The 53,332-nt window shown below is 44.9% G+C and overlaps 3 protein-coding genes across 10 annotated transcripts; 2 read left to right on the forward strand and 1 right to left on the reverse strand.

Annotated features, from left to right (window-relative positions):
* The first annotated feature begins 11,900 nt into the window (after positions 1–11,900).
* Positions 11,901–14,492, forward strand: LOC147333252 (GTPase IMAP family member 9-like). Its single transcript, XM_086290826.1, has 4 exons — positions 11,901–11,925; positions 11,977–12,095; positions 12,925–13,090; positions 13,645–14,492. Exons 1-4 carry the CDS (start codon positions 11,901–11,903, stop codon positions 14,490–14,492), a joined length of 1,158 nt encoding a protein of 385 aa, XP_086146952.1.
* An 8,711-nt stretch (positions 14,493–23,203) lies between these two features.
* On the forward strand, positions 23,204–28,888 carry LOC147333253 (GTPase IMAP family member 9-like). 4 transcript variants are annotated; one of them, XR_015128891.1, is made up of 3 exons: positions 24,464–24,577; positions 24,927–27,097; positions 27,863–28,888. XR_015128891.1 is itself a non-coding variant. In XM_086290324.1 (2 exons), the coding sequence occupies exons 1-2, from the start codon at positions 23,204–23,206 to the stop codon at positions 25,754–25,756; spliced, it is 933 nt and encodes a 310-aa protein (XP_086146450.1). In that variant the 3' UTR covers positions 25,757–28,888. The 4 variants fall into 4 exon arrangements, 2 of the variants coding, with proteins under 2 accessions (XP_086146450.1, XP_086146449.1); XR_015128892.1 differs by having other exon boundaries at positions 24,927–27,060; XM_086290324.1 differs by lacking the exon at positions 24,464–24,577 and adding an exon at positions 23,204–23,306 and having other exon boundaries at positions 24,927–28,888.
* On the reverse strand, positions 28,098–51,370 carry LOC147333254 (uncharacterized). Of its 5 annotated transcripts, none has more exons than XM_086290321.1 (5): positions 50,996–51,370; positions 39,006–39,600; positions 37,597–37,696; positions 35,777–35,847; positions 28,098–28,892 (listed from the first exon to the last, which is right to left on the reverse strand). In XM_086290321.1, exons 1-4 carry the CDS (start codon positions 51,242–51,244, stop codon positions 35,814–35,816), a joined length of 978 nt encoding a protein of 325 aa, XP_086146447.1. In that variant the 5' UTR covers positions 51,245–51,370; the 3' UTR covers positions 28,098–28,892; positions 35,777–35,813. The 5 variants fall into 5 exon arrangements, 4 of the variants coding, with proteins under 4 accessions (XP_086146447.1, XP_086146445.1, XP_086146446.1 ...); XR_015128890.1 differs by lacking the exons at positions 28,098–28,892; positions 35,777–35,847 and adding exons at positions 31,344–31,862; positions 33,147–33,411 and having other exon boundaries at positions 50,996–51,369; XM_086290320.1 differs by lacking the exon at positions 28,098–28,892 and adding an exon at positions 31,344–31,862 and having other exon boundaries at positions 50,996–51,369.
* Positions 51,371–53,332: the final 1,962 nt, after the last annotated feature.

A 53,332-nucleotide genomic window follows, 5' to 3' on the forward strand; every position in this document is an offset into this window, starting at 1 on the left:
TTTTTCATTGCAGCTGAAGTCCGGGACAAACTGCTCTTTTTCAGCTCAACATGACACGGGTAATATTTTCTCTGAATGCAGACGATTCAGTTTTTTACAGGACGGTTGGAAACTCTAATAATTAACCTTATGAATAAAATAAGATAAATAAAGTTCACTATCAGTAACATCACAGCACCCGCCCAGCTGTATATAAACTCCGTCATGCTAGCTCACGCAGTACGACTTATTGTAACTGACTGTAAAAAGTCAGCACAACAAAAATAAACTCCACCTAAACCTGGTTTATATCTGACCAGAGAGACTGCAGCTCATAACTTCTTACCTGAAGTTCAGTTCACCGCCTCGGGTCTCTGCTCCTGCCTTTCCCTCATCCACCTGCCAGCGTGTTGCATCTGCTGCCTCCACCACTTGCTAATGTTACTGAATCTGTGGAAGCTCTGCCATAGCCACCACCAAACAACTGAGTTATTTTACACACCTCCCTTCATCTGGCCAATCCTCCACCTTTCACTGTTTACACCGTTACGGAAAAAACAAAAAAAAAAACCCCCATCGGCCCATAAAAACGAAAAATCACCATCGGCCCACCGGGCCAGTCCAGCTATGCTCATATTTCGTATTTTAAATAGGTAACGGCGGTACATGTACTCCGTTACTCCCCAACACTGTAAGAGACTTTAGAGGAGAGCCTTTGTTTGGTGAAGTCACTCATGTCTTGCCACAGGCTGTTAATGAGTCTGTCTTCATGTTTGTGAGGATTCTGAACGTCAGCTGCTTCGAGGACCATTTTTATGCAGCAGAAAGATCAAACGAATATGAACTGCTTATATGTGCTGAAATTTCTGATTTTCCACTTTATATATATAACGACAAGCTTTGATACAAATAAGCTGTATTTGAACACAACCTGGATGGTATATTCGCCAAAATGTAAAAATGTTTTTCTGTTTGCATGCAACTGCACATTTGTTGAATGTTTACAATTTGTTGAAGATGACAACTGTTACCTTTGAAAGAATTGCATTCATGTATTTTCTGGACATGATTATTTCAGAGCATATTTATGATAACTGCACTATTTTTTGTTTTTCTATTCTATTCGGTAAGAGGAAAGGAGGGGGACTGGCAGTTTTTGTGAACGACAGATGGTGTAACCCTGGGCACATCACTGTAAAAGAGCAACTCTGCAGCAGAGACATTGAGCTGTTAGCCGTTAGCATGCGTCCGTACTACCTGCCCCGGGAGTTCTCGCATGTTATCGCGATAACAGCGTATGTCCCCCCCTCGGCCAACGCGGATGCAGCCTGTGACTCTCTCCACTCTGTGGTCAGCAGACTGCAAACACAATCAACGAGAGCCCTTCTCATAATATCAGGGGACTTCAATCATGCCTCACTGGACTCCACACTGCCCACCTTCACCCAGTATGTGACCTGCCCAACCAGAGTCAATAAAACACTGGACTTACTGTATGCCAATGCAGAAGAGGCATACAGTTCATCACCTCTCCCTCCCCTGGGCAGATCTGATCACAACCTGGTGCACCTTGTCCCTGTGTATGAGCCCTTAGTGCGCAGGGAGCCACCAGCCACCCGCACAGTGCAGAGATGGTCAGAGGAGAGCGAGGAGGCTCTTAAGGATTGTTTTGAGTCGACTGTGTGGGAGGTGATTTGTGATGACCACGGTGAGGACATCGACAGCCTTACTACATGCATTACTGACTATATAAACTTCTGTGTGGATATCACTGTACCTACCAGGACTGTACGGTGTTTCTCCAACAACAAACCTTGGATTACCCCAGAAATTAAAACCGTCCTCAAGCAGAAGAGGAGGGCCTTCAAATCCAGAGACAAAGAGGAGTTGAAAAGGGTGCAGAGAGAGCTGAGGGGACTGATAAGGAATGGGAAGGAGAGCTACAGGCAGAAGATGGAGAACCAGCTTCAGCAAAACAACGTTGGTGAAGTCTGGAGAGGCCTCAGAACCATCTCGGGCCACAAACAGCAGAACTCTCTGCCTGGGAGGGATGTGAGATGGGCAAATGAACTGAATCATTTCTTCAACAGATTTGACTCAGCCATGAGGCAGTCTGCAACATCGGCTGCAGACTCACCCACCCCCACTGCTGCTGTTCCACCTCAGACACTTCACACCTCCTCTATTCACCCTGCTCACTCCCCCCCACCCCCAACAACAGCATCCAATACACACTCAACACAAGGCTCCAGCCTGTCTCTCTCAACCACCCAGGTTAGGAGGGAACTGAGGAGGATTAATGGCAAGAAGGCAGCGGGTCCAGATGGCATCAGCTCGAGGGTCGTCAGGTCCTGCGCGGACCAACTGTGTGGGGTGATGGAGCACCTCTTCAACCTGAGCCTGAGGTTGGGAAGAGTCCCACAGCTCTGGAAAACCTCCTGTGTTGTACCAGTGCCAAAGACTTCACGCCCCAAGGACCTCAACAGCTACAGGCCGGTGGCTCTGACATCCCACCTGATGAAGACCCTGGAGCGGTTGGTCCTGGCTCAGCTTCGGCGCCTAACAAGCTCATCACTGGACCCACTTCAGTTTGCCTACCAGCCTGGCATTGGAGCGGATGATGCCGTCATTCACCTCCTACATCGTTCCCTCGCTCACCTGGAGACCGCTGGAAGCACTGTGAGAATCATGTTCTTTGATTTCTCCAGTGCCTTCAACACCATTCTTCCCTCGGTTCTAAAGGACAAGCTGGTGAACTCTGGAGTGGACCATCACCTCACTACCTGGATCCTGGACTACCTCACCGACCGACCACAGTATGTGAGGACTCAGGGCTGTGTGTCGGACAGGGTCGTCTGCAGTACGGGGGCCCCACAGGGAACGGTTCTGGCTCCGTTCCTCTTCACCATCTACACTGCAGACTTCTCCCACAACTCCACCCAGTGCTTCCTGCAGAAGTTCTCTGATGACTCTGCAATAGTCGGCCTCATCACTGATGGGGACGACAAGGAGTACAGAGGTCTGACCCAAGACTTTGTGGACTGGTGCCAGCAGAACTACCTCCAGATCAACGCCAGTAAAACCAAGGAACTGGTGGTAGACTTCCGCAGGCACAAGCATTCTCCACTGCAACCACTGAACATCCAAGGTATGGACATTGAGGCTGTGGACAGCTACAGGTACCTTGGTGTTCATCTGAACAATAGACTGGACTGGACTCATAACTCAGACGCCCTCTACAGGAAAGGGCAGAGCAGGCTGTACCTGCTGCGGAGACTCAGGTCGTTTGGAGTGGAGGGCCCACTCCTGAAGACCTTCTATGACTCTGTGGTGGCTTCTGCTATCTTTTATGGCGTGGTCTGCTGGGGCGGCAGCATCTCTGCTGGGGACAGGAAGAGACTGAACAGGGTGATCCGAAGGGCCAGCTCTGTTCTAGGATGCCCTCTGGACCCAGTGGAGGTGGTGAGTGACAGGAGAACGGCGGCTAAGCTGTCATCCCTGATGGACAACATCTCCCACCCCATGCAGCAGACTGTGACAGCACTGAGCAGCTCCTTCAGTGGGAGACTGCGGCACCCACGGTGTGGGACGGAGAGATTTCGCAGGTCTTTCCTCCCCACTGCTGTCAGACTCCATAATAAAGACTTTAACTGATCAAGCACACACATCCATACATATGCAATAATACTAAGTGCAATAATCCTTTCTGTCATCGTTGTATTTTTACTCAGTTGTATATAGCATTTGTATTTGTATTCTATTTTTATCTTATTGTATATTTATTTTATTTTATTCTACTGTATATAGTATTTTATTTTATTCTATTCTGTACAGCTGTGTACTGTATTTATTCTTATTATATTCTAATTTTTGCCTCATAACTTTTGCACTGTCCACTTCCTGCTGTGACAAAACAAATTTCCCACGTGTGGGACTAATAAAGGTTATCTTATCTTATCTTATCTTATCTTATCTTATCTTATCTTATCTTATCTATTCTATTTTTGACATTTAACAATCTAGAGTTAGAAAGTTAGCCAGATATTAATTCTGTTTGATTCTGTCAAATAGAAATTGTTTTGGCATTTAGTAATACAGGGGTCCCTCATTTATCGCGGGAGTTCAATTCAATTCAATTTTATTGATATAGAGCCAAATCACAACAAAAGTCGCTTCATAGGTACAGAGACAAACCCAACAATCATATGACCCCCTGTGAGCAGCACTTTGGTGACAGCGGGAAGGAAAAACTCCCTTTTAACAGGAAGAAGGAAAGAAAAGAAAGAAAAGAAAGAGTTACGTTCTAAAGACAACCCGCGTTATAGCGAGGCACCACTGCACAGCCTTGGTTAACACTGAATTTATTTTAATTTAGAAGATTCTGAAAACTGTTGTTTATTCAGCTTGTAATAAATGATAATATGCCAACTGTACACATCTTTTTCTCCCGTTTAAAAAAAATGAAATGTACATATTTAACACATCATTAAAGAAGCAGACACATTAATTGTGTTCAAATTGACACATCTTGACACATTTTGCTTTTAGCATTTACAAATGGAAGTGAAATAAGTCTCAGCTATGTTGATCACAGAAGCTGATGTGGATCAGCCCTCATCGTGGCTGCAGACACTTCAGGTCACTTCACCCTTTGACCTCAGCCTGTGTCAGACGTTTCAAACCCAGACAGACCAGCAGGTGTAGTTTCTCCTGTGGCCGCCAGAGGGCAGACGTTCAGTAAACAGCTGCACTGCTCCTCAGAGTCCCACATCCTCAAACCAGGAGGCGGGCTCAGTGCTGGGGAGGAGCTGGACCATCAGAGAGGAGGGGGTTATCAGAAGTGAGGAGAGGAGCGCGCTCAGTCAGGACGGCTCACTGCTCCTCTGAGCATCACAGGAGTTCCTTCCTCCCTCCTCCTACCGAGGGTCTTTCATCCTGCAGCTTCAGCAGCTGCAGATAAACAGCTTCCCTGTGGGCATCAATGCAGAGTTTGTGATTCTGGTTTGACACACACAGTTAGGCTCTAAAGCAGCCCTCACTCAGTCTTCTTTGCTCTGCCTCAAACAGTCCGAACACAAAGTGCTGCATGCAGGTCATTTCTGTTCTGCTGCTCATTAAAGACTCAACAAACTGCTTTTTTACATGAAACATGTTTCAAACCAGAGCTTCCGACAGTGAAAGCCTCGTCAGCGTCAACCTGCATGTTCAGTGCGAGCAGCTGGGTGTTCTTAAAAGGAAAGAAAAAGTGTGCAGGAAATATTTGTGTTTGTTCTTGCATGTAGAGTTCGGTATGCTGATACACTTCTCTGAAAGCCCAAAGGCAAGCACAGACACGGCCTAAAAATATTTTTTTCTTGCAACGACTAAAGATTTTATCTGTAGGAGTAAAGAATCCTGCCATGCTCTGTGAACTGAAGAAACTGTTTTTCATCTGAATTTCAAGACAGAACTGAGACGTGTGGTTTGAATCAGCTGACTGTGTAACAGTCTGCAACAACACAGACACAAAATGCTTTTTTAATGTACACACACAAGGACAGTTCATGAAGCACGTATGGAATAATTTGCCTTCATGTACATAAATTGGAGTGCTTTTGATTTGATGGAGGACCAAAGATCACAGAGAATAAGTGGTGCTTTACTTTTACTGCAGGTTTCCAACCGTGTAAACAGAACATTTGCACAAAGACTGAAACCAGCAGCACTGACGGAACAATGTCGGCCTTTTGGGTCTTACATGGATGGTTATTAAAAGTGTTCTGCAGGACATGGTTGTCTTTGTTCTCACAGGTAGGTTTATTCAGTCACATGACTCTGACATCACAATCAGAATCAGAATACTTTATTGATCCCTGGGGGAAATTTTTTTTTGTTACAGTGCTCCATTTTAAACCAACATTAAGACAAGACAGACAATACGCTAACTAAGAATAGTACAATATATACATATATATACATACATACATACATAAGTCACTTATAAATAAATATTTGGAAAAGAAACATGTGTAGTTGTAGCAGCAAACAGTGTGTTAAGTGGATGCGTTGTACAGGGAGATGGCCACAGGCAGGAATGATTTCCTGTGTCGACATGTTAACACACTTCCCTGGAAAAAGGGCAAAGACAAGTACAGACAGAGTAATTAAACTCACTTCAATACCACAGCTAAAGGTCAATTTATCTGCTGCAGCAAAACAAACACTGTGCCGTTTTTCATCTGAATTTCAGGGGAGAACTGAGACGTTCTTCAGAATCATTTCAACACCTTTTTGATGTCTGTGTTCATTCATTTTACAGAACGTGTAAAAAGATAAGCTACATTCAATATTTGCGATATGAATAATCTGAGACTATAGCAAACAAAATAAGCATTTTAATCATTTAATCATCGTACAAAAGTACACGTCTGTTAGCAGAGCTGAGTGTGAAAAGTAATCTGCTGACATTCATGAGCTGTGGGCAGGTTCCTGCTACACACTGACGTGAATGTGATGAAGATATGAATTACAGTCGTCCAGCCTGGAAGTAATAAATGCATGAACTAGTTTTTCAGCGTCACTCTGAGACAGGATATTTCTAACTTTAGAGATGTTGCACAAATGGAAGAAAGCAGTCTTACATATTTGTTTAATATGTGCGTTGAAGGACGTGTCCTGGTCAAACATGACTCCAAGGTTCCTCACAGTGTTACTGGAGGCCAAGGTAATGCCATCCAGAGTAAGAATCTGCTTAGAGACCATATTTCTAAGATTTTCAGGGCCGAGTACAATAACCTCAGTTTGATCTGAATTAAGAAGCAGAAAGTTAGCGGCCATCCAGGTCTTTATGTCTTTAAGACATTCCTGCAGTTTAACTCATTGGTGTGTGTTATCTGGCTTCATGGACAGATAGAGCTGGGTGTCATCTGCATAGCAGTGTAAATGTATGCTCTGTCTTCTAATGATGCTGCCTAAGGGAAGCATGTATAATGTAAACAGAATTGGTCCTAGCACTGAACCCTGTGGAACTCCATAATTAACCTCAGTGTGTGAAGAGGACTCTCCATTTACATGCACAAACTGGAGTCTATTAGATAGATATGATACAAACCACTGCAGCACAGTATCTGTAATACCTACAGCATGTTCTAATCGCTCTAATAGGATATTATGGTCGACAGTATCGAACGCTGCACTAAGGTCTAGCAGGACAAGCACAGAGATGAGTCCACTGTCAGAGGCCATAAGAAGATCATTTGTAACCTTCACTAAAGCTGTTTCTGTGCTGTGATGAGCTCTGAAACCTGACTGAAACTCTTCAAATAAACCTCTGCAGATGATCTGTTAGCTGTTTGACAACTACTCTTTCAAGGATGTTTGATATAAAGGAAGGTTGGAGATTGGCCTATAATTAGCTAAGACTGCTGGGTCTAGAGATGCTTTTTGAGTAAAGGTTTAACTACAGCCAGCTTGAAGGCCTGTGGTACATAGCCGATCATTAGAGATAGGTTGATCATATTTAAGATCGAAGAATTAATTAATGGCAGGACTTCTTTGAGCAGTTTTGTAGGAATGGGGTCTAAAAGACACGTTGATGGTTTGGAGGAAGTAATTATTGAAGTTAACTCAGAAAGATCAATTAGAGAAAAAGAGTCTAACTTAACATCAATGGTACTAAGAGTAGCTGTAGATAATATTACATCTGTGGGATGATTACTGGTAATTTTTTCTCTAATGATAAAAATTTTATTTGTGAAGAAGTTCATGAAGTCATTACTAGTTAACGTTAAAGGGATGGTTGGCTCAAAAGAGCTCTGACTTTTGTGTCATATATTGCTGCATTTGTTGATTTGATTTTTAAGATTAGGCTTAAAACTTTCCTTTTTGCTAAAGCATATAGTTAGGGCTGGACCAGGTGATCCTGAATCCTCCCTTAGTTATGCTGCAATAGACTTAGGCTGCCGGGGGATTCCCATGATGCATTGAGTTTTTCCTTTCCAGTCACCTTTCTCACTCACTATGTATTAACAGACCTCTCTGCATTGAATCATATCTGTTATTAATCTCTGTCTCTCTTCCACAGCATGTCTTTATCCTGTCTTCCTTCTCTCACCCCAACCGGTCGCAGCAGATGGCCCCGCCCCTCCCTGAGCCTGGTTCTGCCGGAGGTTTCTTCCTGTTAAAAGGGAGTTTTTCCTTCCCACTGTCGCCAAAGTGCCTGCTCATAGGGGGTCATATGATTGTTGGGTTTTTCTCTGTATCTATGAAGCGCCTTGAGGCGACTTTTGTTGTGATTTGGCGCTATATAAATAAAATTGAATTGAATTGAATTGAATTCTTAGTTTGTGGAGAAAGAAGAGACGCTGCTGTGATTTCTTGGCCAGTGCTGTGGTGTTGTACGTCCAGGAGAGATCCTCTGTGATGTGCACACTCAAGAACTTGGTGCTGCTCACTCTCTCCACAGACGCTCCGTCAATGGTCAGAGGAGCATGTTGGGTGTGCATTCTCCTGAAGTCCACAACAATCTCCTTCGTCTTCTCCACATTCAGAGAGAGATTGTTGTCAGCACACCACGTGGCCAGGCGTCTCACCTCACTTCTGTAGTCGGTCTCATCCCTGTTGCTAATGAGACCCACCACCATTGTGTCGTCCGCAAACTTGATGAAGAGGTTGGAGCTATATGATGGAGTGCAGTCATGGGTCAGCAGAGTGAAGAGGAGGGGGCTCAGCACACATCCCTGCGGGGCCCCCGTGTTTAAAATGATGGTGCTGGATGTATTACTGCCGACCCGTACTGCTTGAGGTCTTCCGGTGAGGAAATCCAACAGCCAGTTGCACAGTGAGGTGTTGAGCCCCAGCTGGACCAGTTTTTGAGTGAGCTGTTGGGGGATTATAGTGTTGAATGCTGAACTGAAATCTATGAACAGCATTCGAACATATGAGTCTTTTTTGTCCAGGTGTGTGAGTGCTGAGTGGAGTGCAGTGGAGATGGCATCATCGGTTGAGCGGTTGGGCCGATACGCAAACTGGAAGGGATCCAGGGAGGGGGGCAGGACAGTCTTGATGTGTTGCATGACTAGTCGTTCGAAGCACTTCATCAGGATGGGAGTAAGATGGGAGTAAGACATCCCATACTCCTGAAGCACCTCCCACAGGACATGCCGAGAGACACGGTTGAATGCCTTCTCCAAGTCCACAAAACACATGTAGACTGGTTGGGCAAACTCCCATGCACCCTCAAGTATCCTGGAGAGGATAAAGAGCTGGTCCAGTGTTCCGCGACCAGGACGAAAACCGCATTGTTCCTCCTGTATCCGAGGTTCGACTAGCGGACGAACTCTCCTTTCCAGCACCCTGGCATAGACTTTCCCAGGGAGGCTGAGGAGTGTGATCCCCCTGTAGTTGGAACACACCCTCCGGTCACCCTTTTTAAAGATGAGAGCCACCACCCCAGTCTGCCAGTCCAGAAGTACTGTCCCTGCTCTCCACCATTGCACAACATTGTAGAGGGATGTCAACCAAGACAGCCCTACAACATCCAGAGCCTTCAGCAACTCAGGGTGAACCTCACCCACCCCAGTGGCCCTGCCACCAAGGAGTTGTTTAACTGCCTCAGGGACCTCGCCCCCGGAGATAGACGAGTCGTCTCCCTTGTCCCCAGACTCTGCCTTCTCCACAGAAGACATGCCAGTGGGATTAAGGAGGCCCTCAAAGTATTCCTTCTACTGACTGACACTGTTCTCAGTTGAAGTCAGCAGTGCTCAACCCACACTAAACAGTGCAGGTAGAGCACCGCTTTCCCTTCCTGAGTTGCCTGATGGTTTGCCAGAACCTCTTTCAAGGCAGTTTAAAAGCCTTCAAAACCACACCTGAGTTTTTCCTGCAGCCACTGGCTGAGCTGCGTTCCGCTTGGCCTGTCGGTACCTATTACCTGCCTCCAAACTCCCACATGCTAAACAAGAACAATAGAACTCAGTCTGGTGCCTTCCTTCACCTTTGGTGTCCACCATTTGGTTCGGGGGTTACCACCACAACAGGCACCAACCAGCCCAGTGCAGCGGCTTCGGCAATTGAGGTGCTGAACATGGTCCATTCAAATTCAATGTCCTCAGTCTCCCTCGGGATGGTGTTGAAGCTCTGCAGAGGTTTTAGCTTCTGCTGGGCATTCCCAGCACACCCTCACTGTACGTTTAGGTGTGCCAGCTCTGTCCAGCATCCTCCTCCACCACCTGATCAAACTCACTGCCAGATGGTGATCAGTTGACAGCTCAGCCCCTCTCTTCACCTGAGTGTCCAGAACATATGGCTGCAGATCTGGTGATACAATCACAAATCGATCATCCGCCTGTGGCCTAAGGTGTCACATCCACTTATGGACAACCTTATGTTCGAACACAGTGTTTTTTATGGCCAAACTCTGGTTTGCACAGAGGTCCAGTAACAAATCACTGCTCGGGTTCAGATCCGGGAGACCGTTCCTTCCCATCACGCCCCTCCAGGTCTTGCTGTCATTGCCCACATAAGTGTTGAAGTCTCCCAGTAGGACAGTAGAGTCTCCAGGTGGAACACCCTCAAGCATCCTGCCCAAGGACTCCAAGAAGTCTGGGTACTTTGAACTGCTATGCGATGATGACAGTCACAACCTGTTTCCTGACCTGAAGGCGCAGGGAACAAACCCTATTGTCCACTGGGAGAAACCCCAACATAAACCTCAAAAGTCTGACAAAGGAGGACCCATCAACAGCAGCGCTGCAGTTTAACACTTCTTTATTGGCTTTCCAGCTGCCCTGCTCCTGTAGCACAGACACCACCCCCTCCTATGGTCCCTGCATGATCTTTAACAGGGGAGACATGATTAGATGATGGGGTCAGGTGTTTGAGTCAGCCTCCCCAACACCACACTCTGAACCCACTGCTGAACTCACCCCTCCCCTGCAGCTGAGCCACAATCCACATCCTGCCACATACCCGACAGCCCAAGAGGTATTAGATTACATGCATAATTACAAACAGCCTGCTCGCTCTAACACTACATCAAATAACCGTGATCTCATTTGGTTACCCATTGCTAGCTGGAAGGCCTCAAAGCCGAAGCTGGCTGCAAAAACAAATTCTTCCTGATTATTGAACTGTGTTTTGATTCTCTGCCCACATCCTTCAAGGTCACCTGCGTTGGCTGGAGGATTGTTGACTTTTGCTTAAAACTAGGTGAAAAGACACTCTCTCTTCAGCTGATACAGGACACACACACACACACACACACACACACACACACACACACACACACACACACACACACACACACACACACACACACACACACAGATATACAATCACACTCCTCCCCCCTCCAAATGCTTCCGAAGCACGTCCTTTATGTTTTAAGTTGTGAAGATTCAGGTACTGTTTTTGTTTTGTTTGGGTTTTTTGTAAAAGTGATAGAATGATGCATACGACATTAACAATACACTTAACATTAAAAGAAAATCTTGTGACAATAAATGAACATTTTTCTCATGAACTTTCTGAAAATTCAAGACAGTGGCTAATTTTAGGAAAGTCACCAACTTTACATACATCTATTTATATAAAATTTGTCACTCATCTTGTGGGCTTCTGTGGGCCTCTGTCAAAGGCCTGGGAGCTTCAGGGTCCTGTGCAGTATCTGTGATATTCCTACAACTGTGCTCTTATGTACAGAGATCTTGGATGTTGTTCGTTGGGTCTGGTGGAGCCACTTGCCCAGATTGGGGGGTATTGCCCCAAGTGCTTTGATTGCCACTGGGACCACTGTTACCTTCACCCTCAACATCTTCTCAGGCTCCTTACTGAGCTCTTGGTACTTCTCAGGCTCCTCATGTTCTTTCTTTCTGATGTTGCTATTACTCGGTATAGCTACATCTGTCACTACAGCCATCTTTCTCTACTTGTCCACCGCTACGATGTCTGGCTGGTTAGCCATCACCAGTTTGTATCTCTGTATCTGGAAGTCCTAAAAGATCATTCTCAACACCCTAGGTGGTGGGAAGCCCTTGGGTCTCTGGTCTCTGGGCCCAGAGCTCAGTCTGCTCTGGCGTAGCTGGCTGCCAGTGGAGCCTGTGGGCTGCTGGGTGACCCCCTACCCTTCCAGTCCATTGGTAGGTTTTCTTGATATCAGCCACTTCCTCTATCTGCTGGTGGTACATTTCATGCAGGGGTCTGTCCTTCCAAAAGGGTTCATGTTCTTGCTCCTCTTTTTTCTCAGGCATCTGTTGCCTGAAGTATTCACTGAGCACACTATCAGTAGTGGCTTCTTCCTGATGTACTTATGAAACTTTGTTGTCTCATCCTAGATGGTGGTTTTGACACTCACTAGTCCTTAGCACCCTTCCTTCCACTTAGTGTACAGTCTCAGGCTGCTGGACTTGGGTTGAAACCCTCCATGCATGGTAAGGAACATTCTTGTTTTACTGTCAGTGGATTCTCACTCACTTGGACGAGTGACGAAACGTTTCTCCCATTGAAAACGTTACGTCCAGATGAACAGACTTACTTACCTGGACGATTGAGAAGGCATTGCTGCCATTGAGTTTCAATCCATTGAAAATATTTTTCTTGCAACTGATTGTGGACTCTTCACCATCATTTTCATTCTCTATGACCACACTACAGCTTTTGATACAACTTCCCACCGCGCCATTTTTATAATTTATCGCCTACGTCTCTGCAATATTTTAAAAAAAATACAACATTCAGCTTCACTGTTATCACTGTTACCCAGATGACACCCAGCTCTATTTGTCTTCTAAAACAACTACTATACTCCCACCCACATTCACTTCTGTTTAAATAAAATTAAACTTTGGTTTACATACATTCTTAAACTTAATGGCAATACAAGTGACTTAGTTCCTTTTGGCACCAAATTTATACCATCTAAATCTAACGTGATCTTTTAATAACTCAGTTGTCATATCTTCCCTTTAGCTTGAGAGTCTGAGTGTCATCCTTACCTTCATTGCGAACATAAACAATATAACCCAGTCTGCCTATCTTCATCTTTGCAATATTAATGCCCTTCATTCCTCACTCACTGAGCAGGGTCCACGCTCACAGGTGCCGCTAATCAGGTGCCTAATTGTCATCACCTGGGGTACCAGATGCTCAACACAAGAAATAGGAAAAAAACAAAACACAAATGTGGCACCATTTAAGGGGAAAAAACATGTTATCCCAGAATAATCAAACCACAGTTTATTTCAGAATTTTTAAAATGTGTTATATTTCTGTGTTTGCTATATGTGTACATATTAGTGCTGTCAACATTAATCTCGTTAGAATGATGTTAACGCCATGCACAGGGCGATCCGAGATTTGCCGCGTTAATGCGGTTATGGCGTTAACGTCATTCTAACGAGATTAACGCTGACAGCACTAGTACATATTTATTATCAGAATGATCTTCAATAACCTACAGCGCATGTTAAAACATCTTAAGGCAATCAGGTCGGACAATGATGGAATTCAGTGGGCGTTTAATTTTAACATGTTTAGATTTTAGAATTTTTACATCAAAGCAAATTCTTGAGTTTACAAAAAATATACTGCACTAGTGCACTTTAAAGTCTGATTAATGACTTCTGGATGAAACATTTGGGTGCATGTTGTGTCTAAGTGTTAAAAATGTATTTGTCAGGTTTGAGTAAGACCGGCTAATTCTCACTGACGTTCTTCCAACAGGTGAGCTGAGGATCGTCCTGTATGGACAGAGTGGACAGGGTAAAAGTACTCTAGGAGGCATCATCCTGGGCAACAGAGAAATATTCACTTCTGATAAGGACTCAAAGAAGTGCCGTAAGGAAAGAAAGACCATCACGGGTCGAGACGTGGTTGTTGTTGACACTCCAGGTCTGTTTAAAGTAGATGATGATAGAAAGGAAGTGGTGGAAGAGATCAAGCGGTCCATCAAACATGCTGAACCTGGTCCTCATGTGTTCCTGTTCGTGGAGAGGTTTAAAGAGATCTCACAAGAGAAATTAGACGCACTGAAGACTTTTCAGGACACGTTTGGTAAACAGGCAGTGGACTACACTATAGTGGTGTTCACCACTAAAAGGAAGGAAATCGACGCCGCTTTCAAGCAGGAAACACTGAAATCCCTCAGAAGATTAACCGATCAGTTCCAGCAAAGATACTTTGTTTTTAACATTAGAGACGAACAACAAGGGTCTCAACTCGACGAGCTGCTGGGGATTATAAACAAGATGACGGGAGAAAAATGTCAACCTTTCTACACGTCTAAGATGCTCCAGGAGGCTGAGGAAGCTCTAAAAACACGAAAGGAAACAAAACCAAAGCCAGAAGAAGAGTGGCGCTCTTTTTATGACCGGTGTGGTTTGATTGGAATGGCTGTCGGCTGTGCAGCAGGGTATTTTATTTGTGGTGGCGAGCTGACGCCTACAACAGGAGCTGGGGTTGGAGCTGTAGTTGGTATGATGCTGTTCGTGGGAATAGCGTTTTTAGGCGTACTTGCTAAAATTAAACTTCAGGCATGATGCAGATAGATTTCAGACAGCGTCAGTGATTTTGTTGCTTACGCTGATCAGACCAAATCTAAAATCTAGAAAATCATAAAGGGGAAATCATGGTGGTTGTAGGTTTAGTTATTTTAGTTAATGTTTTCATGATTTTTACGCTGCAATAGGTGTAGCCTGCTGCATGCTTCCCATCACGCACTGACTGTTTCTTCCTTACTCACCATGTGTTTATACACCTCTGCATTGGTTCTTATTAATCTCTGGCTCTCTTTCACAGCATGTCTTCATCCTGTCTTCCTTCCTTCTTCCCCAACCAATCACAGCAGATGGCCCCGCCCCTCCCTGAGCCTGGTTCTGCTGGAGGTTTCTTCCTGTTAAAAGGGAGTTTTTCCTTCCTACTGTCTCATTGAGGGTCATATGATTGTTGGGGTTTTCTCTGTATAATGTGAGGATCTTTTCTGTACAGTATAAAGAACCCTGAGACAACAGTTTTTGTCATTTGGTGTAAAATAAATAAAATTGAACTGAACTGAAAATCACAACAACAGCTGCCTCAAGGTGCTGGTGTTATTAAAAGTGATTTGTCACATACCAAATGGACCAATACCCAACAAGACCAACAAGTTACTGTATCTACAAATTCAGTAAAGAACTGTAATACAACTGTAGTACAACGCATCCACTTAACACACTGTTTGCTGCTACAACTACACATGTTTCTTTTCCAAATATTTATTTATGAGTGACTTATGTATGTATGTATGTATATATATGTATATATTGTACTATTCTTAGTTAGCGTATTGTCTGTCTTGTCTTAATGTTGGTTTAAAATGGAGCACTGCAACAAAAAATAATTTCCCCCAGGGATCAATAAAGTATTCTGATTCTGATTCTGATTAATAGTGACCAACCACAAATGGAGAGCTATGTCCACAGAATGATCACAGTGGGTGTGGTTCAGCACCATCACGGCCAGCATCATTCACAAGCGAACCATGAGAAGTGGGCCAGTTTTGGGTTTAAGAAATAAGAGATTAAAGTGAAAGTTTTACAAACATGTTTAACGCCGACGTCTGTCAGTACCGAAGATTACGTCATGTGGTTGGTTGAGGGCTGTGTGGCAGCTCCTAGAGTCAGTCCTCATTCACAAAGTGCTCTACAAACACGAACGTTACGGCTAACAGCTGGATTTTCCCGTTTGAGTGCAGCAAGCAAACAGCAAACAGCCACTTACTGCTAAAGAGACAGAGTGAAAGTGGACTGCACATTTAACATAAACTCATTGTTGCAGCACTAAAGTGATCCCATGAAAAGTAGTTTTAGTTTTAATGTCCTCATTTTCCTCTGAGTTAGCAATCTGTCACTAGTTAGCTAACATGAACTAATGTAAATCTATTAGCCCCAACAAACCAGCCAACCGGGTGACGTCGCGTACTGACAGAAGATGGTGCTAAACATGGCTTTAAACTTTAGGTTTAAGCACTTATTTCTTAAACCCAGCTTAACACACAGAGTTACGTCTATGTCAGTTTCTGAGAGCAGGGCTCAGTGGTGTATATTAGCCTTTATATGCGTAGTGTTTCATGTCTCCTTTAAGGTTTGAGTTTTGTATGAGCCACATGTTAATAAAAAACTAGATGTTAGATTCAGATGATGTTTCTAATATTTTGGCTTTACGATGTTTCCTCTTGTGAGTCTGAAACAACTGAAACAGGATAAAAACAGGTGAAGCCCAACTCTGGATCTGCTGCAGTGACCTGCTGGATGCTAAGTGAACTTTTATCTTCATTAACCTGTGACTGCTTTCACATCCAGTGGTGATCTGTGAGATAACACACAGTCTTTAAATGTCTTTTTGTGTGTTGGACAGATCGATAATCTATCAGTTTGATCAGATTAGATCCTGTTGGCCGTCACAGACTCTGTTCTACATTCATACAGTTTGTTCTCATTTTAAAGGATTTTTGGGTTTCAGGGTTGTTAGGGAGCTTTTATTGTTTTATTTGCTTATGCTTCAAAAGTTATGTTACACATATTTCACCAGACACAGTTTTCTGTAGAAACAGGAAGCTGACCCTGTGACACTGGCATTTACCGCAAGAGACCAATACAGAAATACATATCCGCAGAAGTTGACTTGCATTATATTATTCTTAGAAATTGACTTGCAACACACATACTTTGTGACACACACACACACAGACAGCATCAGGACCTGCGTAACAGGAAATGTGATTATATTTGCATATTGACGATGTAACCTATAAAAATAAACGAATACTGCAGTTCGGTGTGATTTGCTCTGAGCTTTTCACCCGTGCAGCACGTTAACCTACACAAGTGTCTCAGTGTTGTTTATTCACCTGACTGTTTGTTAACTGTAAATCTCTGACAAGGGTTTTCTTGTGTTTGTTCTCCTGGATAAACTCCATGTTCTCACTTTAGGAGTTTCTACAGGACTGTTTCCTGATACAAATGCAAATGTGTGCTTCAGCTTCAGTGCAGACGGTTTTCACATGTTTGTGGATGGAAACACTTCGGTGTCTTAAACCTGTATATAGTTATAATGCATTACCCATACTCACATACACATGTAATTTCTCTATGCTGCACTTTGCACATATCTAACGTTCTTAAATGAACTTGTAGATCAAACTTTTTACTTCTCTAAAGTAGCAACAACCTTTGATACCAGTTTAATCATCAACAGATAATCAAACAATCATATTGCTCTGTGTTGCTCTCAGTACGTTGAGCAGCTGCCACATGTCTTCCCCTCTCTCTCTCTGACCCTGCTTTCCTGTCCTCTCTACGCTGTTTCTATGCAATAAATAAAAAAAAAAGGTCCAATCTGACAGAGAGGAGAATGATAAGAAACTATTTAAATAAAGGCTTTGTAATACTGGGTATAAAAGAAGAAAAGCTAATGACATGGCCTCCTTGTTCACCTGATCTGAACCCCATTGAGAACCTGTGGTCCATCATCAAATGTGAGATTTACAAGGAGGGAAAACAGTACACCTCTCTGAACAGTGTCTGGGAGGCTGTGGTTGCTGCTGCACGCAATGTTGATGGTGAACAGATCAAAACACTGACAGAATCCATGGATGGCAGGCTTTTGAGTGTCCTTGCAAAGAAAGGTGGCTATATTGGTCGCTGATTTGTTTTTGTTTTGTTTTTGAATGTCAGAAATGTATATTTGTGAATGTGGAGATGTTATATTGGTGTCACTGGTAAAAATAAATCATTGAAATGGGTATATATTTGTGTTTTGTTAAGTTGCCTAATAATTATGCACAGTAATAGTCACCTGCACACACAGATATCCCCCTAAAATAGCTAAAACTAAAAACAAACTAAAAACTACTTCCAAAAACATTCAGCTTTGATATTAATGAGTTTTTTGGGTTCATTGAGAACATGGTTGTTGTTCAATAATAAAATTATTCATATTGCTCTGTGTTGCTCTCAGAGCATTGAGCAGCTGCCACATGTCTTCCCCTCTCTCTCTCTGACCCTGCTTTCCTGTCCTCTCTACGCTGTTTCTATGCAATAAATAAAAAAAAAAGGTCCAATCTGACAGAGAGGAGAATGATAAGAAACTATTTAAATAAAGGCTTTGTAATACTGCTGGCTCGGTGTCTGTCTGTTCTCTTGTGATCATTTTTATTACCACAAATATAAAAACATCTCCACTTTGGTCTGGTCTGTGGGAAGGACAGGGTCCAGAAGTCTTGTGCTTTGTTCAGATGCAGGTTTGCAAAGCTGCATCTGAAACCAAACAAGCCATGTTTGTTCAGTCTGTTTCTAATTGTACTGCCATGAACTTTAACCTTTAACGTGCTAACTGAGGGTTAGAGAGCCTGAGCTGGAGCTCTTGAGTTTGTTGCAATTTCACTGAACATTACATGGCCTGAACTTGGAAAATTAAGACTTGAATACTCCGAAATACGACAGAAAGTGTCAGTGTCCCTTTGACACTAAGCTTTAAAAGGAGATAACAAACACTCTACGTGTTGACAGTGCTCGAGTATTTGCTCGAGTGGTTATCAGTCTCTTCTGAGGAACTGAGGAAGGGCTCGTTAAAGGAGTCATGCACATGATATAAAAGTCTTACTGATACAGCAGTCATAAAACAAACATTGAAAGTAAAAAATAAATGCTGCGTTAGCGTGAATCAGAATCCAAAGACTGTGATGTCCCCGGGGGAAACTGCTTTGTTCCAGAAGCTCAATGAAAAAACATGAAAGACAGAAACAATACTCAGTTCTGAGGAATTCGCCTTTTTTCTTGTCAATACTTGTAATGATGAAAAGGATAAGAGGAGAACATTACCCAGTTTCATTTATTACATTCAGATGTTATCAAATTCCATGCAAAAGTGGAACCGTTATCGGTTTGTGTTGTTACTGTTAGGCTTGTCTCGCTGATAAACTCGAGGTTGCTTCAACTTCAGAGCACTTTTTAAGCACACATCCAAAGCTAAGTGATAAATGATGTCTGAATGACTTTTTTAATTGCAGGCTTTTCATTGTAGTGCTCCAAATAACATTCAAATACAAATACAACAAGAAGGAAAATCAGGAACTAAACTCTAAACTTCCATTTGTTGATGAGGTCCTGATAAGAGGCAGTGAGTTCCACAGGTACACGTTTAAGTTGTTGTTTTTCTTTATTGTACTGTGCTAATTTACTGATCTGAAGCCAGACTGAAGGAGCATGCAGTGGATTCTCAGGCAGTCCAGCCTACAGGGAGTGCAGAATTATTAGGCAAATGAGTATTTTGTCCACATCATCCTCTTCATGCATGTTGTCTTACTCCAAGCTGTTTAGGCTCGAAAGCCTACTACCAATTAAGCATATTAGGTGATGTGCATCTCTGTAATGAGAAGGGGTGTGGTCTAATGACATCAACACCCTATATCAGGTGTGCATAATTATTAGGCAACGTCCTTTCCTTTGGCAAAATGGGTCAAAAGAAGGACTTGACAGGCTCAGAAAAGTCAAAAATAGTGAGATATCTTGCAGAGGGATGCAGCAGTCTCAAAATTGCAAAGCTTCTGAAGCGTGATCATCGAACAATCAAGCGTTTCATTCAAAATAGTCAACAGGGTCGCAAGAAGCGTGTGGAAAAACCAAGGTGCAAAATAACTGCCCATGAACTGAGAAAAGTCAAGCGTGCAGCTGCCAAGATGCCACTTGCCACCAGTTTGGCCATATTTCAGAGCTGCAACATCACTGGAGTGCCCAAAAGCACAAGGTGTGCAATACTCAGAGACATGGCCAAGGTAAGAAAGGCTGAAAGACGACCACCACTGAACAAGACACACAAGCTGAAACGTCAAGACTGGGCCAAGAAACATCTCAAGACTGGTTTTTCTAAGGTTTTATGGACTGATGAAATGAGAGTGAGTCTTGATGGGCCAGATGGATGGGCCCGTGGCTGGATTGGTAAAGGGCAGAGAGCTCCAGTCCGACTCAGACGCCAGCAAGGTGGAGGTGGAGTACTGGTTTGGGCTGGTATCATCAAAGATGAGCTTGTGGGGCCTTTTCGGGTTGAGGATGGAGTCAAGCTCAACTCCCAGTCCTACTGCCAGTTTCTGGAAGACACCTTCTTCAAGCAGTGGTACAGGAAGAAGTCTGCATCCTTCAAGAAAAACATGATTTCCATGCAGGACAATGCTCCATCACACGCGTCCAAGTACTCCACAGCGTGGCTGCAAGAAAGGGTATAAAAGAAGAAAAACTAATGACATGGCCTCCTTGTTCACCTGATCTGAACCCCATTGAGAACCTGTGGTCCATCATCAAATGTGAGATTTACAAGGAGGGAAAACAGTACACCTCTCTGAACAGTGTCTGGGAGGCTGTGGTTGCTGCTGCACGCAATGTTGATGGTGAACAGATCAAAACACTGACAGGATCCATGGATGGCAGGCTTTTGAGTGTCCTTGCAAAGAAAGGTGGCTATATTGGTCGCTGATTTGTTTTTGTTTTGTTTTTGAATGTCAGAAATGTATATTTGTGAATGTGGAGATGTTATATTGGTTTCACTGGTAAAAATAAATAATTGAAATGGGTATATATTTGTGTTTTGTTTGGTTGCCTAATAATTATGCACAGTAATAGTCACCTGCACACACAGATATCCCCCTAAAATAGCTAAAACTAAAAACAAACTAAAAACTACTTCCAAAAACATTCAGCTTTGATATTAATGAGTTTTTTGGGTTCATTGAGAACATGGTTGTTGTTCAATAATAACATTATTCCTCAGAAATACAACTTGCCTAATAATTCTGCACTCCCTGTCGATAAATCTAGATAATGAGGCATGAGATATAGGGACATAAAACTAAAGGTAAAGCACGAGAAACAAGGTCTTGCAAACAGGAACCAACTAACCATGTGGAGTTTGTGTTGGACTCCATTAGGCTGGGATCAGCTCGTCTCGTGACATCAGTAATTAGCAGACTCTGTTATTAAGCTAACATGTTGTTGGATTTTTACTCAGCATAACTGCAATGGATTTCTTTCCCATGTTCATTGCAGCTGCACAGTTTACCCATAACAGTTTGTCCTGAGAGGGAGGTGTGAAGTTCAAAAGATGGCAGACTTGCCACCAGACAGGCTCAGCATGGAACCACCTTTTAGCAATGTCGGCATTGACGTGTTTGGGCCCTGGTCTGTGTCAGCCCGTCGCACGAGAGGAGGCCACGCTGATAGTAAGAGGTGGGCTGTCCTCTTCACCTGTCTGTGTGTCAGAGCTATACACATTGAGGTAACTGAGTCATTGGTTTCCTCCAGTTTCATAAACGCATTCAGAAGGTTTATGGCGATTCGAGGGCATTTGCAAAACATATGCTCTAATTTCACCAGAGCTTGCAAAGATATGGGGATTCCCTCAAATCTTGATGGGAAAGCCATGGAGAGGTTTCTGTCAGAACATGGATGTATGTGGACCTTCAACACACCACATTCCTCTCATATGGGAGGAGCATGGGAAAGGATGATCGGCATCACACGTCGTATCCTGGACTTGATGCTTCTTCAAATGGGCTCCTCCAAACTCACACATGAGGTACTCACAACATTCATAGCTGAGGTTTCAGCCATAGTGAACAGTCGACCACTTGTGCCTGTGTCAAACGATCCTACAGATCCTTTCATTCTTACACCTGCTTCATTGCTTCAAGAAGCCAGAAAGTAGGTCCATTCCCAGTACCAGAAGGAGATTTTGGTCATAAAGACCTATTGAAGCAACAGTGGCACAGGGTCCAAAGTTTGTCTAACACATTTTGGGACAGGTGGCGGAAACAGTATCTGTCAACGCTACAGTGTCGAACAAAGTGGACATCTGACCGGCCAAACCTTAAGCAAGGAAGTGTGGTGCTTCTTAAGGACAGTCAGTGCAGTAGGAACGAATGGCCCTTAGGAATTATCGTTGATGTGTATCCCAGTAAAGATGGAAGGGTGCGCAAAGTGCAAGTAAAGGTCATCAAGAAAGAGGAACCAAAGCTTTACGTCCGACCTGTGAATGAGATGATCTTGCTCATTCCTCCAGATGACTGAAATGTGTTTGACCTTGTCATATTAGTAGGTGAAACCCGCTGGGTTTCAGACGGGGAGTGTTCTGTCACCAGTGTTGGGAAGGTTACTTTTAAAATGTATTCCATTACAGAATACAGAATACATGCCCCAAAATGTATTCTGTAACGTATTCCGTTACGTTACTCAATGACAGTAACGTATTCTGAATACTTTGGATTACTTAATATATTATCATGCTTTTTACAACAACATGAATGTACTATTGCTGTGTGATTTATTACTATTACTGAAGGTCCGCGACTCCGAACTGTAGTAAAGGGACCTCTGACTAATACGGCGGGGTCCCTGTCGGCTCGTAGCCGAAAAATAGCTTTACTTTGTTGTGTGGGTCAACTTTTCTTGCGAGAGACAGAGAGAGGCGTTGAAAGGCTCCAACGGAACTTATTGTTTTCGGAGGAAAACACGAACACGGTGTACAGTCGAGTCTTAATAGCTTACTTACAACTGGGCTCGTCAGGCTCTCTTCTTGGCTGCAGTGGTTATTATTATATTTACATGTTTCCAGCTCCCGTTTTTCCTCGATGACAACTCGTACCTTTCCACTCCCCTTTTTCTCCCTCCTCGCGCTCACAGACCCATAACGTGTATGGCAGTCCATTCTCCCTGCAGCACGGACTACACTGCCCATGATGCTACATTCTTTAGAGCTATGCTTGTAGCATTCTGCCTGTTAGCTTAGCACAACAACAACAACAACAATGAAAAGGCGCTCTCTCACCCAGGAAACACAGAGAGAGAGAGAGAGCGTCGCCCTGTAACCATGGCAACCGTAACGCTGCCGCCTGGAACAACAGAACGTAGCTGTCAAACAAAACCAAACAGTCCTGACCCGCGACAAAATGAAACAGGAAAGTACCGCAGTGTAATCCATTTATTTCAACAAAGTAACTGTATTCTGAATACCACCTTTTTAAACGGTAACTGTAACGGAATACAGTTACTCATATTTTGTATTTTAAATACGTAACGGCGGTACATGTATTCCGTTACACCCCAACACTGTCTGTCACCATGTAACTGTGTTCTGTTTAAATAGATTTTCCCTGAGAAAGTTGCTCTTTAGTGCCTCCTTCTGGCATGACCTGGTGTAACGTGCGCAAATCTGTCTCTGTTCTATGATGTCATCAGAAAGTGCATGCTATTGTTTGGGGAAAAGACTTCTGTTCTCTGCTGTAGTAACAATTGTCTCCCTTAAGATGGTCTTTAAGGGCGTTGTCGGTATGAAATTCTGTTCCATCCTTACTAATGAACAAAATCTACTTGAAATGCGATTGCAGTGTTTGCTTAATAGAAATGGTTGTAAAGAGAGGATTCGCTAACGCTTTTGGCTAAACAAGTCATTTGTACTGTTATTGTGTATTTGTCCTTGTCTTTGATTTCTAAGAGCATTTCATGTTGTTTTCTCAGTTTTATTCTACTTCAACTGGCCTAAGTAAACCGAGTGAAGTCAAACCCTCGTGTCTGCGTGGTCATTTTGAAGAGGAGTTGAGTCTGAATGTCGACTCTAGCAAGGCGTTAGAGGCAGAGGACATTACAGTATGTGTTCAGGCTACACTTCTCGTTATTATCCACGTTTCCAAATTAAGAAGACACCTAACAGTTACAAAATATTATCTAATTAAATTTAGTTGTAAAGATTATAGTTAGTTATAGAGTGAAAAAGACAGAGTGTGGCTGCACAGTGATTATTGTTTTAGTAATACATGAAAAAACAAGCCTGGTAATTCATTACTCATAATTTTTGTTCTATCTATACAGAATAATATGTATAATTTTATTTCATAACAATGTGAAATAAGTGAGAGTTACTACTATAAGTACGAGTTAATATGTTTATATTAGGGATGCACCGATACCTATCAGTATCGGTGCATCCCTAGTTTATATACATTTCCATATATCCACTTATCTCTCAGTCTGCTCCTCAGTCCCAGATCTGAAAAAAAACCCCAAAGATATTAGAAGGTACATTTGAGATTAAAGAGGTTATTCTTCCAAAAATGAGATGGCACGAGAGAGAACAACGTAACCAATGTAAACAGAACAATTACGAAAATCCATAAAATAAGTGATTAAAACAGAGCTGATCTGTAACTGAACATGTTTACATTTGTGTAGAGATGATTTTGGTCAGTTTTATGCCACTTAATGTGATATGCACATGAAAATAAATAGAAACTTTTTTATTTGCTTTATCCAATGAAAGATCTGCTTAATTCACGAAGCTTTCCACATTTTTTCATGTTACAGCCTTTTGATTTTTCGTCTTTAAATTCTCGTACAACACCTCATAATGACAAAGTGACAAAAGTTTGTTTGAAATCACGTGTTTGATTGTCTTCACCTGCGTCCAATCACTCTATAAGACCATGAACACACAAGCATGGTGCTCAGAGCATCAGACTACCACACATCAGCTGCTGATGGTGCTTAACTGTGGATTATCTCCTTCGTATATGGATGCTCCAGTGTCTCCTCTGCTAAAGGAGGTAACAAAGGAAGCACCAAGGAACCTTTCTTTAGTGTTCATCCTACCAGCTGTGATTATGGCTGCTGCACAGACATGTTCAGGTCACGTCGGTCAATTCAGAGCCTTCTCTTAATGTTTGTCTGATCCATCGTCTTGCACTCTGTGGTTTCCCACTCTGCATTTTTGGGAATCTTGTTTTGTGTCTCTGCTGAAAGGATTTTGTGTTTCCTTGTTAATAAACGCTGATTGTTCATTCCTCCTGCCTTCATGTTTTATATTTCCTTCCTCGCAGCTGCTTTATGATTTATGTCAGTGCTGTAAGAGATGGTGACTGGGACAGTTCTCACATACTAATATTCTTCCAACAGATGACCTGAGGATCGTGCTGTTTGGGAAGACCAGGGTTGGTAAAAGTACTCTAGGAAACATCATCATGGGGAACACAGAGACTTTCACCTCAAAGGATTCGTCCAAAGATCGCACACAGAAATCCCACAGCACTGTGGAAGGTCAAAAAGTGGCTGTTGTTGATACTCCAGGTCTGTTTAAACCTGGAAAACATGAAGATGAGCTGGTGAACGAGATCAAGCGATCCATTGATCTTGCCATTCCTGGTCCTCATGTGTTCCTGCTGGTGCTGAGGTTCGGTATGATCACCTCTGAAGAATTAGAGGTACTGGAGGTTTTTGTGCGCACCTTTGGCAGACGTGCATTGGCCTACACAACAGTGGTGTTCACCCATAGAAATGAAGATGAAGACTATGAAGCTAACATACAGGAGGCTATGATCGAGAGTAAGGATTTCAGAGAACTCATTGAGCAGTGCCAGTGGAGATATTTTGCTTTTAACATTGAAGACAAAAGTCCTGCTCAGGTCACCGAGCTGCTGAAGAAGATAACACCGATGGGAAAAGATTACTTCTACACTCCTGACATGCTCCAAGAGGCTGGAAAACCGGACGAGCAGGACGAAAAACCAAAAACAGCAGAAACAACAGGCAGGCGTGCGCTTCTGGAAAGGACTGGATTGGTGGGAATCATTTTGGGATCTGTGGGGGGATATTTACTTGGAGGTGGTGAGCTGACGTCTACATCGGGAGCTTTACTGGGAGCTTTAGGGGGTTCAGTACTGTCGATGGGAACAACAGCTTTAGCGATGAAGGCCAAAACGCTCACTGAGAAATGCTGCAAAAAGTGAGTTTTTAATTGATTTAGCTTTTTGTAAAATGTTTCAAAAACAGATTCAAACCTTTAAAAATGAAAGGAATGGCCGCGATGGCTCGTTACCGTGACGATTTGACCTGGGCTGTATTTTCATCTAATACCAGTTTGTACCACATGATGCAGCAGTGAGTCGGTGTAATGTTCATGCAACCAGGTCTCTTTTTCTTTTTTTACCTTTTCATATTGTAAGGGATATTTGTGCTTTAAGCAACAGGACTAGATGTTACAATCCCTGAACATGCATTGCTTCAAATGTAGAAAGTCTTGAGCAATGACTGTTATCATCGTTTTGTGCCTCAACCTCACAAGATGTTTCTGTCTTTTATCACAAGCTAAGGGACATCTGTACAGTTTGTATTCTGGTTGCTGATTGGTTGAGCTCTCTAAACTCTTTAAAAACATCTAACTTTCAGTGGTTTGCAGAGTAGTTTACAGTAAAATAATCACCAGTGAATTAGCAGTTGTTGGTGGAGGGGAGAGCCACAAGATTACTGGGTACCTCCAGATACTTTACTGGGAAACAAACCTGAAACAGAACATCATCCTCCAAAATTGCTCTTTAAAAAAGAAAAATCATAGAAGCCAAACATCTGTTACTGTCAGCTTTCAAATTTGCACATTGAGTTTATTATCTCCATGTTTTGCTGTTTGAAGATGCTGTTCTGGGAGCTTGTGATTGCTCTTTTTGTAGCATTTAAATCACTTTAAAAACTGTGTAAAGTAATAAAAATCAAAATAATATAATTTATAATTTCTGTTATGTTGCATTTTTCATTTATTACCTGAAGCAGTGCTTTGATATTGAGATTGTAGTGTTACTAGGGTGGAGCACGTGATCACAGACCTCTCCACACTTCAGTGTCGCTGTGGATGCTGTCACCTCTAACGTCAGCTCTCCTGTCTGTTCTACTGTCTGGTTTTGGTGGGTTGCTGTGCAGACTGCAGCAGCTACAAGCAGGAGAGGAGGGGAAAATATTTAAGCTCCAGAAAAAGTGATATGGGTGTATAATAAGTGAAATAAGTTAAAGCTTGTACAACATGTTCAGCGCCACCTTGTGTCAGTACAGAATGTGACAGCAACCGGTTGGTTGTTTGCTGTTAATAGACTTACTATGCATGTAAGCTAGCTGGTGACAGAACTGCTAACTCAGTGGAAAACATGGAAACTAACATTAGAGCAGAGCAGACTAAGGAGGTCTCTTTTTGTGTTGCAATGATAAGCTTCATGTTAAGAAACCAAGGAGCCAGTGCCCACTTCCACTGTCAGTCCCTTTAGCAGTAAGTGGTTCTTCGATGTTTGGCTGTGCTGGAACAGGTATGTCCTCCTGTTAGCCGTGATGTTCGGGTTTGCAGAGAACTGTATAAATGAGGACTGTGTGCAGGAGAGCGTGTTTCAGTTCGACAACCCCGTGGTTCACTCGACCGACATTTTCCTTGTCGGGTTAACTTTAACACTTATTTCCTAAATCCAGCTTCACAGACCATTTTACAGAGCAGAGATCCATGCTGAGAATTTTCCTTTCTACATGTCGTTGTTCATGTCCACTTTAAAATGTCCAAAGGGTTGGATTTGGTCCTTCAGTTTGAGATTTTTATATCAAACTCTTACTTGACAGCTTAAAAATACTCGAATCAAACGAATCACAAAAATATCTTTGTGTTTTTTTCACCTCTATCATGGAGAGTCCCAGGTATTTAACCTGCTGTGGGGACGTCACCTTGGGCTACGTCGTAGCCTAGCCTAGCCTAGACGTAGCCTTAGATGCTGGGGAATCAAAGGCAGACGGCTCTGCTGAAAAATGAAGTAAGGGAGGGTGAGAGGAAAGAGCAGAGAGCTCGAACAGGAAGCACAGCGTGTTTCTGCTCACAGTCTCAGAGGTGAAGCCCTGAACCTGTGTGGTTTAGTTAAATGCTGCCCTCTGCTGCTCACAGGAGGAAACACAGCCTGCAGCTGCAAACAAACAAGCCTCTGCTGCTGAGCCTGTTGTTCTGCAGTTTCACCATTAACCACTAGGTGGCACTGATGTTTCTCTCTGTGAGTTCCAGCTGCCCCGACATGAACTCAAGTCTCCTTTTCCAGATCAGTTTCCACACAGTGGGAAAAGGCCATGGAGTGAAGGAAAGGTGTGAAGGAGAGACTTAAAAGGACTCAGGAAAGGAGAAGCAGACTGCTTTTACGCTGGACTCCTTAATCATGTCTGCACTGCTGAAACTACACTGTCTACAGGATGGACTACAAAAGCCGGCCTTACAGTACATCATCCCAGCGTGTTCTGTCGTTTCCTGCAGGAAAATATAACACTTCACTCAACTGCGAGATTTCAAACAGCTTTATTGTGACTGCAGATGCTCCAGTGCAGAAAAACAGCGACAGAAGAAGAAGCAGCCAGACCTGAGTAGGAGGCCAATCACAGCTCGGGGGACACTTGGGGACATTTTTATTATTATTATGAAAACTAATTAAAAATACTATAAATGCTTTAAATGAACTATGAAATAAAAAATGAACGGTGGACGGAAAAAAAGTTGTTTTCATGACAATCTTGATGCAAAAATGTTCCATTAATATTATTTTAAAATAACAATATTTGCAGCAAATATTTGAAAAATGTTTGTTAATGAGCACTGAAATGTTTTTTACAGAGTTAATGTAGAAAAGAGTTCAGTGAGCTTTGAGGCTGAAATCATCCCACACACTGTTTCTTTTTTTGGTCTTTGGTGACGTCAGAAGCTCTCAGACGAGAGCCAATGAAGCGGTTTGAGGGGAAACGTCACGAGGACGCCGCCGCACTCACGTGTCTGCCATGAATATGAATCTGAAGCCTGCCAGCTTCCATTAGTGCGCTCTTCAAACTGCTACTACAATTTAGCCTAGCATTGCTTTGGAAGGAAGTGATGTCCCTAGAGTCTGACAGATGGCGAGCTGCAGTCTGGAGACATGATGCTGGTGATGGTGGTCATGGTGATAGACTTCCTGAGTGGACAGATCGATGGCGTCTCTCGTGTTTCAGAGGGAGTAAAGCTTCAGCTGCTCCTCTATGTCGGCCTCTGTCACCTCCTGGTTCGCCTTCAGCAGCTGGAAGATGGCCGCCAGCTGCTCCTGTTGCACCCTGGGATGTCAACACACACACACACACACACACACACACACACACACACGGTTAACAGTTTAGCCTCCAGGATCGTTTTTATTGTTGATCCTCGCTCAGGTGTTTTCAGATAGTGGGTTTGGATGTTCACTGAATGATTTCAATATGAATGAACCAGATTATTGCAAACAGCTAACAGTCTCACCATCTGCACCATCTGAGCCTTACATAGCTGCCTGCAGCTAGCAACCAGGTAGCACATCATTAGACAGTACTGCGCTGAAGTCTTCAGCCAACGAGCTTGACAATGAATGTTTGGTGTGAGCACCATCATCCTTCAGCTCTCTGAGGATCTCTTCTCCAGGCTTCTTGAAGGACGTTCAGAGCTCTTCTTTGGATGTTTCTGCCTCAGGATGTCCCTACCAATGTTCCCTCTAATGTTTTCATGTGTCTGAACACACAAACACCCTGAGCGGACACTTGGACCACAGTGAGCAACAGCAGACGTGAGCACACGGTCACGCCAGCATCGAATCCATGCATGGTTCATTAAAATAATCAAATTACAGCATTTACATTTATGTTACACTACTTTTAATTAACTGCTTTAGCCCACTTACAATGAAAATTTAAAAAAATCTTGTTCATGACCTGTGCAGCATGTTAACACTATTGGAAGTAAAAATAACTTGAACTCCAATTTTGAAAACACAACTTTCTTTCTTTTCTTTTTTTTCTTTTTATAAAGCTCTGACTTCTGAGTCTGTGGTCTGTTAGAGAGTCTGTAACTCTGCAAAATACAGTAAATAATGACCAATGTTGGGCAGGTAATGATATAGTTACTTCTTCAAAAAAGTAACTGAGTAATGCAAACAACAAGGTTTTTTGCAGCTGTTTACCTAAAAATGCAGCCAAGGCGTTTTTTAAACAAACATTTCAAACTATTTACAGAACAATCAGCTGTTCTGCATCTAATCTGATGCCACACAAATTATTTGTGCCGCTCCAAAAATAATTTCTGTCCACTATGAGATGAAGGAGAACAACAGCCTGATACCTGCAGGCCTGACAGCAGCAGATGTGTCACTGCTGTAACACCTGTGACACTCAGCAGGCGCCTCATTGTTCTGACACACAACAAAACCATTGACTACACTTAGTTAGCAGAGCGATGCTACTGTGAACTGAGGAGCGATTGTCCTGATGTGAGCTTCTACTCAGGGTTTTTTCTTCATGTTCAGAGCAGAAATGTTTTTGTTAAGAAACTGGATGTTGTGTTTTTCTCCACAATTTTAATTATAAGCTAGATACATTTCTACTAATGAAATGAGTTTGCTAACAGCAACAGGGATGAGTCAGTGAGTCAGTTGGGTTTGTGAATCATGATTCACGAGTCAGTAAAGTGATTCTCGAGTACTGAACGATTCGTTCATGATTCGCGCATCACTACACGCCGCTTTGCTCGCTAAAACAGCGGTGTCGGCACATAAGGACGCTGTCATAGCCTGTCAACGTTGATTGGCTGCATATATACGAATGTGGGATAAGGCGGCATCGTTCTGATCCCGTACAGGAGCAGCCAGTCACTGTCTGACTAACACTGAAGAACAGAATTGTTAACGCATTTATTTTAATTTCAATTCAGGTAGATTTTTTTCTGTGTGCAGAGGCCGTGCAGCAGTGCAGAATTGTGCACGCGCGCAGCTTGGGGGGAACATTGGTCCCCGCACTGCTTCAGGAATGCTGAGCTCCAGCTCTGGGGAGGCCCATCCATGACTGATAGTGCTCCACTGTGTGTTGACATGCTTTCACTGCGCTGGCAGTGTGTATGGGATCATCGTCAGGCTGAAAAATGAGGCTGCCAATCAGAATCTTTCAGATGTTACTGCATGTGGATCAAAATTTGATTTTCTTCATTAATCAGCAGTTTTAACTCCAACACACATCCAGCTAAATGAAACCAGTCCAAAGACTCTGGCACTGCAAACGTCTCTGAAAGTGTTTCCACTGATGATTCCCAGCAGTGGCTGTAAGCTGACAGTATTTCGTCTGCCCCTCCTCTGTTAGGTCTTGAGGCTGAGATAAAACAGGAGCGTTTCAATCATCTGCATCTTGATATTTTGAAACCAGACTCGTCACTCATCACTTTTGATCCTAAATTCTCAGTGAGAGAGAGCGAGGAACAAAAGCCAGCTCCTCCAGATCTCTGAGCTCATCAACCCGACAGGCTGGACGAGCTCAGAGATCAGCTGAGCAGCAGGCTCACCTCCTGACCTCTTACAGCCAGAGGACATCTTAATGCAGGTTTGCCATATTTGGAGGGACTTTCCTTTTTTGTGTCGTCTGTGGTTACACTTTTAGTTTTTCATATGTTGCCTCTAAACAACCACCTGATGGTGCTGTTGTCTCTGTCAGCTCCACCTAAACTTTGAAGCAAAAACAGGAAACAGGAAAGAATAAACAAACATCAAGAATGGGCAAAAGTACTTTTAATAATCCAGAATTTACAAAACAAAGATCAGAAAGACTTTCGCCCTATGACAGCTGGGATAGGCTCCAGCGCCCCCCGCGACCCTGAAAAAGGATAAGCGGAAGCGAATGGATGGATGAAGATCAGAAAGAATCAACAACATGTTTCACGCTTTTATTTCATGGTTAACTTTTAAAATCACAACTGAACACTGAAGCCAGCAGGAACGTTTTATTGCAGCTTGTCGTCTAATTTTCTTTCTTCATTTGAAACCAGCAGTGAGAACCAGGTTATACTGAGGTTAACTTCATTAACATTCACTCACATAATTAATTTGTTTGCTTCAGAAAAGCTGGACACGAAAAGCAGACAGAAAAGAAACTCCTGAAGGCACTTTGGTGTGAAGACGTTTGCTTTTCACAAGCAGCTCAAACCTCAAAACTCAACAACAAGAGAAGAAAGTAGGACTTCCTGCAGGGTCTTATCTCATCTCTTCAGAGCCCCTCATCCTCACAGATCAGCTGTAAGAACACAAAGAAAACACAAGTTTGAGATCACAACTACAGGAAAACTTGTAAAAATGACTCAAACCGTCTGAAAATCTAAACCCGGTGACGCTAACACGCACCAGAGTTAGCGCAGTTTAACGTGACGTTGTTCTGGAGTCACCTCAGCTCTGAGAGATGCTAACGCCAACACTGACTCTACTCGAATATTCAGGTTTATAGATGCTGAAGTTTTTTGGGCAGAGAAGTAAACGGTGCTGCACCGAAAACCTCCTCCAGGTTGCTTTGGTGCCTCGTAGTTTGCATAGAAGTCGCCGACTTGCAACGAGTCGTCAACGACTCACTGAGCTGTTGTGGCAGAGCTCGCCTTCAGAGTAAAAGCTGCATGAAATGTGTTGGCTACAGCGATAAGGCACAACTTTTACTTTGAAAGCAAATGTTCTGTTTCCTGTGGTTGGTGTTTGCAGTCTGATCCAGTGCGAACAGTGTTGCCAATTTAGCGACTCTGTCGCTATATTTAGCGAGTTTTCAGACGTGAAAGCGCGTATGGCTTTTACTCTCAACAAGCAGCGGGTGCTGTAACGCAGTCAGTTCTTTTACTCTTATGCTGTTTTGTGGATCACAAGGTTTAAAACTACTTATAAACACAAACACAAAGTAACTCCACCAGAGCGCCTATTTCGGGTCACTTTTGCCGGTCCAAGCCCGGGTAAAGGAGCAGGGTTGGAATTGTGACATTAAAAAAACAATAATTGCTAAAAGAAATTTAATTTGTAGTTCTAAATAAACTCTAAATGCATTTAGGACGTTTTTACTCCCTTTATGTCTCTTCCACGATGTTATTTCTCTCTCCAACAACATAGGTGCAATTAGATTAGCATGACCAATTATGCAAATTAGGCGATGACGTCATTTAGCGACTTTTAGGACAACCAATAGCGATTTTCCTTACTGGGGAGTTGGCAACACTGAGTGCGAACCACAGGAGACTGCAGAGGTCTGCTACCAGAACATAAAACACACACAGGTTTTAGGTGCAGCACTTTGGGGCTGATGTAACCTAGGCAACAGTCACCCTCCAGTCGGAGACAACACGCGTTTCCTTGACTGCAGGTTGCTGAGCGGTCACCGGGAAGCCTGAGCTAACAGTTCAGTGGAAAGTCCTTCACGAGTGACTCCAGCTGATCGAGGCGACCAGAGTCAGAGGTCAGTTAGGTTAACTAGTTCGACTCATGGACACGTTGCCTAACATGGTTAATGACGGCTCTCCTGACAGGTGAAGCAAAGGGCGGCACTCACCGTTAGCTGAGCCGTAGCAGGCAGCATGCAGGGTTAGCAGGCGAGCAGCACAGCTGGACAGAAGCTGACAGATGTGACGAGACCAGAGCGAAGACAGAAATAAACGAGCAGAGGCGAGCGCTCGATGAGCAGCCGGTCCACAGCGACGCTTCACCTGCACAGGTGAGACAGCAGCTGCTGCCTCAGGCTACAGCCACAAAGCAAAGTTCTCAGAAGTGTTTCTCCAGCTACAGAACACACCTCCACCCGGGAATTATTTATTCACCTGGATCAGAATACAGAAAATTCAACAGGAAAAAATGTTGATGACAGTCGTCCAGTTCCCACAGGTCAAAATAAAGATGGCGAGTCCACAGTGCTGCACATTCACCACGACTGAAGCAATGAAACGACCCGCGCTTCATCCCCATAAATCCCCACGGGGTCGCGACAGGAAGGACGTGGAACAAGTAAAGCTTGTATTGTGTTTCAACAGCACCTGAACATGCGTCACTAACACGTTTAGAAACGCTCTCTGCTTCAGCAGCCCCTCGTCACGGTCGGCGTGGAATAAAATACTCCATATGACAGGGGTGGGGAACTCCACAGTGTCCTGGTCCAGGCTGACGTTGACTGTGTGACAGCTGATTATACTAATATGAGGTATTATTATGGTTCTTTTGAATGTGTGGTGTGTTTGACCAGAGGAGGGCGCTGGTGAGCTCCACGCTGCGCGCAGTGGAAAAGTCCAAAAAAGAAACTGAGCTCAGACGCAGGCGGAGGACTCTCCATCAAACTGCTCGTTTTCTCCATAACAGCAACCGTTAATTATGGGCCACGGTTTCCTGTGCTTTGGATAAAGCGCTGAACTGTTTGGCTTAAATGATTCAACCTCTATTTTTATGGATGTGTTTAAGCGCCTCCAGGACCCCGTCTGAATCATTGTAACCCTGCTCTGACGCTGCACAGTTTCTGCAGGAGGCTGATATGAAGTCTGGCAGCCCGCTGCTAGAATCACAGCAGCAGTGATATCAAAGTCCACACCCAGAAATTAAACTGCTCCGGACGAGGCAGCAGCTGTGACGTCTGCTCTCAGGCCTTTTCTCAAAGTTTGCAGCTCCACTCGTCTGTGAGGCAGACGAACAGTAAAATCGAGTTACTGTGGCCTCTGCAACCAAGTGTTCCAGTAGTTTATGCAGGTCAGGAAATGTGTGTGTGAAAGCTGGAGACTGAATCAGAGATGACCGGATACTCGCAGGACAAAGAGACGGGCTGGCAGGAAACATGAACCAGGAATAAAAACCAAATCCAATGATTCTCAGTCACACCTCTGCCTCCATAAACAGGCAGTAGCCCTGAAGTAACGGAGATAATGAAAGCTGTGTGTCTGAGGTCAGCGGCTGGACTGAAGAGGAGCATCTCACCTGTCTGAGGTAAAGAAGGCAGCGCACAGCAGGACCGAATCACATGAAGGGGAGTCTGAGGACGCGTCCACGCTGTGACTGCAGCACCAAACCTGATCTTCTTCACATGACTCAAAGAGTTCCCATCACACGTCTGTGAAAATGCTCCCAGAGCTCGTCCAACCCTGGAGCCTGGGAAACTCACGTCAGCCCCAGCGTGGTCACGTGACCCCGGCGCTCTTTTCTTTTAGATTAAAAGCTCGTGAAGCCTCACAACACTGAGCGCGCTCCTGCTGCAGCTGGAGGTGGAGCGTCTCCTTTATCCCCACAGAGAACATGTGACCCACATCAGCCGCCTTTTGTCCCTGCTGGGTCACACTCAGTTGGTACACTGCTGGGAGGTTAAAGGGGCGGGGCTGAGCTTCCTGTTAGCAGACGGTGAAGGACAATAATGATAAGAGGATAAGCAGCCGCTGTCTGGAGCGGCGGGCTGGTGTAAACACAGACCATGTGACCAACAGCAGAGGAATGAGCGTGAAACAGGGAGGAGCATCAGCCGCAGGGATAGACCAATCAATAATCAGTCATCAGCACCTCATGCAGAATATCTCACTGCAGAGACAGGAAACGATTAAAAGTTGGGACACGCCCACTCGTGGGCAGAAAACACAAAAACATGTTCTCAGTGTCAGCAGGGACCCAACCAGCAGCTGGACCCGAACGTCCACGGGAGACACAAACACAGACCCTCCCCACGGAGGAGACTCCACGGTCACAGTGAAAGAAGTACCACAATGGCGCTACACGCACGGCTTTAATATCCCTTTAGTAACATTCTGTTTTCTTTTAATGTTGCAGCTGAAGCGAATCACACGACGGCTTCTGTAAACGCTGATTCTCAGAGTTTATTTTTATCGTCATTTTGCAGATTGACTCAAATAATCAAATCATTGCAGTTATTACAGATGCTCTTTAATTATGTTCCTCCAGCACATTTAATTGCTTTGATCAACATGTTTGTTCTCCTGAAGAAACTTCAGATGAGAGACGTCAAACCTGCAGCTGCTGTCGGCTCTGCAGGACAGACGTTAATCAGTTTATAGCTTCTTATTGGACGCTTTGATCTAACTGGCTGCATTTGCTCTGTTTCTCACTGTGAATGTCGGCGTCAGTCTATCTGTGCTGCAGCGTTAGGGGTGATTAAGGACGGGCAGGGCTGAGGGTTCAGGGAGGGGATATTCTCCTTACCAGCTCCTTCCTACCACACTGAGTCTGCTGAGGCTGATTACAGAGAGGTAAAATCAGACGTGAGCTCTATCCTGGAAAGATAAAGGTGGAGGCTGTCAGACACGTCACTCATACAATCCAGAAAAACGTGCAAATTCTCCAGAAAAAAAAGGTTGGTGCATGCTGGGATATTCCAGGAGGGGCGGATATAAAAAGAAGCTTAAATGAAAAGTTTGATGATCACGATTCTGTGTGTAACTGAACACGGCTATCAGACACATGCACGCGGCGTCATAACCAAATTATAAGTGAGAGCAGCACATCACAGGTGTCACATGATGGTGATCCTCCCAGTATGCACAACATGTATTCTGATGAATAAGGATGCAACAGTCCCAGTACAGGACGCATCAGGCTGCTGCAGCAGGACTGGGACCAATCAGGGATGAACTTTGACCCAAACCTGTGCAAAACAAACTGCAGCGCTGGCTGTATCTGTCTTTGAAACACGCCCATCTCTCTGCATGCAGCAGCTGCATGCAGACACCTCATGCACTAACGTAGATCCATCACATGATGCATGACAGCTGATTACAAGAGGACAGAAAAATGACTGTTTGTGGTCAGTTAGCATCTTTTGTGCAAGCCTCTGTGTCCCACAGTGAGGAGCGACCTTCAGTCTGGAGGGACTCGCCCTTTCTCGAGTTTCTCCTGACTCAGAAGGTTTTGGCCTCCAGGTGTTTGACGAGGCTGGGGTCAGACTGAACACAAAGGTAAGGTCACTGCGCAGCTGGAAGCAAACATTCAGAGTTTAACAGATGCTCGGCGAGGATTCTGCACAAGCTTCTCTCAGCAAACTGAGAACAGAGAGGCCTCCCCTGCTCCAGGAACACAGTGCAGCAGCAGCACCAAGCCACACAAAGCTCCAGTGTCCAATCAGAGCGCTGCAGACGTGCACGCCCCACACCGACAAGAGCAGAAAATAAAAACGGTGAAATCTGCCAGACTTTCGTCCGCAGGCTGCTTCTCTACTTAACTGTGATTCAACAAAGAAGCAACGGGAACTCCGTCCAGCTGCAGGCTCACAGACGGGCACAGACAGCATGTAGCAGCAGATTACATAACACTGCGTTCAGACAGCGTCAGCCTCAGGACGCGTAGAACAGACACGAACGGAGGAGACAGAAGCTGCTCTGGATGTACGAACCAGAGCGCTCTCTCGCTCCAGCGAGGACGGACCGAGTCCTCGGCAAAAGTCTCGATTTGAATAATCAGCTGCCTCAGTTAAAATTCTGCTGGGATGGAAACACAGGAGTGTGTAAAGAGCCTCAAGAGGCAGAGCTGCTCCCAGCACAGGTACGACAAAGGTGTACCTGAGGTGGTGCAAAGGGAGGCCATGGTTCTGGTTCCACACCGAGCCCAGTCTACACGAAGCAGCCGTTTACTGTCGGTGGGTTCAAGTCTCCACCTTTCCTGCTTCTCCCATTCATGGCGTCACGCCCTTCCCTGTTCCCGCCCACTTTTAACCAATCAGCATTCGACTGACACACAGCATTGTCCACACTGAGCCACGTGCTGGTAGAGACAGCTCTCTAACCACATCCATACAATAGCTGGTTAATTAAAACCTGATGAGTTCAAATGAAACCACAGCTGTTTTTTGTTTCCTGAGCTCTTCCATCAAATCTTCCACGCCGAGTGTCAGAAAGGTTTAAGGAGCCAATCAGCTTTGGCTGCTCCGTGCAGCCGACCCGTCCATGCAGGATAGAACAGCGTGATCACGGCACACAGCACCAAGGTCAGTGTTAGCATGCAGTGAAACTGTCAGCCAGGAAACCAACCTCTGCTCCTCCTCCATGTCCTCCTGGGTCATCAGCACTGCCATCTTACTCTGTTTCATTCCCGGGGTGAAGCTCAGCACATCAGCAGCTGCAGCCACATCTGGAACAGCAGAGGGAGCGCAGACATGTTAGCATCTGGCTGATGTCAGCTCTAACTCATCAGCTCATACTGACAATACAAGATTTTTCTTTTTTTTATTCTTTATATTCATTTGCTGAGTGACTAACAACTAAAGTGCATCTCTGTTTTCTTTCATGAAGTAACGAGAGCGGCAGGACTCACAGTTTTGGTGAAAAGTTCTTACTGTAGATTTAAAAGAGCTTAGAAGCAAAGTCCAAGCGGTCACATCACTGCAGTCTGTGGTTGATCATTTCTGCCACTGTATTTGTGCAGCAATAACCTCCGAGCACACAAACGCACCTGTCGCTCCAGCTGCTGCGTGACAGCTTGGAGGTCATATGGCGAGCCGTCAGCCTGCACGCCAAGAGCTTTGCTGCCTGTTCAAGATTAAGTATCATCCTCCTGCAGCAGATGGCTGCTTCACCTCTACGCACGCCGGCTGATACAGTAACCACGCTCTGGCTCAGCCAGCGTCGACAGCCGGCCGCACGGAGCACGGTTGTGCATCATGCATGAACCTGGATACTGATCCAGACTTGCAGGTCACAGTGATCACAGGGAGTAGCCGGATTTCCTCCTTGCTGATTCATTAACAGCAAATCAGCTGTTCTAAAATATATTCCTCTGGGTCACACGTTGTATTTCAGTAGCCCAGCATCTGTGTACACTCCTAATGTTTCCTGGAAGTGACTTATCTGTGACGCGCAGCTGCTGGCCTCAGTTTTCTGCTCAAAGATTGTCTTCAGTGTAAACGAAGCTGACACGTAAACCCAGAGCACGTATGTGGGAGCTTCAGTGTTCACAGCGGGTTCAAACTTTCAGCACGTTTAGTCTGTTTTAGCAGCAGATATACTGAACCAATGTCATTGTCACATACATGTTACACCACATGTCACTGTTCAAAGCAAATGTTTTTGAGGTGTTGGCATTGAGACGTTCAGGAGCCCTTGAGCCAACGGTTGTCGTGATTTGGCGCTAAATAAATAAAGCGAAATTGAGGAACCATCATTCTTCACTAAAGAAATCAGTACACAGGCTGTACTGAATTATTTAACAGGTTTTTTAACAAGTTTGGCTTTTCAAATTTATGTTGAACAGAAGAGGCCCCAGGATAGAGCCTCGGGGTGCTCCTAATATTTAATTACTGGAAACTTAGACACTAGGCAGTCCTTGGCCAAGAAATAAAACCAGTTCTGGACTCATGTGGTCCACCGAGGTCAACTAAGACCAAAACCTCTCTGAACAGAGACAGAAGAGTAGAAATGCACAGTCCAGCTAGCAGACTTACCATCATCCAGGATGGTCTCTGGTTCTGGTTCCTGCTTGTGCGATGGTTCTGTCAGACCTTCATTGGGTCTGGGAATCTGCTCAAGCGGTTCTTCGGGTTCAGTCGCGGACTTCTGGGCTGCCACTTCAGACACGAGCACAGGTTCTGGATCAGTAACAGGTTCTGGGACAGTTTTGGGTTCAGATATGAGTTCAGGGGACCTGTCTGGTTCTGATAAGGGCTCTGCTACAGGTTTGGACTCTGGGGTAGGTTCTGCAGCTTGTTCTGGGCCTGATACCAAGCCTGGTATGGGTTCAGACACTGCTGCTGCTTCTTGTGCTTCATCTGGTTCGAGAACAGGTTCTGGGCCTGACACAGCTTCAGAGACAAGTTCTGATACTGTGACTGATTCTGGAACAGACTTTGGCTCTTTTGTTGGTTCAGGGACTGCTTCTGGTGCTGGTGGTTGCTCTGCTCTTGTCTCTGGCACTTTTATTGGTTCTGCCACAGGTTCTGGTGCTCTGACTGCTTCTGTGACCTCTGGATCTTCTGCTGCTTCCGGCTCAGCTTCTGATATCTGCGCTGGTTCTGGGACATGTTGTGGTTCTGGGACAGCCTGAAAAGAGAAAGATTATGAAAACAGTTCACAGCAGTGGACGTCACAGTTGAACGAGCAGCTCGCCGACTGTCAAAACTGAGATAAACCCGATAAACCTGCTGAAGTCTGGAATCTGCTTTGGGAAAGTTTATGAATGACGTCATCCTGTAATTCAAAGTAATTTTTGCTTTTGAGAAAATGAAACAGATTTCACGAAGGCTGGTTTTTGATAACTTTAAAGACCTTTATTACAAAATGTTTTTTAGGATTACAGACCGTTATTACACAGTAAGAGCACAGTTAACCCGTCAATGTGCAAATATTGTCTTGCTTGTTCAAATCTCACTGGCGCTGGATTTTGCTGACTCGGGGAACCGAACCCAGATGCTTTGAATCTGGGCCGCAGAGGAAAACCAAACAACCGCCATGAAACAAGAATTTCATGAAGCAGAGAAATGTAATATCAGCCAGACTTGAAGGAAGACTTATACTTCAGCAATGAAAAATACCTGGACACATGTGGACTCCCTGTAATGACCTCTGCACAGACCAACTCATCTGGAGGTCATTACTGTCACTCGCAGCACCTCCACAGCAACACTGGGACAAATAAAACCCTCCTCAGCTAACCTGTCCCTTCCTTGACACCCAGCAGCTCATCCATACAGCTATGTACAGTATGTACACTATGTACTATATATACCCAGGTATATATCTAGCGGCTGACCTCCCTATTTGGCTCTACTGTTGCACCTGTCTGTGCTGAGGTTGCACACATCGACATCCAAGCAGCAGATCTGGTTTCTGCCTCAGCCTCTCTGCCATACCACCATCCAAGCTTTCCTCCTGTCCTCGTCTTTAGGAGGCGCTTGTGGCCTTAACCCCTGGAGGGTCTTGGGTCGATTTGTGGCTCTAAGCCCAATAGTGTATGCATTTTTCTAGGACCCTCCAGGGGTTAAAGAAACCAAACACTTGGAAGGCTTTATGGAGACGAAGGAACTTTGAACTCTATTAAACTGAGATCTGTGACTGCGTACAGTGAGCTCATTGCCGAGTTCTAGAAAGCAGTCCAAGATGATCTGAGCTTTGAGACCTGGAGCTGGCCTGAGGTCATACAGGGATGGGCACGGCCAGCAGCAACACTCGGGCAGTGTAAACCATACTAAGCTGGTACTGAAACCTCCCCACACCATCACACGAGCAGCGGCCGGAGCACAGGCAGGATGGATCCATGCTGTCATGTTGATTCCAAACTGACCGTCTGAACGTGACTCATCAGACCAGCAAACATCTTCCTCTGTTGGTGTGTGAACTGAACCCTCAGTTTCCTGCTCACACTGACAGAAGATTGAACTCCGGACCCAACCTGGCCAAAGGAGATCCTGAGAGAGAACAAAGGACGCGACCCTAAGCGACGGCCTCGAGGTAAAAGAGCCGGCATCAGGAACAGGCTACGGGCTCGCGCACACCGCGCACCCATGCCCAGTATCCTGCTAGCCAATGTTCAATCCATCGAGAACAAGCTTGATGACCTCAGAGCCAGAATCAAGTTCCAGAGAGACATTCGGGACTGCAACCTCCTCTGCTTCACCGAGACTTGGCTGAACCCAGCGATACCAGACCACGCCGTGCAGCCGACGGGGTTCTTTTCGGTTTACCGCATGGACAGGACAATGGAGTCGGGGAAGAAAAGAGGTGGTGGAGTGTGTTTGATGGTGAACAACAGATGGTGCGACAGCACAAACATCTCCCCACTCACACGCTCTTGCTCGCCCAATCTGGAGCTTTTGATCGTTAAGTGTCGCCCTTTCTATCTCCCTCGGGAATTCACTGCGGTCATTGCCTGCACTGTTTACATTCCGCCTCACGCGGACTCGGACACTGCCTTATGTGAGCTACATGAGGCTCTCACACATCAACAAACACTTCACCGAGATGCCGCACTCATTGTTATGGGAGATTTTAACAGAGTGAATCTCAAACGGACATTTCACAACCTTCACCAGCACATCAACTGCCCCACCCGGGGCACGAGGACATTAGACCACTGCTACACCCCGTTCAAGAACCGTTACAAGGCTCAACCCCTGCCGGCATTTGGAAAATCGGACCATTCCGCCATCTTCCTCATGCCTGCTTACAAACAAAGGCTAAAGCAGCAACCACCAATCAGGAGGGAGGTCGCTCGCTGGACGGACCAATCGGTGGCCGCGCTGCAGGACGCACTGGATGACGCAGACTGGGACATGTTTCGGCGCAGCTCTGATGACATCAACATGTTTGCGGAAGCGGTTGTGGGATTTATCGGGAAACTAGCGGACGACACAGCAGAAAGAACTATCATCCGAACGTTTCCCAACCAGAAGCCGTGGGTGGATAAAAACATCCGCGACGCTCTGAGATCACGCACCACTGCCTACAATGAAGGGCTTGTCTCCGGTAATATGGACCTATACAAGGCTGCGTCCTACAACGTGCGCAGCGCGGTCCGAAAGGCAAAGCGGAGCTACGGGGAAAAACTAGAGTCACAGCTACGACAGTGCGACTCTAGGAGCCTGTGGAAAGGACTGCGGACTATAACGGACTATAAACGACCAGCTTCTTCAATGATGAATGCCGATGCTTCACTGGCTGATGAGCTGAACACGTTTTATGCTCGCTTCGACGCCGCAGCAATTAAAACAACAAACGGCTGCGCGCGCTCGGAGTGCACCAGTGAAGAAAATGCATTCGTCATCACAGAGCATGCCGTGAGGAACACCTTCAGGAGGGTGAACACCAGGAAGGCAGCAGGACCAGATGCAATCCCTGGCCGGGTCCTTAGAGCCTGCGCTGATCAACTAGCACCGGTGTTCACGGAGATCTTCAACCTCTCCCTGGCCCAAGCTGTGGTTCCCACGTGCTTCAAACGGTCCATTATTGTCCCTGTTCCAAAGAAACAACAGCCCGCTTGCCACAATGACTACCGTCCAGTAGCACTGACTTCAATTGTGATGAAGTGTTTTGAAAGACTGATGAGAGATCACATCACTTCTTCACTTCCTCCCACCATCGACTCACTTCAGTTTGCTTACCGGACTAATCGTTCCACAGACGATGCCATATCTCACCTGCTCCACACATCCCTGAGTCACCTGGACACTGGCAGAGGGAATTATGTTAGGATGCTGTTCGTGGACTACAGTTCAGCATTCAACACAATAATTCCCTCTAAGCTTTTCACCAAGTTGACGGATCTAGGACTCAGCTCATCACTGTGTCAGTGGATCCTCAACTTCCTCACAGACAGACCCCAATCAGTGAGGGTGGGAAAACAAGTCTCCCCCTCCATCTCACTCAGCACTGGAGTGCCTCAGGGCTGTGTTTTAAGCCCCCTGCTGTACTCACTGTACACTTATGACTGTGTAGCCACATCCGACACCACCTCCATTGTCAAGTTTGCTGACGACACTGCTGTTGTGGGCCTGATCTCCGACAACATCGAGACGGCCTACCTGGAGGAGATTAGGAACCTGGAGACCTGGTGCCAGGAGAATAACCTCCTCCTAAACATCAGCAAGACTAAGGAGCTGATCGTGGACTTCACTACAAAGCAGGCGAGGAATTACAAACCCCTCATCATCAGTGGCACGCCAGTGGAGAGAGTGGACAGTTTCCGATACCTGGGTGTCCACATCACTCAGGACCTGTCATGGTCCTGTCACATCAACACCCTGGTTAAGAAAGCCCGTCAGCGTCTCTTCTTCCTCAGAAGACTTAGAGACTTCCATCTGCCACTGAAGGTGCTCAAGAACTTCTACTCCTGCACCATCGAGAGCGTCCTGACGGCAAACATCTGCACCTGGTTTGGGAACAGCACCAAGCAGGACAGACGAGATCTGCAAAGGGTGGTGCGCTCGGCAGAACGCATCATTCAATCAGAGCTCCCTGACCTGCTGTCCATCTACACCAAGCGGTGCAAGTCCAAAGCTAGGAAGATTATGATGGACCTCTCCCATCCCAACAATGGACTCTTCTCACTGTTGAGGTCTGGGAAGCGCTTCCGCTCCCTTAAGGCCAAAACAGAGAGAATGAGGAGGAGCTTCTTCCCCCAGGCTATTCGGGGCCTGAACCAGGTGTAGGACTGGACTCTCCCAAACACGTCACTATAAGACTGGACTCTCACACACGTCACCACACATTTCCTATAATCCTATAATTCCTATAATTTATAATCCTTATCTTTATAATCTCTTCTGCTATTTGCACATTCTTTACTGTAAATTTCTAAGTTAATTTGTAAATTTTGTAGTAAATTGTAAATATTGTAAAACTTTTCTTCTGTCATTTAATGGTCGGGCATTGTACAGCTACAAGCATTTCACCCCCATGTCATACTGTGTATGGTTGTGTGTGTGTGACAAATAAAATTTGAATTTGAATTTGACAGGAGTGACACGGTTGTGTGGTGTTCTGCTGCTTCAAGGTTCAGAGATGCTCTTCTACATACCTTGAATGTAATGAAGAAGCTTCTCGGATGAGAGGTGAAACGTCTTCAAGCAACCTAAAGAAGTCCAGATGCTTTTCTTTCCAAGCTCCTTAGACTATTAGAGTTTCCGTTTCCTTCCTATCAGTCTGTCCATTCTCCTCTGACCTCAAAGCTTTTTCACAGAGAGGTATCATAAGGCAGCGGTCCCCAACCTTTTTTGCGCCACGGACCAGTTTATGCCCGACAATATTTTCATGGACCGGCCTTTAAGGTGTCGCGGATAAATACAACAAAATAAAACCAGTACCAGTACCGAAAAAAAGAAGATTTATTCATAACACACGTGAAAAGACCCAGGAAAACCGAGTAAACGACAAAAACGATAACAAAATAACGCTGAAAACCGATAAAAACCCTGAAAACTATACATTTCACACCTGAGCCTCGACTCTCGCAGCCCGGTACCAAACAACTCACGGACCGGTACCGGTCCGAGGCCCGGGGGTTGGGGACCGCTGTCATAAGGTACATCAAGTTTATAGGATGTTAAATCAAAATGACAAAGTAGTAAATCAAAGATTAGAAAGCAAACATCCAGCAAACGTCAGTCAGACAGTGATGTGTCACAGTCTGAGTGTTGTAATGAGGCGGACCATAACAGCCCCTGAACTAGAAGGTTTGGATCATATGAACAAAAATGTGACACGTCTTCTAGGAAATGGCCATTTTTATGAGTATTAACCGATCTTGAGCCCAGAGAAATGGAGGCAGAAATCTTTTTTGTGATTTTAGGCCCGCTCTGCTCCATCGGTCTCGCCCTGACCCGGAGAGACCCCACAGTCTGCTGCTGGTCTCACCACAGAGACAGCTGGTGCACGCTTGTCTTAACCTCACAGCAGCCCTCCATCACAGCCTCACACTGGCATGGCATCTGTTTAGCCGGAAACACGGGTCTCTTCCTCTGAATTCCTGAGCTCTGAATCACTGAAATACCCACGGTGCTGAATGCAGCTCATTAAATCGCTCTGTGAGTCAGCAGAACGATGAGGACGGGCCCTGTTTGGACTCCGGGCCTAAACCAGAAAACAGTTTGTTAAAGGAGTGATGAGGTCATTGTGTGCAGCGGTGTCCTTTCATGCAACAAACATCAACTTCCTAATTTGGAGAACGTATCTACCAGGCAGCACAAAAGTTAATGTGTGACCAATTTACCATCGGCACATAAACCATCAAACTTACACGACTTAAACTCTATCGACAGATTATTTTTGATATGAATATGCAGTGAAGGGATGAGACGTTTGCTACGGGAGGTTTTCTGCTTTCTGTTCGTAGCCCGACTTCAAACGAGCGATTGCATTCATTCAGTCAGAACAGATTATGACACCAAATTAGGATTGTGAGCTCTTTAATTGGGACCATGTTCTAAACTCATTAACAGTCATTATAAGATATGATTGCAAGAACTTAGAACGTACAAAGGCTGAAGCTGGGATTCTGGAAAACAAGCTCTTCCACTGTGGATTAGGCTCAGTCACCGCCGCCTTCACCACCTCTGAGAGCACGTCCTGCTAAGCATATCTGTAACATTACACTGAGTGCTGTGCTCCTAAAAGCCATTTCAGCTCCATAACAGGCGCAGAGGAAGCATCAGCTCAGCTGGCATGTGGGGAATTCACTGAGCTACCTGAGCAAACCGGACAGATCACTCAGACGTCGGACACACGATGCAAACGTTTCAACCTCCAAGCTTTGCTTTGCTTCTTTTCTTAAACAGTTTCTTACACCTGCAAATTACAAAACAAGCCTTCAGGTTTTCTTTGAACCGCATACAGCAGCTCTGACAGCAGACGAGGAGCTCGGTGAGACAGGGAGGAGGTCGGGGTGGGTGGATGGGTCAGCTGATTACTTCAAGCTGTCAGGTAATGTTACAGTGGAGCCACAGCAGGTAAATGTTAATGAGGGCTTATTGGTGTTGTTTGAAGGCAGCTGGACGCTGTGAACACAGCTCTGCTCTTCTGTTATATGAGATTATAAAGTTTACAATGAAAAAGAAAAACGTAATTAATCAGAATAAAGTCAATCCACCAGCTGGGCCACGTGGATGTTACAGACTGCAGGTGATTTGGTCTCATCTGATATAAGAATTCTTGCTCCACTGATTTTGGAGACGGTTGCTTGGCTACAGTTGTCATTTGCAGGTCTTCCCATAAATTTCATCCCAGTATGATTCAGCTGAGGGCAGCGTGCCGAGGCGAGCGCTCCAGCCTCTGTGTGAACAGACTCTTTGTTATCCTCCTGCTCGCTGCCCTATCTCCACTTCAGCTGCTGACTCCACCTCCATTTACGACGGAGACGCTTCCACCGTGTCCTCTCACACAGATCATCTTACTTCATCTCATACAGACCAACATCTGTGAGACAAACATTTAGATTCAGAGTGTGAGGCCAATCGCTGAGACCGGCCCTTTCACATCCTCTGTTTCAGGCTCTGGTGGTGCTATAAAGAGCAAACTCCTCCCCAGCGCCAGCAGCTACAACCAATAAACACCAGGAAGTTCTCTCAGAGGCCGGGCGGGGACAGGGTGTGGTTGCGGCGGTGGTGGTGAGGGTGACGGTGCCAAGCTCAGTGTAATCACCACATTGTTTTGTCCCGGATTTGATGCCCAGCCAGCAGCTCTGTGGAGCAGAGGAGTACTGAGCCAGAGCCGAGCAGGCCTCAGAGGAAGGAGGAGAGGCAGGAACGGCGCCAGGCCGGGGGAAATACCAGCAGAGGTATGTCAGGCTGGAGAGAACGGCTCACAGCTTCCACGACTCGCTGCTGCTCAGTTTGATAAAACCCAAAGAAGACGAGAGTCCCACGTGTTTGATTTCATGTATAGTTGTTCCTGAAACACCAAACGTTGTGACTGTTTCCTCCCAGAGTTCAAGCACATCCTGTTGAAACCTCGGCTCTTTTTATCTTAGTGACCTTGTAGTACCATATCATCCTATTAGAGCACTTCGCTCTCGCTCTGCAGGCCTACTTGTTGTTCCTAGAGTATTTAAAAGTAGAATGGGAGGCAGAGCCTTCAGTTTTCAGGCCCCTCTTCTGTGGAACCAGCTTCCAGTTTGGATTCAGGAGACAGACACTATCTCTACTTTCAAGATTAGGCTTCAAACTTTCCTTTTTGCTAAAGCATATAGTTAGGGCTGGACCAGGTGACCCTGAATCCTCCCTTAGTTATGCTGCAATAGACGTAGGCTGCCGGGGGATTCCCATGATGCACTGGGTGTTTCTTCTTCACTCACTATGTGTTAACAGACCTCTCTGCACTGAATCATATCTGTTATTAATCTCTGTCTCTCTTCCACAGCATGTCTTTATCCTGTCTTCCTTCTCTCACCCCAACCAATCACAGCAGATGGCCCCGCCCCTCCCTGAGCCTGGTTCTGCTGGAGGTTTCTTCCTGTTAAAAGGGAGTTTTTCCTTCCCACTGTCGCCAAAGTGCTGCTCATAGGGGGTCATATGATTGTTGGGTTTTTCTCTGTATGTAGGGTCTACTTTACAGTATAAAGCACTTTGAGGCGACTGTTGTTGTGAAATAAAATTGAGTTTTCACTATCAGCAGGTCAGTTTTTCTAGCAGCGAGTGGCATATCTGGCCGAGAGCTGTTTTCATGCGTCTCAGCCTGATTTCTCCTTCTTGTTCAGCCGGCGTGACTCTGTGACATGTTTCTGCTTAGCTTGTTGGACTAATCCTTCTGTTAACGTTACTCCACCTCCATCCAGACTGCAGCCTAGATAAGGCAAACACAGAGAGAGCAGCGCGTTGTGCCCAGATTAATGCAATAAAGAGTTTTTTATTGAGCTGATGTGCTCGGGCTGGAAAAAGTGCTGCTTCTCGTTTAACACGTGGACACAGAGGAAACATCTTTAGCTCAAAGTCAACAGTGAAAGTTGTTTCTTCAGAGCTGGTTAACATTTCCTCTCCTTCCTCATTCTTTGAAAGTGTGTCGCTCGTGGCGAAGCAGCTCTCCATTTATGGAGATGTGAGTGAGCTCACGTTGTGCAGCTTTCACCGGAGGAACGAGACGAAGCTCTGCTGTTTAGTCTCTGCATGAACATCAGAATCAGCACAAGCATCAGCTGACAGTGAAATAAAAACACGTGTTTTTAAAACTTGAATATTCTTCATGGATTTTCTTGGAATAAATCTAAACGTCTTAATTCTTTCCTCTGCGGCAGTAAAATGTTAAATTAATATTTAAATGATTCTAATTAGAATAATTATTTCCCAAACATAATGTTCCTTATGTTTTGGTCCCCAGCTCTAACACCACAAAATGATCATTTGACTAAGTCAAATAATCCAAACTAAACAGTGTTTTATTCCAACGGTCAGAGCAGGAAACTCTTCCACAGCACATCTACGGAGCAGGAAGGCTGAGGGTTTGATTCCCAAACTTTCTTCCTTCTGTCTGAATGCAAGTTTGAGGTAAAATAGAAAGTGCAGCCAGTGTCCCTTTGGCTGTGCTGCTGTCACTCCCACACAGAAAACAACACTCGCTGTGTTCCAGCTCTCAGACAGACGTCCTTTATGAACGCTGTGAGATGGCCCACGATGCATTGCGGCAGTCGTACAGTAAGCCTGACAGCTGCAGCTCGGTGTGCTTGGGTAACGTTATCAGAGGAGGCTCAGCAACTCAGAGTCGCTGGATTTAAAAAAGTGGGATCAGCAGGTTGAGCTCACAGCTGTCAAACATGCCGACGCCACAGCGCCACACCCACCTCCTATAGGTGGTGTCAGTGTGGAGTTAGTGTCTGGCACCAAATATAGACGGTTAGTCGGAGACCTGTTACACATTCTGCAGGCTGTTTAAAGATGGCGGGCAGATGGTTTGCATGTTTAACAGCTCTCACATCAGCAGGTATTCAAACGAGTCCAACACCACAGCTTGTGTGTGCATTTCACTCCACCCTCCCAAAAACAGTTCAACATTTCCATAAAGACGAGTCAGAGTGTGCACAAGCAAATCCACCAATCACAGGGAAAAGGTGATGACCATGTTTGGGCATCGGGCCTCCAGTCGTCAGTCCAGAGTGCACCCGCCGTTTACTGGTGGACGGTTATTAATCACTCACAGAGCAACACACACAGGTAGCTCGAGGAGAGCAGGTGGTAACTCGGGGCAACCAAACATCCAAATGAAGCTCTACAAGCTGCAGTTCCTCTCACGTCCACTAGAGGCTCCCATGTTAAACCTTTATTGCAGAAATACACATGTTCACAGCCCGATGCACAAACTGTCGGCCTCTGTGGATCGTTTCCTCCTTCACAACACCTGTTTATAGCTCACCTGTTTAAACTGTATTTAGATTCAAGACTCTTTATTCGTCACACGCATAGTTATACAAGTATAACCTGCAGTGAAATGTAACCTGACACGCTGCTCGACTTGTGCAAAAGGAGGGAGAGAGAGAGCTTAATGTTGGCATTAAGGCTCCTGCATCTGCTAGCTTCACCTGAGCTGGACCTCTGGACCTGTTTGTGCGGTTGGGAGCATTGTTAATGACATCATGTGACCAATAATATGTCTGCTGTGAGGTCCCTGTACCAACAAACTGTCCAATAAGGCTGAGCTAGATTTTGATTGGCTGTTACTGAGAAGTAGTCAAGTCAAGTTGGCTTTATAGTCACTTCAACCATATACAGTTAGTACACAGTGAAGCGAAACAACGTTCCTCCAGGACCAAGGTGCTACATGCAACATAAATTTACAACATAAATTAACAGAAAACACTAAACTAGCTAACTAAGAGGCCTAGTTAGCTGGCTAGCAGAGACAAGACAGACTGACCTAACATAAATTACAGCATAAATTAACAAGAAAAAACAAACAAACAAACTATCTAACTATCTAAGGAAGCTTTTTTTTTTTGTTATCAGACAGCAGAAACAAAGTGCCCGTGCAAATGTGCAAACAAGAGCAGCGAAGTGACAGAATGATAGAAAAACACAACGTAACATAATAATAAGGTTTTGTGATGCTAAAGTAATGCTAAAGGTTGCTATTGTTAGCCTTCTTTTATTTTTGGTTTAAAAAACCAAGATGGCAACAGTCAGTATCTCGACGTCCGTTTTCCATATACAGTCTGTGATAACTGCAGTTTCACTGATATGTAACTAATATGTTAGTTAGTGATTAGTCGATATAAATAAAGATGTAAAACAAAAACAAACAGCCACTAAAATAAACCGATTCAAGCAGGAAGTTCATGTGGACGTAAAGGAGCACCTGCCATCACCTCCAATAATCAGACTGAATAAACAGCAGCTTCCTGTCATCTCTGTCTGATCTGCCAGTTATGCTTTCAGCCAATCACCGTTAACCTAAACACACGAACACAGATCGACTGCGTTTGGTCCGAAACTGTTACAGAGGAAACATCATTTTACCTTAATGAGAAAGTTTATCTGAACTTTATCCAGTGAAAAGGAGCCAATATGAGAGAGAGGGAGGGAGAGAGGGAGAGAGACGGGGGGGAGGGAGAGGCAGAGAGAGAGAGAGAGAGAGAGACAGGGAGGGGGAGATAGGGAGAGTATGTCTCCTGTGGACAAACAATAACCTGGTGTTTGCTGTTATTCTCTTTTTAATCATCTGTTTATATAAAGTGACAGTAAATGATTAAAGTATCTGGTACCGCCTTCTTCAGACGCAGGTGATGAAACTGAAGGACTGAGGCATTAAAGGCTCCTGTCTGACAGGCTGCAGTTACAAACTGCGTCTCGTTTGTACTTCTTACATCTTTTATTGCTTATTGATCAGTTTTGGAACTAAAGTTCATTTCCCGGGTTCGTAGATCTGCGTTTTATCAATTAAAAGTAGCCGCTTCTTTAAAAAAAACAAAACAAACAAACAAACAAACACCAGTCTGATCAATAACAGCATCGATGGAGCTCACCTGGATCGTCTCGGCCGCCCCAATGTCCTCCACGCTCGGAGCTGGAGGCTCTGGTCGCAGGGAGGCTTCGGGCTCTTCTTCCAGAGCTCCTTGTGGAAGAAGGTCGTCTCCGTACCCGAGTTTGGACCTCTTGCTCCCGGCAGACGAGGAGGAGACATCGGGCTTCCTGCTGAGGAGCGACGTAGCGAAATAAATGGCAACGACGGTGAAGAGGATGGCGGGGACGATGACGGCGGGGTCCAAGTCCATGATGAAGAGCCGAAAAGTCACGGAGTGTGTGTTTGTTCAAGAGGAGGCTGAGGACCGTGTGTGTTAATCAGGCTGCGATCACACACTGAGCCTCATCCCGCCTCCTCACACAATCTGACCTCAACAGCTGACACACACACACACACACACACACACACACACACACACACACACACACACACACACACACACACACACACAGGGGCAGCAGCCGGATCTGCTTCAAAATAAAATACTCCAAGTGGGTTTTCGAAATTAAAGACCGAAAACTCAAATGCGGGTTCAGAGTGTTTAATACAAACCAGTCGTTTGTACTTTTCAAAATAAGAGACCTGACATGTAGGGCACAATAACTCGCCGGCTTCTTGTTCAAATGAACAGGACTTATACAACTTTAAACTATCTGACACACAGGCTACCACAGCATTGAAGAATGGTTTCAAAAATTATCAACCCTACAAACAGCATGTAAACCCAGTTAGATATTTCAAAATAAAAGTCGTTAACAAAGGGGTAAAAGAGGCATCGAGGGCTAATTTTCAAGCAGATAAGCTGCTTACCAAAGCAAAGCCCCAAGCCTAGTGTCTGCGTGGGCATTTAGTTTTCTTTTCTTTAAAGTGAATTCAAAGGCACCGGAAGCTCTGCTCGGACTGCAGCCCGACCATCAGGCTGAACAACAGCTTTAAGCGGTCACGTGCTGAGCATTTCCTGTGCAATACCTGCAGTCAGAGTGCGAGTCTGAAATACCTGTTAGGATCTGTTCCGCTGCCATTATCAGAATTATTATCTATTCTTTTTATTTATGACTGAATATTTTCTTTTCTGTTGCTCTTTCATTCTAATGGTCGCACATCAAGTTCGGCGGTGCTTACGATGAGAATAAAGATCAACTTGTGTTCTAACTAAATAAATCTTTAAATGTTTTTTGTTTCCCACATTTAAAACACAACAGACAAGAAGCCTGCCAACCAGCAGACGTTTCAAAGGTTATAAATGGTGTGCGTACACTTGATTGGGCACACCTAGTTATCTGCTTGTTAAATAATGAACCAATAAGCCAATCACATGGCAGCAGCTGCTCACACGCAGGTATGGTGAAGACGAGCCGCTGAAGTTCAACCTGAGCATCAGGGTGATGTGACGGTGGCGGGGTTGTTGGTCCCTCTGAGGGCGGAGTCTCATGGATGTACTAACGAGGTGTACCTAATAATGTGGCAGTTCAGATTTTAACATACACATCTCCTACCTGCAGAGCACATTTTAAAAATCTGATTATTAAATTCTCCTGAAACACTTCAGAAAACGAGCTTCAGGTTCAAGCCCAGAGAAACGATGCATTTTATTTTCTAAAACATATTTTTAATAATCCTGTTGGGCTGCATAAACAATTCAAGATTTAAAGGGTTTATTGTCATGTGTATGTAACGCGCGGCGACACTAAAGCGGTCGCGCCAGAATGTCACGCTAAAAAGAAAGATTCTTTAAAATACAAGGGGGAGCAAGCGAGTCAGATACCACGGGCACAGCGAGGAAGCAGGTCTGATCAGGAACAGTTTATTACTGGGCCAGGGAGCACAAATAAAAACACCCTTAAAATGTACGTAATAAAATGTTTGCTCTCTACTAAAAACAATTCTAAAACCCGTAAAACTACCATTTTCTACATTCACTAAAACCCCCCCTGCTATAATTAGGCCACATGTTCATTATGGGTCCATCAGCAGGCCAGGAATTCCTTCTTTAGAGCAGAGTCCACGCCAGCCTCGTCTTCGGCAGACAAGAAAGAGCCTCCCATCTTCTTGTCCTTCCGCTGGCCCATCACTTCCCAGCCCGGCTTGCGTTCTGCACCCGAATCCATCATGCGACCACCGCCACAGCTCCCCTTGCGTCGGTGTCCTGTAACATAACAAATAGGGGCCAGAACCTCTGCCCTGCTGCCAAACACACGCGTCGTCTCTTACTGTTGCCGTTCCATGAGGTCAGGACTGGGTCGCCGCATCACACTGGCCATCTCGCATTAACCTTCCAGTCTGGGGCCTCTCTCTTCAGTGCCCAGCTAGCCTGTTTTTAAAAGGTCTTTACACAGCT

Source organism: Aulonocara sp. 'chitande type north' Nkhata Bay, linkage group LG4 (assembly GCF_057382095.1).
Source record: "Aulonocara sp. 'chitande type north' Nkhata Bay isolate Kocher_YH1m ecotype deep benthic linkage group LG4, A_spYH_male_GT1.1, whole genome shotgun sequence".
NCBI lineage: Eukaryota > Metazoa > Chordata > Actinopteri > Cichliformes > Cichlidae > Aulonocara > Aulonocara sp. 'chitande type north' Nkhata Bay.

Bases quoted from the DNA above. Each gene is read 5' to 3' on its own strand.
- LOC147333252 (XM_086290826.1), top strand. From the start codon at position 11,901: ATGTCTGGCTGGTTAGCCATCACCA. The intron at 12,096-12,924 runs GTAGGTTTTCTT...TCTTCCCTTTAG, and splicing joins CCTACCCTTCCAGTCCATTG to CTTGAGAGTCTGAGTGTCAT. The intron at 13,091-13,644 runs GTACCAGATGCT...GGTTTGAGTAAG, and splicing joins CCTAATTGTCATCACCTGGG to ACCGGCTAATTCTCACTGAC.
- LOC147333253 (XM_086290324.1), top strand. From the start codon at position 23,204: ATGATGTCATCAGAAAGTGCATGCTATTGTTTGGGGAAAAGACTTCTG. The intron at 23,307-24,926 runs GTATGAAATTCT...TTCTTCCAACAG, and splicing joins GGTCTTTAAGGGCGTTGTCG to ATGACCTGAGGATCGTGCTG.
- LOC147333254 (XM_086290319.1), bottom strand. From the start codon at position 51,244: ATGGACTTGGACCCCGCCGTCATCGTCCCCGCCATCCTCTTCACCGTC. The intron at 37,697-39,005 runs GTAAGTCTGCTA...CTGCTGTTCCAG, and splicing joins AGAGACCATCCTGGATGATG to ATGTGGCTGCAGCTGCTGAT. The intron at 28,893-37,596 runs GTTGGTTTCCTG...TTGACATCCCAG, and splicing joins GACATGGAGGAGGAGCAGAG to GGTGCAACAGGAGCAGCTGG.